The sequence below is a fragment of the Phalangium opilio genome, unplaced genomic scaffold (assembly GCF_054372755.1).
Source record: "Phalangium opilio isolate 3A_F unplaced genomic scaffold, DU_Popi_V2 ptg000087l_1, whole genome shotgun sequence".
Classification (NCBI taxonomy): Eukaryota; Metazoa; Arthropoda; class Arachnida; order Opiliones; family Phalangiidae; genus Phalangium; species Phalangium opilio.
In genome coordinates, this window is record NW_028324192.1 from 3,709,594 (window position 1) to 3,781,682 (window position 72,089).

The 72,089-nt window shown below is 42.3% G+C and overlaps 1 non-coding gene and 19 pseudogenes across 1 annotated transcript; 15 read left to right on the top strand and 5 right to left on the bottom strand.

Moving 5' to 3' along the window:
- Window positions 1-20,716: 20,716 nt before the first annotated feature.
- On the top strand, window positions 20,717-20,835 carry LOC149650214 (5S ribosomal RNA; annotated as a pseudogene).
- A 361-nt stretch (window positions 20,836-21,196) lies between these two features.
- Window positions 21,197-21,315, top strand: LOC149650215 (5S ribosomal RNA; annotated as a pseudogene).
- A 362-nt stretch (window positions 21,316-21,677) lies between these two features.
- LOC149650216 (5S ribosomal RNA) lies at window positions 21,678-21,796 on the top strand (annotated as a pseudogene).
- Window positions 21,797-22,157: 361 nt separating this feature from the next.
- On the top strand, window positions 22,158-22,276 carry LOC149650217 (5S ribosomal RNA; annotated as a pseudogene).
- Window positions 22,277-22,638: 362 nt separating this feature from the next.
- LOC149650218 (5S ribosomal RNA) lies at window positions 22,639-22,757 on the top strand (annotated as a pseudogene).
- Window positions 22,758-23,118: 361 nt separating this feature from the next.
- Window positions 23,119-23,237, top strand: LOC149650219 (5S ribosomal RNA; annotated as a pseudogene).
- Window positions 23,238-23,599: 362 nt separating this feature from the next.
- On the top strand, window positions 23,600-23,718 carry LOC149650220 (5S ribosomal RNA; annotated as a pseudogene).
- Window positions 23,719-24,078: 360 nt separating this feature from the next.
- LOC149650221 (5S ribosomal RNA) lies at window positions 24,079-24,197 on the top strand (annotated as a pseudogene).
- Window positions 24,198-24,559: 362 nt separating this feature from the next.
- Window positions 24,560-24,678, top strand: LOC149650222 (5S ribosomal RNA; annotated as a pseudogene).
- A 586-nt stretch (window positions 24,679-25,264) lies between these two features.
- LOC149650223 (5S ribosomal RNA) lies at window positions 25,265-25,383 on the top strand (annotated as a pseudogene).
- Window positions 25,384-25,760: 377 nt separating this feature from the next.
- On the top strand, window positions 25,761-25,879 carry LOC149650224 (5S ribosomal RNA; annotated as a pseudogene).
- Window positions 25,880-26,241: 362 nt separating this feature from the next.
- Window positions 26,242-26,360, top strand: LOC149650225 (5S ribosomal RNA; annotated as a pseudogene).
- A 137-nt stretch (window positions 26,361-26,497) lies between these two features.
- On the top strand, window positions 26,498-26,616 carry LOC149650226 (5S ribosomal RNA; annotated as a pseudogene).
- A 598-nt stretch (window positions 26,617-27,214) lies between these two features.
- On the top strand, window positions 27,215-27,333 carry LOC149650227 (5S ribosomal RNA; annotated as a pseudogene).
- Window positions 27,334-27,695: 362 nt separating this feature from the next.
- Window positions 27,696-27,814, top strand: LOC149650228 (5S ribosomal RNA; annotated as a pseudogene).
- A 1,762-nt stretch (window positions 27,815-29,576) lies between these two features.
- On the bottom strand, window positions 29,577-29,695 carry LOC149650229 (5S ribosomal RNA; annotated as a pseudogene).
- Window positions 29,696-30,056: 361 nt separating this feature from the next.
- On the bottom strand, window positions 30,057-30,175 carry LOC149650230 (5S ribosomal RNA; annotated as a pseudogene).
- A 361-nt stretch (window positions 30,176-30,536) lies between these two features.
- LOC149650231 (5S ribosomal RNA) lies at window positions 30,537-30,655 on the bottom strand (annotated as a pseudogene).
- A 361-nt stretch (window positions 30,656-31,016) lies between these two features.
- On the bottom strand, window positions 31,017-31,135 carry LOC149650232 (5S ribosomal RNA; annotated as a pseudogene).
- A 24,977-nt stretch (window positions 31,136-56,112) lies between these two features.
- Window positions 56,113-56,185, bottom strand: TRNAN-AUU (transfer RNA asparagine (anticodon AUU)). The gene has a single exon. It is a non-coding gene; the product is annotated as a tRNA-Asn (tRNA).
- Window positions 56,186-72,089: the final 15,904 nt, after the last annotated feature.

Below are 72,089 nucleotides of genomic sequence, written 5' to 3' on the forward strand. Positions count from 1 at the left end.
TTAATCGAAAGGTTGGTATTCGAGCCCACCCGGGAGAGGTGTTGTGAGGTCTCAGATGAAGCGTGAAAAGTCAAACTTTTTCCATAATACGTGATAACCATTTATATTCTGATCTTTCGTGGCTCAATGGTTAGCGCGTTCGGCTGTTAACCAATAGCTTGGTGGTTCGAGCCCACCCGGGAGCGGTGTTTTTGGATCTCAAATGTAACGTAAATAGCCAAAGTTTTTCCGCAATACCTGACGACCATTTAATTTTTGGGCTTCCGTGGCGCAATGGTCAGCGCGTTCAGCTGTTAACCGAAAGGTTGGTGGTTCGAGCCCTCCCGGGAGCGGTGTTGTGACGTCTCAGATGTAACGTAAAATGTCAGAGTTTTTCCACAACACGAGACGAACATTTAACTTTTGGGCTTCCGTGGCGCAATGGTTAGCGCGTTCGGCTGTTAACCAATAGGTTGGTGGTTCGAGCCCATCCGGGAGCGGTGTTGTGAGGTCTCAGATGTGACGTAAAAAGTCAAGGTTTTCACACAATCACTTTTATTGTGTGTTTTATAGGGAATTAAGCTGAATTCGGTCAAAAATTTCTCCAGAAAAAAATGCATTCAAAAAAGTACCGAAAAAATCGCATGTTTTTCTTCTTCAAGATACAAAATCCGTGACAACGATTTCTTATTGAAAAATTTAATTTTAACAGTTTTTTGATTGAATATCGTTACATTTGCTTGAATTAAAGCAAAAAGTATAAAAATAATGGTTTCAGTGATCATATTTGAAAATAGTGAAGAAATACTCAAAGTATGCTTCTTTGGCCGTGAAACGTCGATTTTGAAAATGTTATTAAAAATCGAGGTACATTTTTATTTATTGTTCAATCGAGATGAAATCACTTTTAATGAGTGTTTTATAGGGAATTAAGCTGAATTCGGTCAAAAATTTCTCCTGAAAAAAATGCATTCAAAAAAGTACCGAAAAAATCGCATGTTTTTCTTCTTCAAGATACAAAATCCGTGACAACGATTTCTTATTGAAAAATTTAATTTTAACAGTTTTTTGATTGAATATCGTTACATTTGCTTGAATTAAAGCAAAAAGTATAAAAATAATGGTTTCAGTGAACATATTTGAAAATAGTGAAGAAATACTCAAAGTATGCTTCTTTGGCCGTGAAACGTCGATTTTGAAAATGTTATTAAAAATCGAGGTAAATTTTTAATTATTGTTAAATCGAGATGAAATCACTTTCAATGAGTGTTTTATAGGGAATTAAGCTGAATTCGGTCAAAAATTTCTCCAGAAAAAAATGCATTTAAAAGTGTACCGAAAAAATCGCATGTTTTTCTTCTTCAAGATACAAAATCCGTGACAACGATTTCTTATTGAAAAATTGAATTTTAACAGTTTTTTGAATGAATATCGTTACATTTGCTTGAATTAAAGCAAAAAGTATAAAAATAATGGTTTCAGTGGTTATATTTGAAAATAGTGAAGAAATACTCAAAATATGCTTCTTTGGCCGTGAAACGTCGATTTTGAAAATGTTATTAAAAATCGAGGTACATTTTTATTTATTGTTCAATCGAGATGAAATCACTTTTAATGAGTGTTTTATAGGGAATTAAGCTGAATTCGGTCAAACATTTCTCCAGAAAAAAATGCATTTAAAAGTGTACCGAAAAAATCGCATGTTTTTTTTCAAGATACAAAATCCGTGACAACGATATCTTATTTAAAATTGAATTTTAACAGTTTGTTGAATGAATATCGTTACATTTGCTTGAATTAACGCAAAAATTACAAAAATAATGGTTTCAGTGGTTATATTTGAAAATAGTGAACAAATACTCAAAATGTTTTTCTTAGGCCGAGTTACGTCGATTTTGAAAATGTTATTAAAAATCGAGGTACATTTTTATATATATTGTTCAATCGAGATGAAATCACTTTTAATGAGTGTTTTATAGGGAATTAAGCTGAATTCGGTCAAAAATTTCTCCAGAAAAAAATGCATTCAAAAGTGTACCGAAAAAATCGCATGTTTTTTTTCTTCAAGATACAAAATCCGTGACAACGATTTCTTATTTAAAATTGAATTTTAACAGTTTGTTGAATGAATATCGTTACATTCGCTTGAATTAAAGCAAAAAGTATAAAAATAATGGTTTCAGTGGTTATATTTGAAAATAGTGAAGAAATACTCAAAATATGCTTCTTTGGCCGTGAAACGTCGATTTTGAAAATGTTATTAAAAATCGAGTTACATTTTTATTTATTGTTCAATCGAGATGAAATCACTTTTAATGAGTGTTTTATAGGGAATTAAGCTGAATTCGGTCAAAAATTTCTCCTGAAAAAAATGCATTCAAAAAAGTACCGAAAAAATCGCATGTTTTTCTTCTTCAAGATACAAAATCCGTGACAACGATTTCTTATTGAAAAATTTAATTTTAACAGTTTTTTGATTGAATATCGTTACATTTGCTTGAATTAAAGCAAAAAGTATAAAAATAATGGTTTCAGTGAACATATTTGAAAATAGTGAAGAAATACTCAGAGTATGCTTCTTTGGCCGTGAAACGTCGATTTTGAAAATGTTATTAAAATTCGAGGTAAATTTTTAATTATTGTTCAATCGAGATGAAATCACTTTCAATGAGTGTTTTATAGGGAATTAAGCTGAATTCGCTCAAAAATTTCTCCAGAAAAAAATTCATTCAAAAAAGTACCGAAAAAATCGCAGGTTTTTCTTCTTCAAGACACAAAATCCGTGAATACGATTTCGTATTGAAAATTGAATTTTAACAGTTTTTTGAATGAATATCGTTACATTTGCTTGAATTAAAGCAAAAAGTATAAAAATAATGGTTTCAATGGTTATTTTTGAAAATAGTGAAGAAATACTCAAAATATGCTTCTTTGGCCGTGAAACGTCGATTTTGAAAATGTTATTAAAAATCGAGGTACATTTTTATTTATTGTTCAATCGAGATGAAATCACTTTTAATGAGTGTTTTATAGGGAATTAAGCTGAATTCGGTCAAAAATTTCTCCAGAAAAAAATTCATTCAAAAAAGTACCGAAAAAATCGCAGGTTTTTCTTCTTCAAGACACAAAATCCGTGAATACGATTTCTTATTTAAAATTGAGTTTTAACAGTTTGTTGAATGAATATCGTTACATTTGCTTGAATTAACGCAAAAATTACAAAAATAATGGTTTCAGTGGTTATATTTGAAAACAGTGAACAAATACTCAAAATGTTTTTCTTAGGCCGAGTTACGTCGATTTTAAAAATGTTATTAAAAATCGAGGTACATTTTCATTTATTGTTCAATCGAGATGAAATCACTTTTAATGAGTGTTTTATAGGGAATTAAGCTGAATTCGGTCAAAAATTTCTCCTGAAAAAAAATGCATTCAAAAAAGTACCGAAAAAATCTCATGTTTTTCTTCTTCAAGATACAAAATCCGTGACAACGATTTCTTATTGAAAAATTTAATTTTAACAGTTTTTTGATTGAATATCGTTACATTTGCTTGAATTAAAGCAAAAAGTATAAAAATAATGCTTTCAGTGAACATATTTGAAAAGAGTGAAGAAATACTCAAAGTATGCTTCTTTGGCCGTGAAACGTCGATTTTGAAAATGTTATTAAAAATCGAGGTACATTTTTATTTATTGTTCAATCGAGATGAAATCACTTTTAATGAGTGTTTTATAGGGAATTAAGCTGAATTCGGTCAAAAATTTCTCCTGAAAAAAATGCATTCAAAAAAGTACCGAAAAAATCGCATGTTTTTCTTCTTCAAGATACATAATCCGTGACAACGATTTCTTATTGAAAAATTTAATTTTAACAGTTTGTTGAATGAATATCGTTACATTTGCTTGAATTAACGCAAAAATTACAAAAATAATGGTTTCAGTGGTTATATTTGAAAACAGTGAACAAATACTCAAAATGTTTTTCTTAGGCCGAGTTACGTCGATTTTAAAAATGTTATTAAAAATCGAGGTACATTTTCATTTATTGTTCAATCGAGATGAAATCACTTTTAATGAGTGTTTTATAGGGAATTAAGCTGAATTCGGTCAAAAATTTCTCCTGAAAAAAATGCATTCAAAAAAGTACCGAAAAAATCGCATGTTTTTCTTCTTCAAGACACAAAATCCGTACACAAAAATCGAGGTACATTTTTATTTATTGTCTTGACGAACATTTAATTTTTGGGCTTCCGTGGCTCAATGTTAGCGCGTTCGGCTGTTAATCAAAAGGTTGGTGGTTCGAGCCCATCCGGGAGCGGTGTTGTGAGGGCTCAGATGTAGCGTGAAAAGTCAAACTTTTTCCATAATACGTGATAACCATTTATTTTCTGAGCTTCCGTGGCTCAATGGTTAGCGCGTTCGGCTGTTAAGCAATAGGTTGGTGGTTCGAGCCCACCCGGGAGCGGTGTTTTGGGATCTCAAATGTAACGTAAATAGCCAAAGTTTTTCCACAATACCTGACGACCATTTAATTTTTGGGCCTCAGTGGCGAATGGTTAGCGCGTTCGGCTGTTAACCGAAAGGTTGGTGGTTCGAGCCCATCCGGGAGAAGTGTTGTGATGTCTCAGATGTAACGTAAAATGTCAGAGTTTTTCCACAATATCTGACGAACATTTAATTTTTGGGCTTGCGTGGCGCAATGGTTAGCGCGTTCAGCTGTTAATCGAAAGGTTGGTGGTTCGAGCCCACCCGGGAGAGGTGTTGTTGGGTCTCATATGTAGCGTTAAAAGTCAAAACTTTCCCACAATACGTGACAACCATTTAATTTCTGATCTTCCGTGGCTCAATGGTTAGCGCGTTCGGCTGTTAACCAATAGGTTGGTGGTTCGAGCCCACCCGGGAGCGGTGTTTTTGGATCTCAAATGTAACGTAAATAGCCAAAGTTTTTCCACAATACCTGACGACCATTTAATTTTTGGGCCTCAGTGGCGAATGGTTAGCGCGTTCGGCTGTTAACCGAAAGGTTGGTGGTTCGAGCCCATCCGGGAGCGGTGTTGTGAGGTCTCAGATGGTAAGTAAAAAGTCAAGGTTTTACCTCAATACCTGACGAAAATTTAATTTTTGGGCTACAGTGGCGCAATGGTCAGCGCGTTCAGCTGTTAACCGAAAGGTTGGTGGTTGAGCCCTCCCGGGAGCGGTGTTGTGACGTCTCAGATGTAACGTAAAATGTCAGAGTTTTTCCAAAACACCTGACGAACATTTAACTTTTGGGCTTCCGTGGCGCAATGGTTAGCGCGTTCAGCTGTTAATCGAAAGGTTGGTGGTTCGAGCCCACCCGGAAGAGGTATTGTGAGGTCTCATATGTAGCGTGAAAAGTCAAACTTTTTCCATAATACGTGATAACCATTTATTTTCTGAGCTTCCGTGGCTCAATGGTTAGCGCGTTCGGCTGTTAACCAATAGGTTGGTGGTTCGAGCCCACCCGGGAGCGGTGTTTTAAGATCTCAAATGTAACGTAAATAGCCAAAGTTTTTCCACAATACCTGACGACCATTTAATTTTTGGGCCTCAGTGGCGCAATGGTTAGCGCGTTTAGCTGTTAACCGAAAGGTTGGTGGTTCGAGCCCAAACGAGAGAGGTTTTGTGGGGTCTCAGATGTAGCGTGAAAAGTCGTAACTTTTCAACAATACCTGACAACCATTTAATTTCTGAGCTTCCGTGGCTAAATGGTTAGCGCGTTCGGCTGTTAACCAATAGGTTGGTGGTTCTAGCCCATCCGGGAGCGGTGTTGTGATGTCTCAGATGTAACGTAAAATGTCAGAGTTTTTCCACAATACCTGACGAACATTTATTTTTTGGGCTTCCGTGGCGCAATGGTTAGCGCGTTCAGCTGTTAATCGAAAGGTTGGTGGTTCGAGCCCACCCGGAAGAGGTGATGTGGGGTCTCTGATGTAGCGTAAAAAGTCAAAACTTTTCCACAATACGTGACAACCATTTAATTTCTGAGCTTCCGTGGCTCAATGGTTAGCGCGTTCGGCTGTTAATCGAAAGGTTGGTGGTTCGAGCCCATCCGGGAGCGGTGTTGTGAGGTCTCGGATGTGAATTAAAAAGTCAAAGTTTAACCTCAATACCTGACGAGCATTTATTTTTTGGGCTTCCGTGGCGCAATGGTTAGCGCGTTCAGCTGTTAATCGAAAGGTTGGTGGTTCGAGCCCACCCGGGAGAGGTGTTGTGAGGTCTCAGATGTAGCGTGAAAAGTCAAACTTTTTCCATAATACGTGATAACCATTTATTTTCTGATCTTTCGTGGCTCAATGGTTAGCGCGTTCGGCTGTTAACCAATAGCTTGGTGGTTCGAGCCCACACGGGAGCGGTGTTTTTGGATCTCAAATGTAACGTAAATAGCCAAAGTTTTTCCACAATACCTGAAGACCATTTAATTTTTGGCCTTCCGTGGCGCAATAATTAGCGCGTCGAGCACTTAATCGAAAGGTTGGTGGTTCGAGCCCACCCGGAAGAGGTGTTGTGGGGTCTCAGATGTAGCGTTAAAGTCAAAACTTTTCCACAATACGTGACAACCATTTAATTTCTGATCTTCCCTGGCTCAATGGTTAGCGCGTTCGGCTGTTAACCAATAGGTTGGTGGTTCGAGCCCACCCGGGAGCGGTGTTGTGGGATCTGAAATGTAACGTAGAAAGCCAAAGTTTTTGCACAATAAATGACGACCATTTAATTTTTGGGCTTCCGTGGCGCAATGGTTAGCGCGTTCGGCTGTTAACCAATAGGTTGGTGGTTCGACCCCATCCGGAAGCGGTGTTGTGAGGTCTCAGATGTGACGTAAAAAGTCAAGGTTTTTACATAATACCTGACGAGCATTTAACTTTTGGGCTTCCGTGGCGCAATGGTTAGCGCGTTCAGCTGCTATTCAAAAGACTGGTGGTTTGAGCTCTCCCGGGAGCGGTGTTGTGACGTCTCAAATGTAACATAAAATGTCAGAGTTTTTCCACAATACCTGTCGAACATTGAATTTTTGGGCTTCCGTGGCGCAATGGTTAGCGCGTTCAGCTGTTAATCGAGAGGTTGGTGGTACGAGCCCACCCGGGAGAGGTGTTGTGGGGTCTCAGATGTAGCGTAAAAAGTCAAAACCTTTCCACAATACGTGACAACCATTTAATTTCTGGGCTTCCGTGGCTCAATGATTAGCGCGTTCGGCTGTTAACCAATAGGTTTGTGGTTCGAGCCCATCCGGGATGCGGTGTTGTGAGGTCTCAGATGTAACGTAAAATGTCAGAGTTTTTCACAATACCTGACGAACATTTAATTTTTGGGCTTCCGTGGCGCAATGATTAGCGCGTTCAGCTGTTAATCGAAAGGTTGAAGGTTCGAGCCCACCCGGGAGAGGTGTTGTGGGGTCTCATATGTAGCGTCAAAAGTCAAAACTTATCCACAATACGTGACAATCATTTAATTTCTGAGCTTCCGTGGCTCAATGGTTAGCGCGTTCGGCTGTTAACCAATAGGTTGGTGGTTCGAGCTCATCCGGGAGCGGTGTTGTGAGGTCTCAGATGTGACGTAGAAAGCCAAAGTTTTTCCACAATACCTGACGACCATTTAATTTTTGGGCTTCCGTGGCTCAATGGTTAGCGCGTTCGGCTGTTAACCAATAGGTTGGTGGTTCGAGCCCATCCGGGAGCGGTGTTGTGTGATCTCAAATGTAACGTAGAAAGCCAAAGTTTTTCCACAATACCTGACGACCATTTAATTTTTGGGCTTCCGTGGCGCAATGATTAGCGCGTTCAGCTGTTAATCGAAAGGTTGAAGGTTCGAGCCCACCCGGGAGAGGTGTTGTGGGGTCTCAGATGTAGCGTAAAAAGTCAAAACTTTTCCACAAGACGTGACAACCATTTAATTTCTGAGCTTCCGTGGCTCAATGGTTAGCGCTTTCGGCTGTTAACCAATAGGTTGGTGGTTCGAGCCCATCCGGGAGCGGTGTTGTGAGGTCTCAGATGTGACGTAAAAAGTCAAGGTTTTTCCACAATACCTGACGAGCATTTAATTTTTGGGCTTCCGTGGCGCGTTCGGCTGTTAACCAATAGGTTGGTGGTTCGAGCCCACCCGGGAGCGGTGTTGTGGGATCTCAAATGTAACGTAGAAAGCCAAAGTTTTTCCACAATACGTGACGACCATTTAATTTCTGAGCTTCCGTGGCTCAATGGTTAGCGCGTTCGGCTGTTAACCAATAGGTTGGTGGTTCGAGCCCATCCGGGAGCGGTGTTGTGAGGTCTCAGATGTGACGTAAAAAGTCAAGGTTTTTCCACAATACCTGACGAACATTTAATTTTTGGGCTTCCATGGCGCAATGGTTAGCGCGTTCGGCTGTTAACCGAAAGGTTGGTGGTTCGAGCCCACCCGGGAGAGGTGTTGTGGGGTCTCAGATGTAGCGTTAAAAGTCAAAACGTTTCCACAATACGTGACAACCATTTAATTTCTGAGCCTCCGTGGCTCAATTGTTAGCGCGTTCGGCTGTTAACCAATAGGTTTGTGGTTCGAGCCCATCCGGGATGCGGTGTTGTGAGGTCTCAGATGTAACGTAAAATGTCAGAGTTTTTCACAATACCTGACGAACATTTAATTTTTGGGCTTCCGTGGCGCAATGATTAGCGCGTTCAGCTGTTAATCGAAAGGTTGAAGGTTCGAGCCCACCCGGGAGAGGTGTTGTGGGGTCTCATATGTAGCGTCAAAAGTCAAAACTTATCCACAATACGTGACAATCATTTAATTTCTGAGCTTCCGTGGCTCAATGGTTAGCGCGTTCGGCTGTTAACCAATAGGTTGGTGGTTCGAGCTCATCCGGGAGCGGTGTTGTGAGGTCTCAGATGTGACGTAGAAAGCCAAAGTTTTTCCACAATACCTGACGACCATTTAATTTTTGGGCTTCCGTGGCTCAATGGTTAGCGCGTTCGGCTGTTAACCAATAGGTTGGTGGTTCGAGCCCATCCGGGAGCGGTGTTGTGTGATCTCAAATGTAACGTAGAAAGCCAAAGTTTTTCCACAATACCTGACGACCATTTAATTTTTGGGCTTCCGTGGCGCAATGATTAGCGCGTTCAGCTGTTAATCGAAAGGTTGAAGGTTCGAGCCCACCCGGGAGAGGTGTTGTGGGGTCTCAGATGTAGCGTAAAAAGTCAAAACTTTTCCACAATACGTGACAACCATTTAATTTCTGAGCTTCCGTGGCTCAATGGTTAGCGCTTTCGGCTGTTAACCAATAGGTTGGTGGTTCGAGCCCATCCGGGAGCGGTGTTGTGAGGTCTCAGATGTGACGTAAAAAGTCAAGGTTTTTCCACAATACCTGACGAGCATTTAATTTTTGGGCTTCCGTGGCGCGTTCGGCTGTTAACCAATAGGTTGGTGGTTCGAGCCCACCCGGGAGCGGTGTTGTGGGATCTCAAATGTAACGTAGAAAGCCAAAGTTTTTCCACAATACGTGACGACCATTTAATTTCTGAGCTTCCGTGGCTCAATGGTTAGCGCGTTCGGCTGTTAACCAATAGGTTGGTGGTTCGAGCCCATCCGGGAGCGGTGTTGTGAGGTCTCAGATGTGACGTAAAAAGTCAAGGTTTTTCCACAATACCTGACGAACATTTAATTTTTGGGCTTCCATGGCGCAATGGTTAGCGCGTTCGGCTGTTAACCGAAAGGTTGGTGGTTCGAGCCCACCCGGGAGAGGTGTTGTGGGGTCTCAGATGTAGCGTTAAAAGTCAAAACGTTTCCACAATACGTGACAACCATTTAATTTCTGAGCCTCCGTGGCTCAATTGTTAGCGCGTTCGGCTGTTAACCAATAGGTTAGTGGTTCGAGCCCACCCGGGAGCGGCGTTGTGGGATCTCAAATGTAACGTAGAAAGCCAAAGTGTTTCCACAATACCTGACGATCATTTAATTTTTGGGCTTCCGTGGCGCAATGGTTAGGGCGTTCGGCTGTTAACCATTAGGTTGGTGGTTCGAGCCCACCCGGGCGCGGTGTTGTGGGATCTCAAACGTAACGTAGAAAGCCAATGTTTTTCCACAATACCTGACGACCATTTAATTTTTGGGCTTCCGTGGCGCAATGATTAGCGCGTTCAGCTGTTAATCGAAAGGTTGAAGGTTCGTGCCCACCCGAGAGAGGTGTTGTGGGGTCTCAGATGTAGCGTAAAAAGTCAAAAATTTTCCGCAATACGTGAAAACCATTTAATTTCGGAGCTTCCGTGGCTCAATGATTAGCGCGTTCGGCTGTTAACCAATAGGTTGGTGGTTCGAGCCCATCCGGGAGCGGTGTTGTGACGTCTCAGATGTGACGTAAAAAGTCCAGGTTTTTCCACAATACCGGACGACCATTTAATTTTGGGGCTTCCGTGGCGCAATCGTTAGCGCGTTCGGCTGTTAACAGAAAGGTTGGTGGTTCGAGCACACCCGGGAGCGGTGCTATGAGGTCTCAGATGTTACGCAAAAAGTCCAGGTTTTTCCACAATACCGGACGAACATTGAATTTTTGGGCTTCCGTGGCGCAATGGTTAGCGCTTTCAGCTGTTAATCGAGAGGTTAGTGGTTCGAGCCCACCCGGGAGCGGCGTTGTGGGATCTCAAACATAACGTAGAAAGCCAAAGTTTTTCCACAATACCTGACGACCATTTAATTTTTGGGCTTCCGTGGCGCAATGGTTAACGCGTTCGGCTGTTAACAAATAGGTTGGTGGTTCGAGCCCACCCGGGAGCGGTGTTGTGGGATCTCAAATGTAACGTAGAAAGCCAAAGTTTTTCCACAATACGTGACAACCATTTAATTTCTGAGCTTCCGTGGCTGAATGGTTAGCGCGTTCAGCTTTTAACCAATAGGGTGGTGGTTCGAGCCTACCCGGGAGCGGTGTTGTGGGATCTCAAATGTAACGTAGAAAGACAAAGTTTTTCCACAATACCTGACGACCATTTATTTTTTGGGCTTCCTTGGCGCAATGGTTAGCGCGTTCGGCTGTTAACCGAAAGGTTGGTGGTTCGAGACCAACCGAGAGATATGTTGTAGGGTCTCAGATGTAACGTAATAAGTCATAACTTATCCACAACACCTGACAACCATTTAATCTCTGAGCTTCCGTGGCTCAATGGTTAGCGCGTTCGGCTGTTAACCAATAGGTTGGTGGTTCGAGCCCATCCGGGAGCGGTGTTGTGAGGTCTCAGATGTGACGTAAAAAGTCAAGGTTTTTACACAATACCTGACGAGCATTTAATTTTTAGCTTCCGTGGCGCAATGGTTAGCGCGTTCAGCAGTTAACAAATAGGGTAGTGGTTCGAGCCCACCCGGGAGCGGCGTTGTGGGATCTCAAACGTAACGTAGAAAGCCAAAGTTTTTCCACAATACCTGACGACCATTTAATTTTTGGGCTTCCGTGGCGCAATGGTTAACGCGTTCGGCTGTTAACCAATAGGTTGGTGGTTCGAGCCCACCCGGGAGCGGTGTTGTGGGATCTCAAATGTAACGTAGAAAGCCAAAGTTTTTCCACAATACGTGACGACCATTTAATTTCTGAGCTTCCGTGGCTCTATGGTTAGCGCGTTCGGCTGTTAACCAATAGGTTGGTGGTTCGAGCCCATCCGGGAGCGGTGTTGTGAGGTCTCAGAAGTGACGTAAAAAGTCAAGGTTTTTCCACAATACCTGACGAACATTTAATTTTTGGGCTTCCATGGCGCAATGGTTAGCGCGTTCGGCTGTTAACCGAAAGGTTGGTGGTTCGAGCCCAACCGGGAGAGGTGTTGTGGGGTCTCAGATGTAGCGTAAAAAGTCAAAACTTTTCCACAATACGTGACGACCATTTAATTTCTGAGCTTCCGTGGCTGAATGGTTAGCGCGTTTAGCTTTTAACCAATAGGGTGGTGGTTCGAGCCCACTCGGGAGCGGTGTTGTGGGATCTCAAATGTAACGTAGAAAGACAAAGTTTTTCCACAATACCTGACGACCATTTATTTTTTGGGCTTCCTTGGCGCAATGGTTACCGCGTTCGGCTGTCAACCGAAAGGTTGGTGGTTCGAGCCCAACCGTGAGAGGTGTTGTAGGGTCTCAGATGTAACGTAATAAGTCATAACTTATCCACAATACCTGACAACCATTTAGTCTCTGAGTTTCCGTGGCTCAATGGTTAGCGCGTTCGGCTGTTAACCAATAGGTTGGTGGTTCGAGCCCATCCGGGAGCGGTGTTGTGAGGTCTTAGATGTAACGTAAAATGTCAGAGTTCTTCCACAATACCTGACGAACATTTAATTTTTGGGCTTCCGTGGCGCAATGGTTAGCGCGTTCGGCTGTTAACCAATAGGTTGGTTGTTCGAGCCCATCCGGGAGCGGTGTTGTGAGGTCTCAGATGTAACGTAAAATGTCAGAGTTTTTCCACAATACCTGACGAACATTTAATTTTTGGGCTTCCTTGGCGCAATTATTAGCGCGTTCAACTGTTAATCGAAAGGCTGGTGGTTCAAGCCCATCCGGAAGAGGTGTTGTGGGGTCTCAGATGTAGCGTAAAAAGTCAAAACTTATCCACAATACGTGACAACCATTTAATTTCTGAGATTCCGTGGCTCAATGGTTAGCGCGTTCGGCTGTTAACCAATAGGTTGGTGGTTCGAGCCCACCCGGGAGCGGTGGTGTGGGATCTCAAATGTAACGTAGAAAGCCAAAGTTTTGCCACAATACCTGACGACCATTAAATTTTTGGGCTTCCTTTGCGCAATTGTTAGTGCGTTCGGCTGTTAACCGAAAGGTTGGTGGTTCGTGCCCAACCGGAAGAGGTGTTGTAGGGTCTCAGATGTAACGTAAAAAGTCATAACTTATCTACAATACCTGACAACCATTTAATTTGTGAGCTTCCGTGGCTCAAAGGTTAGCGCGTTCGGCTGTTAACTAATAGGTGTGTGGTTCGAGCCCATCCGGGAGCGGTGTTGTGACGTCTCAGATGTGATGTAAAAAGTCAAGGTTTTTTCCACAACACCTGACGACCATTTAAATTTTGGGCTTCCGTGGCGCAATGGTTAGCGCGTTCGGCTGTTAACCAATAGGTTGGTGGTTCGAGCCCATCCGGGAGCGGTGTTGTGAGGTCTCAGATGTAACGTAAAATGTCAAGGTTTTTACACAATACCTGACGAGCATTTAACTTTGGGCTTCCGTGGCTCAATGGTTAGCGCGTTCGGCTGTTAACCAATAGGTTGGTGGTTCGAGCCCATCCGGGAGCGGTGTTGTGAGGTCTCAGATGTGACGTAAAAAGTCAAGGTTTTTACACAATACCTGACGAGCATTTAACTTTGGGCTTCCGTGGCTCAATGGTTAGCGCGTTCGGCTGTTAACCAATAGGTTGGTGGTTCGAGCCCATCCGGGAGCGGTATTGTGACGTCTCAGATGTGACGTTAAAAGTCAAGGTTTTTCCAAAATACCTGACGACCATTTAATTTTTGGGCTTCCGTGGCGCAATGGTTAGCGCGTTCAGCTGCTATTCAAAAGACTGGTGGTTTGAGCTCTCCCGGGAGCGGTGTTGTGACGTCTCAAATGTAACATAAAATGTCAGAGTTTTTCCACAATACCTGTCGAACATTGAATTTTTGGGCTTCCGTGGCTCAATGATTAGCGCGTTCGGCTGTTAACCAATAGGTTGGTGGTTCGAGCCCACCCGGGAGCGGTGTTGTGGGATCTCAAATGTAACGTAGAAAGCCAAAGTTTTTCCACAATACCTGACGATCATTTAATTTTTGGGCTTCCGTGGCGCAATGGTTAGGGCGTTCGGCTGTTAACCATTAGGTTGGTGGTTCGAGCCCACCCGGGCGCGGTGTTGTGGGATCTCAAACGTAACGTAGAAAGCCAATGTTTTTCCACAATACCTGACGACCATTTAATTTTTGGGCTTCCGTGGCGCAATGATTAGCGCGTTCAGCTGTTAATCGAAAGGTTGAAGGTTCGTGCCCACCCGAGAGAGGTGTTGTGGGGTCTCAGATGTAGCGTAAAAAGTCAAAAATTTTCCGCAATACGTGAAAACCATTTAATTTCTGAGCTTCCGTGACTCAATGATTAGCGCGTTCGGCTGTTAACCAATAGGTTGGTGGTTCGAGCCCATCCGGGAGCGGTGTTGTGACGTCTCAGATGTGACGTAAAAAGTCCAGGTTTTTCCACAATACCGGACGACCATTTAATTTTGGGGCTTCCGTGGCGCAATCGTTAGCGCGTTCGGCTGTTAACAGAAAGGTTGGTGGTTCGAGCACACCCGGGAGCGGTGCTATGAGGTCTCAGATGTTACGCAAAAAGTCCAGGTTTTTCCACAATACCGGACGACCATTGAATTTTTGGGCTTCCGTGGCGCAATGGTTAGCGCTTTCAGCTGTTAATCGAGAGGTTAGTGGTTCGAGCCCACCCGGGAGCGGCGTTGTGGGATCTCAAACGTAACGTAGAAAGCCAAATTTTTTCCACAATACCTGACGACCATTTAATTTTTGGGCTTCCGTGGCGCAATGGATAACGCGTTCGGCTGTTAACAAATAGGTTGGTGGTTCGAGCCCACCCGGGAGCGGTGTTGTGGGATCTCAAATGTAACGTAGAAAGCCAAAGTTTTTCCACAATACGTGACAACCATTTAATTTCTGAGCTTCCGTGGCTGAATGGTTAGCGCGTTCAGCTTTTAACCAATAGGGTGGTGGTTCGAGCCCACCCGGGAGCGGTGTTGTGGGATCTCAAATGTAACGTAGAAAGACAAAGTTTTTCCACAATACCTGACGACCATTTATTTTTTGGGCTTCCTTGGCGCAATGGTTAGCGCGTTCGGCTGTTAACCGAAAGGTTGGTGGTTCGAGACCAACCGAGAGAGGTGTTGTAGGGTCTCAGATGTAACGTAATAAGTCATAACTTATCCACAACACCTGACAACCATTTAATCTCTGAGCTTCCGTGGCTCAATGGTTAGCGCGTTCGGCTGTTAACCAATAGGTTGGTGGTTCGAGCCCTCCCGGGAGCGGTGTTGTGACGTCTCAGATGTAACGTAAAATGTCAGAGTTTTTCCACAATACCTGACGAGCATTTAATTTTTGGGCTTCCGTGGCGCAATGGTTAGCGTGTTCAGCTGTTAATCGAAAGGTTGGTGGTTCGAGCCCACCCGGGAGAGGTGTTGTGAGGTCTCAGATGTAGCGTGAAAAGACAAACTTTTTCCATAATACGTGATAACCATTTATTTTCTGATCTTTCGTGGCTCAATGGTTAGCGCGTTCGGCTGTTAACCAATAGCTTGGTGGTTCGAGCCCACCCGGGAGCGGTGTTTTTGGATCTCAAATGTAACGTAAATAGCCAAAGTTTTTCTACAATACCTGACGACCATTTAATTTTTGGGCTTCCGTGGCGCAATGGTTAGTGCGTTCAGCTGTTAACCGAAAGGTTGGTGGTTCGAGCCCAAACGAGAGAGGATTTGTGGGGTCTCAGATGTAGCGTGAAAAGTCGTAACTTTTCAACAATACCTGACAACCATTTAATTTTTGGGCGTCCGTGGCGCAATGGCTTGCGCGTTCGGCTGTTAACCGAAAGGTTGGTGGTTCGAGCCCATCCGGGAGCGGTTTTGTGACGTCTCAGATGTTACGTAAAATGTCAGAGTTTTTCCACAATACCTGACGAACATTTAATTTTTGGGCTTCCGTGGCGCAGTAATTAGCGCGTCCAGCTCTTAATCGAAAGGTTGGTGGGTTGCGCCCACCCGGAAGAGGTGTTGTGGGGTCTCAGATGTAGCGTTAACAGTCAAAACTTTTCCACAATACGTGACAACCATTTAATTTCTGATCTTCCGTGGCTCAATGGTTAGCGCGTTCGGCTGTTAACCAATAGGTTGGTGGTTCGAGCCCACCCGGGAGCGGTGTTTTTGGATCTCAAATGTAACGTAAATAGCCAAAGTTTTTCCACAATACCTGACGACCATTTAATTTTTGGGCGTCCGTGGCGAATGGTTAGCGCGTTCGGCTGTTAACCGAAAGGTTGGTGGTTCGAGCCCATCCGGGAGCGGTGTTGTGAGGTCTCAGATGAGAAGTAAAAAGTCAAGGTTTTACCTCAATACCTGACGAAAATTTAATTTTTGGGCTTCAGTGGCGCAATGGTCAGCGCGTTCAGCTGTTAACCGAAAGGTTGGTGGTTCGAGCCCTCCCGGGAGCGGTGTTGTGACGTCTCAGATGTAACGTAAAATGTCAGAGTTTTTCCACAACACCAGACGAACATTTAACTTTTGGGCTTCCGTGGCGCAATGGTTAGCGCGTTCGGCTGTTAACCAATAGGTTGGTGGTTCGAGCCCATCCGGGAGCGGTGTTGTGAGGTCTCAGATGTGAGTTAAAAAGTCAAGGTTTTTACACAATACCTGACGAGCATTTAATTTTTGGGATTCCGTGGCGCAATGGTTAGCGCGTTCAGCTGTTAATCGAAAGGTTGGTGGTTCGAGCCCACCCGGGAGAGGTGTTGTGGGGTCTCAGATGTGACGTAAAAAGTCAAGTTTTTTGCACAATACCTGACGAGCATTTAGGTTTTGGGCTTCCGTGGCGCAATGGTTAGCGCGTTCGGCTGTTAACCAATAGGTTGGTGGTTCGAGCCCACCCGGGAGCGGTGTTGTGTGATCTCAAATGTAACGTAGAAAGCCAAAGTTTTTCCACAACACCTGACAACCATTTAATTTCTGAGCTTCCGTGGCTCAATGGTTAGCGCGTTCGGCTGTTAACCAATAGGTTGGTGGTTCGAGCCCATCCGGGAGCAGTGTTGTGAGGTCTCAGATGTGACGTAAATAGTCAAGGTTTTTACACAATACCTGACGAGTATTTAACTTTTGGGCTTCCGTGGCGCAATGGTTAGCGCGTTCGGCTGTTAACCAATAGGTTGGTGGTTCGAGCCCATCCGGGAGCGGTGTTGTGAGGTCTCAGATGTGACGTAAAAAGTCAAGTTTTTTGCACAATACCTGACGAGCATTTAGGTTTTGGGCTTCCGTGGCGCAATGGTTAGCGCGTTCGGCTGTTAACCAATAGGTTGGTGGTTCGAGCCCACCCGGGAGCGGTGTTGTGTGATCTCAAATGTAACGTAGAAAGCCAAAATTTTTCCACAATACCTGACGACCATTTAATTTTTGGGCTTCCGTGGCGCACTGGTTAGCACGTTCGGCTGTTAACCAATAGGTTGGTGGTTCGAGCCCATCCGGGAGCGGTGTTGTGAGGTCTCAGATGTGACGTTAAAAGTCAAGGTTTTCCACAATACCTGACAACCATTTAATTTCTGAGCTTCCGTGGCTCAATGGTTAGCGCGTTCGGCTGTTAACCAATAGGTTGGTGGTTCGAGCCCACCCGGGAGCGGTGTTGTGGGATCTGAAATGTAACGTAGAAAGCCAAAGTTTTTGCACAATAAATGACGACCATTTAATTTTTGGGCTTCCGTGGCGCAATGGTTAGCGCGTTCGGCTGTTAACCAATAGGTTGGTGGTTCGACCCCATCCGGGAGCGGTGTTGTGAGGTCTCAGATGTGACGTAAAAAGTCAAGGTTTTTACATAATACCTGACGAACATTTAAATTTTGGGCTTCCGTGGCGCAATGGTTAGCGCGTTCGGCTGTTAACCAATAGGTTGGTGGTTCGAGCCCACCCGGGAGCGGTGTTGTGTGATCTCAAATGTAACGTAGAAAGCCAAAGTTTTTCCACAATACCTGACGACCATTTAATTTTTGGGCTTCCGTGGCGCAATGGTTAGCGCGTTCAGCTGCTATTCAAAAGACTGGTGGTTTGAGCTCTCCCGGGAGCGGTGTTGTGACGTCTCAAATGTAACATAAAATGTCAGAGTTTTTCCACAATACCTGTCGAACATTGAATTTTTGGGCTTCCGTGGCGCAATGGTTAGCGCGTTCAGCTGTAAATCGAGAGGTTGGTGGTACGAGCCCACCCGGGAGAGGTGTTGTGGGGTCTCAGATGTAGCGTAAAAAGTCAAAACTTTTCCACAATACGTGACAACCATTTAATTTCTGGGCTTCCGTGGCTCAATGATTAGCGCGTTCGGCTGTTAACCAATAGGTTTGTGGTTCGAGCCCATCCGGGATGCGGTGTTGTGAGGTCTCAGATGTAACGTAAAATGTCAGAGTTTTTCACAATACCTGACGAACATTTAATTTTTGGGCTTCCGTGGCGCAATGATTAGCGCGTTCAGCTGTTAATCGAAAGGTTGAAGGTTCGAGCCCACCCGGGAGCGGTGTTGTGAGGTCTCAGATGTGACGTAGAAAGCCAAAGTTTTTCCACAATTCCTGACGACCATTTAATTTTTGGGCTTCCGTGGCTCAATGGTTAGCGCGTTCGGCTGTTAACCAATAGGTTGGTGGTTCGAGCCCATCCGGGAGCGGTGTTGTGTGATCTCAAATGTAACGTAGAAAGCCAAAGTTTTTGCACAATAAATGACGACCATTTAATTTTTGGGCTTCCGTGGCGCAATGGTTAGCGCGTTCGGCTGTTAACCAATAGGTTGGTGGTTCGACCCCATCCGGGAGCGGTGTTGTGAGGTCTCAGATTTGACGTAAAAAATCAAGGTTTTTACACAATACCTGACGAGCATTTAACTTTTGGGCTTCCGTGGCGCAATGGTTAGCGCGTTCGGCTGTTAACCAATAGGTTGGTGGTTCGAGCCCATCCGGGAGCGGTGTTGTGAGGTCTCAGATGTGACGTAAAAAGTCAAGGTTTTTACACAATACCTGACGAGCATTTAACTTTTGGGCTTCCGTGGCGCAATGTTTAGCGCGTTCGGCTGTTAACCAATAGGTTGGTGGTTCGAGCCCATCCGGGAGCGGTGTTGTGAGGTCTCAGATGTGACGTAAAAAGTCAAGGTTTTTACACAATACCTGACGAGCATTTAATTTTTGGGATTCCGTGGCGCAATGGTTAGCGCGTTCAGCTGTTAATCGAAAGGTTGGTGGTTCGAGCCCACCCGGGAGAGGTGTTGTGGGGTCTCAAATGTAACGTAGAAAGCCAAAGTTTTTCCACAACACCTGACAACCATTTAATTTCTGAGTATGGTTAGATGAATGACAAATTGGACTATAACATATCCTAAGGACATCCCGGTATCTCTAGTAGACACAGAGTTATGGGCCTTGCAAAGTATAGTCTAATGCATTTTCTATGGAGGGGTTTGTTTGTTCACGTATTGCTTAATTACTTGACCCTGTTCCTTCGATTAAAAATAATAACATATCTTTAGTGTAGCCGTTATCGCATCCGCCTCACTCCCGGAAGGCCACAGGTTCGAAACCGCGAAGTTTTTTCTTTTTGCTTGGAACATGCAAAGACCTTTATAATTATCCGAACATTTGTGTCAAGGTCACATTATTTACATCCCCGTATCTCTGGTAGAACCAGAGTTACGAGCCTGCAAAGTTTATTTTCAAAAATCAAAAGTAACCTTCTAACAATAAGTGAGACAAAAAATAAGTTGACGACGATATTGAGGTAGCCTCAAGTTTAAAGTATCCTGGTATGGGGAGCAAAGAGTACTATAACATTTCCAAAGGAGATCCCAGTATCTCTTGTAGAACAAGAGTTATGAGCCTCCAAAGTTTAGTGCAAAAATCATAAGTAACATAATAAAAATAAGTGAGACGATACCAAAGTTGACGAACATTTTGCTTAATATCTCGGCCCTTGTTTGTCGTAGCTCAATGTTTTTAGTATGGTTAGATGGGTGACAATTTGGACTATAACATATCCTAAGGACATCCCCGTATCTCTAGTAGACACAGAGTTATGGGCCTGCAAAGTATAGTCTAATGCATTTCCTAAGGACGGGTTGTTTGTTTACGTTTAGCTTAATTACTCGGCCCCTGTTTGTCGTAGCTCAATGTTTTTAGTATGGTTAGATGGAAGACAAATTGGAATATAACATACTCAAAGGACATCCCCGTATCTCCAGTGGAAACAGAGTTACGAGCCTGCAAAGTATAGTCTAACTCATTTCCTATGGAGGGGGTTTGTTTCTTTACGTTTCGCTTAAGTACTCGGCCCCTGTTTGTCGTAGCCCAAAGTTTTTAGTATGGTTAGATGAATGACAAATTGGACTATAACATATCCTAAGGACATCCCGGTATCTCTAGTAGACACAGAGTTATGGGCCTTGCAAAGTATAGTCTAATGCATTTTCTATGGAGGGGTTTGTTTGTTCACGTATTGCTTAATTACTTGACCCTGTTCCTTCGATTAAAAATAATAACATATCTTTAGTGTAGCCGTTATCGCATCCGCCTCACTCCCGGAAGGCCACAGGTTCGAAACCGCGAAGTTTTTTTTTTTGCTTGGAACATGCAAAGACCTTTATAATTATCCGAACATTTGTGTCAAGGTCACATTATTTACATCCCCGTATCTCTGGTAGAACCAGAGTTACGAGCCTGCAAAGTTTATTTTCAAAAATCAAAAGTAACCTTCTAACAATAAGTGAGACAAAAAATAAGTTGACGACGATATTGAGGTAGCCTCAAGTTTAAAGTATCCTGGTATGGGGAGCAAAGAGTACTATAACATTTCCAAAGGAGATCCCAGTATCTCTTGTAGAACAAGAGTTATGAGCCTCCAAAGTTTAGTGCAAAAATCATAAGTAACATAATAAAAATAAGTGAGACGATACCAAAGTTGGCGAACATTTTGCTTAATATCTCGGCCCTTGTTTGTCGTAGCTCAATGTCGTAGCTCTCGGCAACGGCCATTTCACGCTGAATTCACCGGTTCTCGTCCGATAACCAAAGTTAGGCAGCGTCGAGCGCAGTCAGTACTTGGGAGGGCGACCACTTAGGAACACTGCGTGCCGTTAGCTTTTTCACTTTTTTTTCCTCTTTTAAATTCCAATAGATATGAAAAAATTAAACATATTTTCTTTTTGTTATTGTTTGAAAAAGATGAAGGTTAATTTGTCTCACTTAATTTAAATTCGAATTATTATCTAGCACTCTCGGCAACGGCCATATCACGCTGAGAACACCGGTTCTCGTCCGATCGCCGACGTTAGCAGCGTCGAGCGCAGTCAGTACTTGGGAATACTGCGTGCCGTTTGCTTTTTCACTTTTGTTTCCTCTTTCAAATTCCACCAGATATGAAAAAAGCAAACATATCTTCTTTTTGTTATTGTTTTAAAATGATGAAAGTTAATTAAATTCAAATTATTAACTAGCACTCTCGGCAACGGCCATGTCACGCTGAATACACCGGTTCTCGTCCGATAAGCGAAGTTAAGCAGCGTCGAGCGCAGTCACTACTTGGGAGGGAGACCACTTAGGAACACTGCGTGCCGTTGGCTTTTTCAATTTTTCTTCCCCATTTAAATTTTAATAGATATGAAAAAAGCAAACATGTTTTCTTTTTGTTATTGTTTTAAAATGTTGAAGGTTAATTTGTCTCACTTAATTTAAATTCGAATTATTAACTAGCACTCTCGGCAACGGCCATATCACGCTGAAAACACCGGTTCACGTCCGATCACCGAAGTTAAGCAGCGTCGAGCGCATACAGTACTTGGGAATACTGCGTGCCGTTTGTTTTTTCACTTTTGTTTCCTCTTTTAAATTCCACCAGATATGAAAAAAGCAAACATATCTTCTTTTTGTTATTGTTTTATAAAGATGAACGTTAATTAAATTCAAATTATTAACTAGCACTCTCGGCAACGGCCATATCACGCTGAATACACCAGTTCTCGTCCGATAACCAAAGTTAAGCAGCGTCGAGCGCAGTCAGTACTTGGGAGGGCGACCACTTAGGAACACTGCGTGCCGTTAGCTTTTTCACTATTTTTTCCTCTTTTAAATTCCAATAGATATGAAAAAAGCAAACATATTTTCTTTTTGTTATTGTTTGAAAAAGATGAAGGTTAATTTGTCTCACTTAATTTAAATTCGAATTATTATCTAGCACTCTCGGCAACGGCCATATCACGCTGAGAACACCGGTTCTCGTCCGATCGCCGACGTTAGCAGCGTCGAGCGCAGTCAGTACTTGGGAATACTGCGTGCCGTTTGCTTTTTCACTTTTGTTTCCACTTTCAAATTCTACCAGATATGAAAAAAGCAAACATATCTTCTTTTTGTTATTGTTTTATAATGATGAAAGTTAATTAAATTCAAATTATTAACTAGCACTCTCGGCAACGGCCATATCACGCTGAATACACCGGTTCTCGTCCGATAACCGAAGTTAAGCAGCGTCGAGCGCAGTCACTACTTGGGAGGGAGACCACTTAGGAACACTGCGTGCCGTTGGCTTTTTCAATTTTTCTTCCCCATTTAAATTTTAATAGATATGAAAAAAGCAAACATGTTTTCTTTTTGTTATTGTTTTAAAATGTTGAAGGTTAATTTGTCTCACTTAATTTAAATTCGAATTATTAACTAGCACTCTCGGCAACGGCCATATCACGCTGAAAACACCGGTTCACGTCCGATCACCGAAGTTAAGCAGCGTCGAGCGCATACAGTACTTGGGAATACTGCGTGCCGTTTGTTTTTTCACTTTTGTTTCCTCTTTTAAATTCCACCAGATATGAAAAAAGCAAACATATCTTCTTTTTGTTATTGTTTTATAAAGATGAACGTTAATTAAATTCAAATTATTAACTAGCACTCTCGGCAACGGCCATATCACGCTGAATACACCAGTTCTCGTCCGATAACCAAAGTTAAGCAGCGTCGAGCGCAGTCAGTACTTGGGAGGGCGACCACTTAGGAACACTGCGTGCCGTTAGCTTTTTCACTATTTTTTCCTCTTTTAAATTCCAATAGATATGAAAAAAGCAAACATATTTTCTTTTTGTTATTGTTTGAAAAAGATGAAGGTTAATTTGTCTCACTTAATTTAAATTCGAATTATTATCTAGCACTCTCGGCAACGGCCATATCACGCTGAGAACACCGGTTCTCGTCCGATCGCCGACGTTAGCAGCGTCGAGCGCAGTCAGTACTTGGGTATACTGCGTGCCGTTTGCTTTTTCACTTTTGTTTCCACTTTCAAATTCTACCAGATATGAAAAAAGCAAACATATCTTCTTTTTGTTATTGTTTTATAATGATGAAAGTTAATTAAATTCAAATTATTAACTAGCACTCTCGGCAACGGCCATATCACGCTGAATACACCGGTTCTCGTCCGATAACCGAAGTTAAGCAGCGTCGAGCGCAGTCACTACTTGGGAGGGAGACCACTTAGGAACACTGCGTGCCGTTGGCTTTTTCAATTTTTCTTCCCCATTTAAATTTTAATAGATATGAAAAAAGCAAACATGTTTTCTTTTTGTTATTGTTTTAAAATGTTGAAGGTTAATTTGTCTCACTTAATTTAAATTCGAATTATTAACTAGCACTCTCGGCAACGGCCATATCACGCTGAAAACACCGGTTCACGTCCGATCACCGAAGTTAAGCAGCGTCGAGCGCATACAGTACTTGGGAATACTGCGTGCCGTTTGTTTTTTCACTTTTGTTTCCTCTTTTAAATTCCACCAGATATGAAAAAAGCAAACATATCTTCTTTTTGTTATTGTTTTATAAAGATGAACGTTAATTAAATTCAAATTATTAACTAGCACTCTCGGCAACGGCCATATCACGCTGAATACACCGTTTCTCGTCCGATAACCGAAGTTAAGCAGCGTCGAGCGCAGTCAGTACTTGGGAGGGCGACCACTTAGGAACACTGCGTGCCGTAAGCTTTTTCACTTTTTTTCCTCTTTTAAATTCCAATAGATATGAAAAAAGCAAACATATTTTCTTTTTGTTATTGTTTGAAAAAGATGAAGGTTAATTTGTCTCACTTAATTTAAATTCGAATTATTATCTAGCACTCTCGGCAACGGCCATATCACGCTGAGAACACCGGTTCTCGTCCGATCGCCGACGTTAGCAGCGTCGAGCGCAGTCAGTACTTGGGAATACTGCGTGCCGTTTGCTTTTTCACTTTTGTTTCCACTTTCAAATTCTACCAGATATGAAAAAAGCAAACATATCTTCTTTTTGTTATTGTTTTATAATGATGAAAGTTAATTAAATTCAAATTATTAACTAGCACTCTCGGCAACGGCCATATCACGCTGAATACACCGGTTCTCGTCCGATAACCGAAGTTAAGCAGCGTCGAGCGCAGTCACTACTTGGGAGGGAGACCACTTAGGAACACTGCGTGCCGTTGGCTTTTTCAATTTTTCTTCCCCATTTAAATTTTAATAGATATGAAAAAAGCAAACATGTTTTCTTTTTGTTATTGTTTTAAAATGTTGAAGGTTAATTTGTCTCACTTAATTTAAATTCGAATTATTAACTAGCACTCTCGGCAACGGCCATATCACGCTGAAAACACCGGTTCACGTCCGATCACCGAAGTTAAGCAGCGTCGAGCGCATACAGTACTTGGGAATACTGCGTGCCGTTTGTTTTTTCACTTTTGTTTCCTCTTTTAAATTCCACCAGATATGAAAAAAGCAAACATATCTTCTTTTTGTTATTGTTTTATAAAGATGAACGTTAATTAAATTCAAATTATTAACTAGCACTCTCGGCAACGGCCATATCACGCTGAATACACCGTTTCTCGTCCGATAACCGAAGTTAAGCAGCGTCGAGCGCAGTCAGTACTTGGGAGGGCGACCACTTAGGAACACTGCGTGCCGTAAGCTTTTTCACTTTTTTTCCTCTTTTAAATTCCAATAGATATGAAAAAAGCAAACATATTTTCTTTTTGTTATTGTTTGAAAAAGATGAAGGTTAATTTGTCTCACTTAATTTAAATTCGAATTATTATCTAGCACTCTCGGCAACGGCCATATCACGCTGAGAACACCGGTTCTCGTCCGATCGCCGACGTTAGCAGCGTCGAGCGCAGTCAGTACTTGGGAATACTGCGTGCCGATTGCTTCTTCACTTTTGTTTCCTCTTTCAAATTCCACCAGATATGAAAAGAGCAAACATATCTTCTTTTTGTAATTGTTTTATAAAGATGAAAGTTAATTAAATTCAAATTATTAACTAGCACTCTCGGCAACGGCCATATCACGCTGTATACACCGATTCTCGTCCGAATACCGAAGTTAAGCAGCGTCGAGCGCATAGAGTACTTGGGAATACTGCGTGCCGTTGGCTTTTTCACTTTTGTTTCCTCTTTCAAATTCCACCAGATATGAAAAAATCAAACATATCTTCTTTTTTGTTATTGTTTTATAAAGATGAAAGTTAATTAAATTTAAATTATTAACTAGCACTCTCGGCAACGGCCATATCACGCTGAATACACCGGTTCTCGTCCGATAACCGAAGTTAAGCAGCGTCGAGCGCAGTTACTACTTGGGAGGGAGACCACTTAGGAACACTGCGTGCCGTTGGCTTTTTCACTTTTTTTTCCTCTTTTAAATTTTAATAGTTATGAAAAAAGCAAACACGTTTTCTATTTGTAATTGTTTTAAAATGATTAAGGTTAATTTTTCTCACTTAATTTAAATTCGAATTATTAACTAGCACTCTCGGCAACGGCCATATCACGCTGAAAACACCGGTTCACGTCCGATCACCGAAGTAAAGCAGCGTCGAGCGCATACAGTACTTGGGAATACTGCGTGCCGTTTGCTTTTTCACTTTTGTTTCCTCTTTTAAATTCCACCAGATATGAAAAAAGCAAACATATCTTCTTTTTGTTATTGTTTTATAAAGATGAAGGTTAATTTGTCTCACTTAATTTAAATTCGAATTATTATCTAGCACTGTCGGCAACGGCCATATCACGCTGAAAACACCGGTTCACGTCCGATCACCGAAGTAAAGCAGCGTCGAGCGCAGTCAGTACTTGGGAGGGCGACCACTTAGGAACACTGCTTGCCGTTAACTTTTTCACTTTTTTTTCCTCTTTTAAATTCCAATAGATATGAAAAAAGCAAACATATTTTCTTTTTGTTATTGTTTGAAAAAGATGAAGGTTAATTTGTCTCACTTAATTTAAATTCGAATTATTATCTAGCACTCTCGGCAACGGCCATATCACGCTGAGAACACCGGATCTCGTCCGATCGCCGACGTTAGCAGCGTCGAGCGCAGTCAGTACTTGGGAATACTGCGTGCCGTTTGCTTTTTTCATTTTTGTTTCCTCTTTCAAATTCCACCAGATATGAAAAAAGCAAACAAATCTTCTTTTAGTTATTGTTTTATAAAGATGAAAGTTAATTAAATTCAAATTATTAACTAGCACTCTCGGCAACGGCCATATCACGCTGAATACACCGGTTCTCGTCAGATAACCGAAGTTAAGCAGCGTCGAGCGCAGTCACTACTTGGGAGGGAGACCACTTAGGAACACTGCGTGCCGTTGGCTTTTTCACTTTTTTTTCCTCTTTTTAATTTTAATAGATATGAAAAAAGCAAACATGTTTTCTTTTTGTTATTGTTTTAAAATGATGAAGGTTAATTTGTCTCACTTAATTTAAATTCGAATTATTAACTAGCACTCTCGGCAACGGCCATATCACGCTGAACACACCGGTTCTCGTCCGATAACCGAAGTTAAGCAGCGTCGATCGCAGTCAGTACTTGGGAGGGCGACCACTTAGGAACACTGCGTGCCGTTAGCTTTTTCACTTTTTTTTTCTCTTTTAAATTCCAATAGATATGAAAAAAGCAAACATATTTTCTTTTTGTTATTGTTTGAAAAAGATGAAGGTTAATTTGTCTCACTTAATTTAAATTCGAATTATTATCTAGCACTCTCGGCAACGGCCATATCACGCTGAGAACACCGGTTCTCGTCCGATCGCCGACGTTAGCAGCGTCGAGCGCAGTCAGTACTTGGGAATACTGCGTGCCGTTTGCGTTTTCACTTTTTTTCCTCTTTTAAATTCCAATAGATATGAAAAACAAACATATTTTCTTTTTGTTATTGTTTGAAAAAGATGAAGGTTAATTTGTCTCACTTAATTTAAATTCGAATTATTATCTAGCACTCTCGGCAACGGCCATATCACGCTGAGAACACCAGTTCTCGTCCGATCGCCGACGTTAGCATTGTCGAGCGCAGTCAGTACTTGGGAATACTGCGTGCCGTTTGCTTTTTTCACTTTAGTTTCCTCTTTCAAATTCCACCAGATATGAAAAAAGCAAACAAATCTTCTTTTAGTTATTGTTTTATAAAGATGAAAGTTAATTAAATTCAAATTATTAACTAGCACTCTCGGCAACGGCCATATCACGCTGAATACACCGATTCTCGTCCGATAACCGAAGTTAAGCAGCGTCGAGCGCAGTCATTACTTGGGAGGGAGACCACTTAGGAACACTGCGTGCCGTTGGCTTTTTCACTTTTTTTTCCTCTTTTAAATTCCAATAGATATGAAAAAAGCAAACATATTTTCTTTTTGTTATTGTTTGAAAAAGATGAAGGTTAATTTGTCTCACTTAATTTAAATTCGAATTATTATCTAGCACTCTCGGCAACGGCCATATCACGCTGAGAACACCGGATCTCGTCCGATCGCCGACGTTAGCAGCGTCGAGCGCAGTCAGTACTTGGGAATACTGCGTGCCGTTTGCTTTTTTCACTTTTGTTTCCTCTTTCAAATTCCACCAGATATGAAAAAAGCAAACAAATCTTCTTTTAGTTATTGTTTTATAAAGAAGAAAGTTAATTAAATTCAAATTATTAACTAGCACTCTCGGCAACGGCCATATCACGCTGAATACACCGGTTCTCGTCAGATAACCGTAGTTAAGCAGCGTCGAGCGCAGTCACTACTTGGGAGGGAGACCACTTAGGAACACTGCGTGCCGTTGGCTTTTTCACTTTTTTTTCCTCTTTTAAATTTTAATAGATATGAACAAGTTGGGAAAACCAAAATATTACCTCTCCGAGTCAAGACGACTACTTACAAACTTATTTACACAGATATGGAAATGTTTCTTAAGTTAAAATTTATGAAATATTAAGCAGTATACAAAGCATAGCAAATATACTGTAAATCAGACGACATTTTACATCCAATAATGATATACTTGTACACATTAAAATCATCCGATGGGGGAAAAACGGGAAATGAAGACAAAAAACTTTGGAGGGATATTACCTTAACGTGTTTGTAAAGGCCCAATTTTCTACTCCTCAACTGTATGCCCTCTATGTTCAAAGCCATACTCACAACAGGGTTGCCATGTAAACACTATCCTCTCGTTTCACCTCAACGATTTTCTTAGTTTTGTCAACAAGACTGTTAACGTTACATAACACTACGCGTTTTACGTCACGTTATCCAAAAAGCCGACTATTTTCTTTGAAGACCGCGCTAGCTCAGCGCTGAGCACCCGACGTCAAAGTTCATAAACAAAATCCGGTTACATAGGACACTGTTCACAGCGCTGGGGTCTGCTGAACGCGGCCCAGATATCCACCATGATTATAAAATTTAAGCCTAATTATTTAAAAGTGTATTTAACTTTCGGCTCACTCTGAACCGTTATTGTCTCTGCATTACAGAAACGAAAACCAAGCGTTTACTTTTTGGTTCACTAGGCCTATTGACAAATAAAAGTTCATTTGACCAACATAGTAGCGTTGTGCTTGTATTCACTTTAGAAAGGATTATGCTATAAACAGATCTAGTATAGCTTAAGTAATATATAAACATCCATTTTAAATAATTATATTTAAAAAAATCTTTGGAATATCAAAATGAAATAGAGCTTTAAAGCTACAAAAGTACTAAATGCATCATAATTACGAAAAATATTTCCACATATTCACTTTATATTAAGGATAAAGGGGATATTATGGTTCTGTAGGATTTCTTTACACATCAAAACAAAACGAACTTCTAACGCAGCGCACTACTGTAACAACGGACGGACACACACAGACAAAAACATAGGCTGCTTTTTAACTCTTTCCGTATTAATTTTGAATTGAGAAACAAGATTATCTTAAATATTATAATAAATATAATTAATATTTAACATTTTCTTCGTTAGTTATTCGCCTTATTGAACGTTACATCGTTTTAAAAAAGAACAATTAAACATTCTTGAGAGACTTGACTAATATTGGCGTTTGAAATGAAGCATACGCCGGTTGCTTCGCCTTACTAAAATAGGTAGTATATAAGGGTTTCGAATCGCAACTATGGATAAGAACAGCGCAATTGCGTGAACCTTTGGTGGAAGCCCCACCTTAGGGAGGCCGGACGTTTCTCGTAACCCTGGCCGATCGCCGCGTATGTCTTAACCTTAACGATGATGATGGAGTAGAAGCCAGGTGTGCAGACTGGTGTCCATGTGGGATGGACCAAAACAATGACCAGAAGATGGTGGTGTGTAGAAACCAGTATTCCCAAGTATTGTATGCGCTCGACGCTGCTTAACTTCGGTGATCGGACGTGAACCGGTGTTTTCAGCGTGATATGGCCGTTGCCGAGAGTGCTAGTTAATAATTCGAATTTAAATTAAGTGAGACAAATTAACCTTCAACATTTTAAAACAATAACAAAAAGAAAACATGTTTGCTTTTTTCATATCTATTAAAATTTAAATGGGGAAGAAAAATTAAAAAAGCCAACGGCACGCAGTGTTCCTAAGTGGTCTCCCTCCCAAGTAGTGACTGCGCTCGACGCTGCTTAACTTCGGTTATCGGACGAGAACCGGTGTATTCAGAGTGATATGGCCGTTGCCGAGAGTGCTAGTTAATAATTTGAATTTAATTAACTTTCATCATTATAAAACAATAACAAAAAGAAGATATGTTTGCTTTTTTCATATCTGGTAGAATTTGAAAGTGGAAACAAAAGTGAAAAAGCAAACGGCACGCAGTATTCCCAAGTACTGACTGCGCTCGACGCTGCTAACGTCGGCGATCGGACGAGAACCGGTGTTCTCAGCGTGATATGGCCGTTGCCGAGAGTGCTAGATAATAATTCGAATTTAAATTAAGTGAGACAAATTAACCTTCATCTTTTTCAAACAATAACAAAAAGAAAATATGTTTGCTTTTTTCATATCTATTGGAATTTAAAAGAGGAAAAAATAGTGAAAAAGCTAACGGCACGCAGTGTTCCTAAGTGGTCGCCCTCCCAAGTACTGACTGCGCTCGACGCTGCTTAACTTTGGTTATCGGACGAGAACTGGTGTATTCAGCGTGATATGGCCGTTGCCGAGAGTGCTAGTTAATAATTTGAATTTAATTAACCTTCATCTTTATAAAACAATAACAAAAAGAAGATATGTTTGCTTTTTTCATATCTGGTGGAATTTAAAAGAGGAAACAAAAGTGAAAAAACAAACGGCACGCAGTATTCCCAAGTACTGTATGCGCTCGACGCTGCTAACGTCGGCGATCGGACGAGAACCGGTGTTCTCAGCGTGATATGGCCGTTGCCGAGAGTGCTAGATAATAATTCGAATTTAAATTAAGTGAGACAAATTAACCTTCATCTTTTTCAAACAATAACAAAAAGAAAATATGTTTGCTTTTTTCATATCTATTGGAATTTAAAAGAGGAAAAAAAAGTGAAAAAGCTAACGGCACGCAGTGTTCCTAAGTGGTCGCCCTCCCAAGTACTGACTGCGCTCGACGCTGCTTAACTTTGGTTATCGGACGAGAACTGGTGTATTCAGCGTGATATGGCCGTTGCCGAGAGTGCTAGTTAATAATTTGAATTTAATTAACCTTCATCTTTATAAAACAATAACAAAAAGAAGATATGTTTGCTTTTTTCATATCTGGTGGAATTTAAAAGAGGAAACAAAAGTGAAAAAACAAACGGCACGCAGTATTCCCAAGTACTGTATGCGCTCGACGCTGCTAACGTCGGCGATCGGACGAGAACCGGTGTTCTCAGCGTGATATGGCCGTTGCCGAGAGTGCTAGATAATAATTCGAATTTAATTTAAGTGAGACAAATTAACCTTCATCTTTTTCAAACAATAACAAAAAGAAAATATGTTTGCTTTTTTCATATCTATTGGAATTTAAAAGAGGAAAAAAAAGTGAAAAAGCTAACGGCACGCAGTGTTCCAAAGTGGTCGCCCTCCCAAGTACTGACTGCGCTCGACGCTGCTTAACTTTGGTTATCGGACGAGAACCGGTGAATTCAGCGTGATATGGCCGTTGCCGAGAGCTACGACATTGAGCTACGACAAACAAGGGCCGAGATATTAAGCAAAATGTTCGCCAACTTTGGTATCGTCTCACTTATTTTTATTATGTTACTTATGATTTTTGCACTAAACTTTGGAGGCTCATAACTCTTGTTCTACAAGAGATACTGGGATCTCCTTTGGAAATGTTATAGTACTCTTTGCTCCCCATACAAGGATACTTTAAACTTGAGGCTACCTCAATATCGTCGTCAACTTATTTTTTGTCTCACTTATAGTTAGAAGGTTACTTTTGATTTTTGAAAATAAACTTTGCAGGCTCGTAACTCTGGTTCTACCAGAGATACGGGGATGTAAATAATGTGACCTTGACACAAATGTTCGGATAATTATAAAGGTCTTTGCATGTTCCAAGCAAAAAAAAACTTCGCGGTTTCGAACCTGTGGCCTTCCGGGAGTGAGGCGGATGCGATAACGGCTACACTAAAGATATGTTATTATTTTTAATCGAAGGAACAGGGTCAAGTAATTAAGCAATACGTGAACAAACAAACCCCTCCATAGAAAATGCATTAGACTATACTTTGCAAGGCCCATAACTCTGTGTCTACTAGAGATACCGGGATGTCCTTAGGATATGTTATAGTCCAATTTGACATTCATCTAACCATACTAAAAACTTTGGGCTACGACAAACAGGGGCCGAGTACTTAAGCGAAACGTAAAGAAACAAACCCCCTCCATAGGAAATGAGTTAGACTATACTTTGCAGGCTCGTAACTCTGTTTCCACTGGAGATACGGGGATGTCCTTTGAGTATGTTATATTCCAATTTGTCTTCCATCTAACCATACTAAAAACATTGAGCTACGACAAACAGGGGCCGAGTAATTAAGCTAAACGTAAACAAACAACCCGTCCTTAGGAAATGCATTAGACTATACTTTGCAGGCCCATAACTCTGTGTCTACTAGAGATACGGGGATGTTCTTAGGATATGTTATAGTCCAAATTGTCACCCATCTACCCATACTAAAAACATTGAGCTACGACAAACAAGGGCCGAGATATTAAGCAAAATGTTCGTCAACTTTGGTATCGTCTCACTTATTTTTATTATGTTACTTATGATTTTTGCACTAAACTTTGGAGGCTCATAACTCTTGTTCTACAAGAGATACTGGGATCTCCTTTGGAAATGTTATAGTACTCTTTGCTCCCCATACCAGGATACTTTAAACTTGAGGCTACCTCAATATCGTCGTCAACTTATTTTTTGTCTCACTTATTGTTAGAAGGTTACTTTTGATTTTTGAAAATAAACTTTGCAGGCTCGTAACTCTGGTTCTACCATAGATACGGGGATGTAAATAATGTGACCTTGACACAAATGTTCGGATAATTATAAAGGTCTTTGCATGTTCCAAGCAAAAAAAAAAACTTCGCGGTTTCGAACCTGTGGCCTTCCGGGAGTGAGGCGGATGCGATAACCGCTACACTAAAGATATGTTATTATTTTTAATCGAAAGAACAGGGTCAAGTAATTAAGCAATACGTGAACAAACAAACCCCTCCATAGAAAATGCATTAGACTATACTTTGCAAGGCCCATAACTCTGTATCTACTAGAGATACCGGGATGTCCTTAGGATATGTTATAGTCCAATTTGTCATTCATCTAACCATACTAAAAACTTTGGGCTACGACAAACAGGGGCCGTGTACTTAAGCGAAACGTAAAGAAACAAACCCCCTCCATAGGAAATGAGTTAGACTATACTTTGCAGGCTCGTAACTCTGTTTCCACTGAAGATACGGGGATGTCCTTTGAGTATGTTATAGTCCAATGTGTCCCCCATCTAACCATACTAAAAACATTGAGTTACGACAAACAGGGGCCGAGTAATTAAGCTAAACGTAAACAAACAACCCGTCCTTAGGAAATGCATTAGACTTTACTTTGCAGGCCCATAACTCTGTGTCTACAAGAGATACGGGGATGTCCTTAGGATATGTTATAGGCCAAATTGTCCCCCATCTAACCATACTAAAAACATTGAGCTAAGACAAACAAGGGCCGAGATATTAAGCAAAATGTTCGTCAACTTTGGTATCGTCTCACTTATTTTTATTATGTTTCTTATGATTTTTGCACTAAACTTTGGAGGCTCATAACTCTTGTTCTACAAGAGATACTGGGATCTCCTTTGGAAATGTTATAGTACTCTTCGCTCCCCATACAAGGATACTTTAAACTTGAGGCTACCTCAATATCGTCGTCAACTTATTTTTTGTCTCACTTATTGTTAGAAGGTTACTTTTGATTTTTGAAAATAAACTTTGCAGGCTCGTAACTCTGGTTCTACCAGAGATACGGGGATGTAAATAATGTGACCTTGACACAAATGTTCGGATAATTATAAAGGTCTTTGCATGTTCCAAGCAAAAAGAAAAAACTTCGCGGTTTCGAACCTGTGGCCTTCCGGGAGTGAGGCGGATGCGATAACGGCTACACTAAAGATATGTTATTATTTTTAATCGAAGGAACAGGGTCAAGTAATTAAGCAATACGTGAACAAACAAACCCCTCCATAGAAAATGCATTAGACTATACTTTGCAAGGCCCATAACTCTGTGTCTACTACACTGTTAAAAAAAATGGAACTGTTTGACACCTTTAGAGGTGTTTCCTAATGCATCCCCAGCAGCACCCCTATTGGTGTTTAAAAGCACCATTCGAGAGGATGTCAATACGCACCTTTGAAAACGGTGCGAAATAATACCTTCTCTGAAGGTGCTTTTTATATCCTGTGAGGTGTTTTAATCACTTTGAATAGCGGTGTATATTAATACCAGAAAAAGTGTTAATAAACCCTTTAAGAAAAGGTCTTTTTGAGACTAATTTGGTGTTTTTAAATTCCATTGACGTTGGTGCTTTTTAATTCTTGTTAGGTTTAAACCATCACCCTAAATAGAGGATTATAATTATACCAGAAAGGTGTCTATAGACTCTGTAAATGGTGTTTTTTGAAATTATTTTTTTCAAAATACATGAGTTACCATAGATTAGTCTTTCAAAATAGCTGCTCAAATCCAGTGAATTAAGGGTAAACGTTTTTTCTGTTGTAAGCCTTATTGAACCGTGTAAGAATTGATGCGTGTTAAATGGTTACGTTTAACCTTTACTGTATATCCTCAATAGTTCTATTTAAGGACCTGATTTACATCATTTAAATGTGTATTTAATTTTCGGCTCACTGTGAACCGTCAAGACCTCCTCAAAGACACACGAATTCAAGGAACCAATCCAAACAACGCTTACCAAAACATTTAGAAGAAACATTTAGTGAAACTAGGAGAGTTTAATTTCATGTTAACACTGTATATAAATGTAGTAAAGCTGAATTAAAAAGTAAACACCAAATTTGATATATTAATATAAAAGATCTTCTTGGAATATTGAAATGAAACAGAGCTTTATAGCTACAAAACTACTTAAAGAATTGTAATGCCAAAACATACTTAACATATTTTCATTTAATATTCTACAATAAGAATATGTTATGGTTTTGATAGATATAATTTTATCATACTCGTGATATGCGTGTAGTGTTTCGACTCAGATGCAATCTTCATTACTCGTTCTATATAAACTTTCACTTGTGTCGTTCCGAAGAAAGAAAATTATCTTAAATATTTAAATAAATATAAATGATATTAATGTTTTTAATCGTCAGTATTTTTGCTTAATTCTAGTTAAGTGGTTTTAAGAACGTTATTCATAAAATGATTTTAAACATAGCTATTGTTGACGTTTGACTTCTAGCGTAAACCGTTTTCACAATTTTTGGCAATTTAGGGTATATAAGGCGATTGATTCATAAATGATAGGAATAAGCGCTATTGCGTGAACCTTAATTTGGTCGAAGCCCTGCCATTGGGAGGCTGGTCGTTTCTCGTAACTTAAGCCGATCGCGCGTACATCTTAATCCCAACGATGATAATGGAGTAGAAGCCAATGTTTCAGATTGGCGTGTATGTGTTATACCATGAGTTAATAATATGTTATCTCCCTATAAGTTACTCAGGCAATTCATTTTTATACTCCAGCGTTTTCTCCCGCGCCGCCGGCTTCCCAATTATATGCGACGCTCTGCGGCCGCCACGTGAACGAAAATCTTATTTACTCTTCTTTCCGGTTTTTCCCCGGAAGCGCGTGTAGTGGAAGCTAGCCAATGATATCGGAGCTATTTAAGCAGCCGAATATTTCGCTCAGTAGCCTCGGTTATGAAAACAGTTACGAGATCAGTGGATTGGATTTAGCTCAGTTGTGTATTTTTCTGGTTTCAAGTCACAATAACAACTCTTATCTTTAGCATTCTTTATCAATATCGGCAAATTCCATGGAGTTCCTGCATTTTTTTGTCTCAGTACTGACACAAACGCCATGATTTAATGTTAAATTGTTAAAACATAAACATTCACGACTAAAACACTCCCTCGGTGAAAAAGCAGCCTACGACTCGAGGTCGATTAACCGTGCGAGCGGGATTTTTTTTTTCGACTAGAGAGAGCGCAACATTCGGATTTTTTCCCGCGCGGGCGAAATGGGAAGAAATCGCTGGATACGTTACGCCTATAGAGCCTGAGTAACTAATAGGGAGCTAACATATTATTAACTCATGGTTATACACAGAAGACTATATGATGGTGTTGTCAGAAGACAATAAGTACAGATTAGCGTGTATGTGGTATATACCATTAGAAAAACAAGTGTGGAGATAGCGTAATGAAGTAGAACTTTTACCTCTTTCCGAGTGACTGGGCGTGTCTGTGTGTCTGTCTGTCACCGCGTTCGCAGTTGGCAAATCGAAGCAAACGTGTTCGTAGTTTCCGGAACGCGTTCGCAGTATACAGAAATTCGGAAAATATTACTTCGTTGCAATATCCATCTCATTTAACGTCAATCATTAACTATCCGTTACACCTTCATCTGCTGTCTAACAACCAATTGTTTCACCCAATGCTAACCGGTATTTAATGGTTTCTAAAAACAACACCATGCACTAGTCTTTCGTTTACACCACATATGCCACAAGTGAGACATGAGAAACGTCTAGCCTCCTAATGGCAGAGCTTCCACCAAAGGTTGACGCAATTGCGCATTTCTTATCTCTTAGTGTGAATCAATCACCTTATATACCCAAAATTTACAAAAGTTCTGATATAGGTGTTTCCTAGAAGTATAACTTTATATATAGCTATGTTTAAAATTATTTTAGGAATTAAATTTCTTAAACCGACTAACTATAATTAACGTAAACTACTGTCAATTAAAATAATTCATATTACTTATATTTATTTAATTATTTAAGATAAACTTCTTTCTTTGGAATGACAAAAAACAGAGTTTATTTAGAACGAGTAATGAAGATTGCATCTGAATCGAGACACAACACGCATATCAAAGTTAATATAAAGCGAGTAGGATGATAAGATCTCTTACAAAACGATAACATTTACTTTTTGCAGAATATTAAATGGAAATATTTTAAATACTTTTCGGCATTACGATTCTTTTAGTAGTTGTGTAGCTATAAAGCTTTGTTTCATCTCAGACACACAGATACGTCCAGTGTAATACCTCTCCGTGACGTCATCGTCACTCGGAGAGAGAAAAACCTGTGTCAAGGGGAAATTCAAGTGATAATATTATTAATTACTCTAATTCCAAGACATTCCAGCATATTGAACTCTTCGAGAATTATTTTCCAATGATTGAAAAATCAAAATAAGTATAAATTCCTTCAAATATTAGAATAAGCTAGTCCCAAGAAATGTTAAATAATTAAGATTTTTAAAATCTTTGGGTTATTTTTAGGATGCTTAACTATGCAGGTAGAATTAGTAGATTATTTCCCTCTAAGCTCATATCAATAACCTTTCACTTAAAAAAAACCCCATATCAGCTAAAAATGTGTAAAAATAAGCCCAAAGGTGCTTATTCGCACCATTCGAACAGATTAATATTAAAAACACTACTTCCGTCTAAAAAACAATTTAATAAGGGTCAATTAACACCTAAAGGTGTGTCTACATACCAGTGAATCACCATTTCCTTAAAAAATACCTTAAAAGAGTCAACTAGCACTTTTTACGGAGAAAACACCATCTCAGTTAAAAAACACTCCAAAAAGAGTGTATAAACACCTCAAGGTATTTTCAAACACCCATGAAACACCTTTTTTTCTAACAGTGTAGAGATACCGGGATGTCCTTAGGATATGTTATAGTCCAATTTGTCATTCATCTAACCATACTAAAAACTTTGGGCTACGAAAAACAGGGGCCGAGTACTTAAGCGAAACATAAAGAAACAACCCGTCCTTAGAAAATGCATTAGACTATACTTTGCAGGCCCATAACTCTGTGTCTACTAGAGATACGGGGATGTCCTTAGGATGTGTTATAGTCCAAATTGTCACCCATCTAACCATACTAAAAACATTGAGCTACGACAAACAAGGGCCGAGATATTAAGCAAAATGTTCGTCAACTTTGGTATCGTCTCACTTATTTTTATTATGTTACTTATGATTTTTGCACTAAACTTTGGAGGCTCATAACTCTTGTTCTACAAGAGATACTGGGATCTCCTTTGGAAATGTTATAGTACTCTTTGCTCCCCATACCAGGATACTTTAAACTTGAGGCTACCTCAATATCGTCGTCAACTTATTTTTTGTCTCACTTATTGTTAGAAGGTTACTTTTGATTTTTGAAAATAAACTTTGCAGGCTCGTAACTCTGGTTCTACCATAGATACGGGGATGTAAATAATGTGACCTTGACACAAATGTTCGGATAATTATAAAGGTCTTTGCATGTTCCAAGCAAAAAAAAAACTTCGCGGTTTCGAACCTGTGGCCTTCCGGGAGTGAGGCGGATGCGATAACCGCTACACTAAAGATATGTTATTATTTTTAATCGAAAGAACAGGGTCAAGTAATTAAGCAATACGTGAACAAACAAACCCCTCCATAGAAAATGCATTAGACTATACTTTGCAAGGCCCATAACTCTGTATCTACTAGAGATACCGGGATGTCCTTAGGATATGTTATAGTCCAATTTGTCATTCATCTAACCATACTAAAAACTTTGGGCTACGACAAACAGGGGCCGTGTACTTAAGCGAAACGTAAAGAAACAAACCCCCTCCATAGGAAATGAGTTAGACTATACTTTGCAGGCTCGTAACTCTGTTTCCACTGAAGATACGGGGATGTCCTTTGAGTATGTTATAGTCCAATGTGTCCCCCATCTAACCATACTAAAAACATTGAGTTACGACAAACAGGGGCCGAGTAATTAAGCTAAACGTAAACAAACAACCCGTCCTTAGGAAATGCATTAGACTATACTTTGCAGGCCCATAACTCTGTGTCTACAAGAGATACGGGGATGTCCTTAGGATATGTTATAGGCCAAATTGTCCCCCATCTAACCATACTAAAAACATTGAGCTACGACAAACAAGGGCCGAGATATTAAGCAAAATGTTCGTCAACTTTGGTATCGTCTCACTTATTTTTATTATGTTTCTTATGATTTTTGCACTAAACTTTGGAGGCTCATAACTCTTGTTCTACAAGAGATACTGGGATCTCCTTTGGAAATGTTATAGTACTCTTTGCTCCCCATACAAGGATACTTTAAACTTGAGGCTACCTCAATATCGTCGTCAACTTATTTTTTGTCTCACTTATTGTTAGAAGGTTACTTTTGATTTTTGAAAATAAACTTTGCAGGCTCGTAACTCTGGTTCTACCAGAGATACGGGGATGTAAATAATGTGACCTTGACACAAATGTTCGGATAACTATAAAGGTCTTTGCATGTTCCAAGCAAAAAAAAAAACTTCGCGGTTTCGAACCTGTGGCCTTCCGGGAGTGAGGCGGATGCGATAACCGCTACACTAAATATATGTTATTATTTTTAATCGAAAGAACAGGGTCAAGTAATTAAGCAATACGTGAACAAACAAACCCCTCCATAGAAAATGCATTAGACTATACTTTGCAGGCTCGTAACTCTGTTTCTACTGGAGATACGGGGATGTCCTTTGAGTATGTTATAGTCCAATTTGTCCCCCATCTAACCATACTAAAAACATTGAGCTACGACAAACAGTAGTCGAGTAATTAAGCTAATCGTAAGCAAACAAACCCCTCCATAGGAAATACATTAGACTGAATTCTGGAGGCTCGTAACTCTGGTTCTACCAGAGATACGGGGATGTAAATAATGTGACCTTGACACAAATGTTCGGATAATTATAAAAAAAAACTTCGCGGTTTCGAACCTGTGGCCTTCCGGGAGTGAGGCGGATGCGATAACCGCTACACTAAAGATATGTTATTATTTTTAATCGAAAGAACAGGGTCAAGTAATTAAGCAAAACGTGAACAAACAAACTCCTCCATAGGAAATGAGTTAGACTATACTTTGCAGGCTCGTAACTCTGTTTCTACTGGAGATACGGGGATGTCCTTTGAGTATGTTATAGTACAATTTGTCCCCCATCTAACCATACTAAAAACATTGAGCTACGACAAACAAGGGCCGAGATATTAAGCAAAATGTTCGTCAACTTTGGTATCGTCTCACTTATTTTTATTATGTTACTTATGATTTTTGAACTAAACTTTGGAGGCTCATAACTCTTGTTCTACAAGAGATACTGGGATCTCCTACACTAAAGATATGTTATTATTTTTAATCGAAAGAACAGGGTCAAGTAATTAAGCAATACGTGAACAAACAAACCCCTCCATAGAAAATGCATTAGACTATACTTTGCAGGCTCGTAACTCTGTTTCTACTGGAGATACGAGGATGTCCTTTGAGTATGTTATAGTCCAATTTGTCCCCCATCTAACCATACAAAAAACATTGAGCTACGACAAACAAGGGCCGAGATATTAAGCAAAATGTTCGTCAACTTTGGTATCGTCTCACTTATTTTTATTATGTTACTTATGATTTTTGCACTAAACTTTGGAGGCTCATAACTCTTGTTCTACAAGAGATACTGGGATCTCCTTTGGATATGTTATAGTTATCTTTGCTCCCCATACAAGGATACTTTAAACTTGAGGCTAACTCAATATCGTCGTCAACTTATTTTTTGTCTCACTTATTGTTAGAAGGTTACTTTTGATTTTTGAAAATAAACTTTGCAGGCTCGTAACTCTGTTTCTACTGGAGATACCGGGATGTCCTTAGGATATGTTATAGTCCAATCTGTCCTTCATCTAACCATACTAAAAACTTTGGGCTACGACAAACAGGGGCCGAGTACTTAAGCAAAACGTAAAGAAACAAACCCCCTCCATAGGAAATGAGTTAGACTATACTTTGCAGGCTCGTAACTCTGTTTCTACTGGAGATACGGGGATGTCCTTTGAGTATTTTATAGTCCAATTTGTCCCCCATCTAACCATACTAAAAACATTGAGCTACGACAAACAGGGGCCGAGTAATTAAGCTAAACGTAAACAAACAACCCGTCAATAGGAAATGCATTAGACTATACTTTGCAGGCCCATAACTCTGTGTCTACAAGAGATACGGGGATGTCCTTAGGATTGTATATAGTCCAAATAGTCCCCCATCTAACCATACTAAAAACATTGAGCTACGACAAACAAGGGCCGAGATATTAAGCAAAATGTTCGTCAACTTTGGTATCGTCTCACTTATTTTTATTATGATACTTATGATTTTTGCACTAAACTTTGGAGGCTCATAACTCTTGTTCTACAAGAGATACTGGGATCTCCTTTGGATATGTTATAGTACTCTTTGCTCCCCATACAAGGATACTTTAAACTTGAGGCTACCTCAATATCGTCGTCAACTTATTTTTTGTCTCACTTACTGTTAGAAGGTTACTTTTGATTTTTGAAAATAAACTTTGCAGGCTCGTAACTCTGTTTCTACTGGAGATACCGGGATGTCCTTAGGATATGTTATAGTCCAATCTGTCCTTCATCTAAACATACTAAAAACTTTGGGCTACGACAAACAGGGGCCGAGTACTTAAGCAAAACGTAAAGAAACAAACCCCCTCCATAGGAAATGAGTTAGACTATACTTTGCAGGCTCGTAACTCTGTTTCCACTGAAGATACGGGGATGTCCTTTGAGTATGTTATAGTCCAATTTGTCCCCCATCTAACCATACTAAAAACATTGAGTTACGACAAACAGGGGCCGAGTAATTAAGCTAAACGTAAACAAACAACCCGTCCTTAGGAAATGCATTAGACTATACTTTGCAGGCCCATAACTCTGTGTCTACAAGAGATACGGGGATGTCCTTAGGATATGTTATAGGCCAAATTGTCCCCCATCTAACCATACTAAAAACATTGAGCTACGACAAACAAGGGCCGAGATATTAAGCAAAATGTTCGTCAACTTTGGTATCGTCTCACTTATTTTTATTATGTTTCTTATGATTTTTGCACTAAACTTTGGAGGCTCATAACTCTTGTTCTACAAGAGATACTGGGATCTCCTTTGGAAATGTTATAGTACTCTTTGCTCCCCATACAAGGATACTTTAAACTTGAGGCTACCTCAATATCGTCGTCAACTTATTTTTTGTCTCACTTATTGTTAGAAGGTTACTTTTGATTTTTGAAAATAAACTTTGCAGGCTCGTAACTCTGGTTCTACCAGAGATACGGGGATGTAAATAATGTGACCTTGACACAAATGTTCGGATAACTATAAAGGTCTTTGCATGTTCCAAGCAAAAAAAAAAACTTCGCGGTTTCGAACCTGTGGCCTTCCGGGAGTGAGGCGGATGCGATAACCGCTACACTAAATATATGTTATTATTTTTAATCGAAAGAACAGGGTCAAGTAATTAAGCAATACGTGAACAAACAAACCCCTCCATAGAAAATGCATTAGACTATACTTTGCAGGCTCGTAACTCTGTTTCTACTGGAGATACGGGGATGTCCTTTGAGTATGTTATAGTCCAATTTGTCCCCCATCTAACCATACTAAAAACATTGAGCTACGACAAACAGTAGTCGAGTAATTAAGCTAATCGTAAGCAAACAAACCCCTCCATAGGAAATACATTAGACTGAATTCTGGAGGCTCGTAACTCTGGTTCTACCAGAGATACGGGGATGTAAATAATGTGACCTTGACACAAATGTTCGGATAATTATAAAAAAAAACTTCGCGGTTTCGAACCTGTGGCCTTCCGGGAGTGAGGCGGATGCGATAACCGCTACACTAAAGATATGTTATTATTTTTAATCGAAAGAACAGGGTCAAGTAATTAAGCAAAACGTGAACAAACAAACTCCTCCATAGGAAATGAGTTAGACTATACTTTGCAGGCTCGTAACTCTGTTTCTACTGGAGATACGGGGATGTCCTTTGAGTATGTTATAGTACAATTTGTCCCCCATCTAACCATACTAAAAACATTGAGCTACGACAAACAAGGGCCGCGATATTAAGCAAAATGTTCGTCAACTTTGGTATCGTCTCACTTATTTTTATTATGTTACTTATGATTTTTGCACTAAACTTTGGAGGCTCATAACTCTTGTTCTACAAGAGATACTGGGATCTCCTACACTAAAGATATGTTATTATTTTTAATCGAAAGAACAGGGTCAAGTAATTAAGCAATACGTGAACAAACAAACCCCTCCATAGAAAATGCATTAGACTATACTTTGCAGGCTCGTAACTCTGTTTCTACTGGAGATACGAGGATGTCCTTTGAGTATGTTATAGTCCAATTTGTCCCCCATCTAACCATACAAAAAACATTGAGCTACGACAAACAAGGGCCGAGATATTAAGCAAATTGTTCGTCAACTTTGGTATCGTCTCACTTATTTTTATTATGTTACTTATGATTTTTGCACTAAACTTTGGAGGCTCATAACTCTTGTTCTACAAGAGATACTGGGATCTCCTTTGGATATGTTATAGTTATCTTTGCTCCCCATACAAGGATACTTTAAACTTGAGGCTAACTCAATATCGTCGTCAACTTATTTTTTGTCTCACTTATTGTTAGAAGGTTACTTTTGATTTTTGAAAATAAACTTTGCAGGCTCGTAACTCTGTTTCTACTGGAGATACCGGGATGTCCTTAGGATATGTTATAGTCCAATCTGTCCTTCATCTAACCATACTAAAAACTTTGGGCTACGACAAACAGGGGCCGAGTACTTAAGCAAAACGTAAAGAAACAAACCCCCTCCATAGGAAATGAGTTAGACTATACTTTGCAGGCTCGTAACTCTGTTTCTACTGGAGATACGGGGATGTCCTTTGAGTATTTTATAGTCCAATTTGTCCCCCATCTAACCATACTAAAAACATTGAGCTACGACAAACAGGGGCCGAGTAATTAAGCTAAACGTAAACAAACAACCCGTCAATAGGAAATGCATTAGACTATACTTTGCAGGCCCATAACTCTGTGTCTACAAGAGATACGGGGATGTCCTTAGGATTGGATATAGTCCAAATAGTCCCCCATCTAACCATACTAAAAACATTGAGCTACGACAAACAAGGGCCGAGATATTAAGCTAAATGTTCGTCAACTTTGGTATCGTCTCACTTATTTTTATTATGATACTTATGATTTTTGCACTAAACTTTGGAGGCTCATAACTCTTGTTCTACAAGAGATACTGGGATCTCCTTTGGATATGTTATAGTACTCTTTGCTCCCCATACAAGGATACTTTAAACTTGAGGCTACCTCAATATCGTCGTCAACTTATTTTTTGTCTCACTTACTGTTAGAAGGTTACTTTTGATTTTTGAAAATAAACTTTGCAGGCTCGTAACTCTGTTTCTACTGGAGATACCGGGATGTCCTTAGGATATGTTATAGTCCAATCTGTCCTTCATCTAAACATACTAAAAACTTTGGGCTACGACAAACAGGGGCCGAGTACTTAAGCAAAACGTAAAGAAACAAACCCCCTCCATAGGAAATGAGTTAGACTATACTTTGCAGGCTCGTAACTCTGTTTCTACTGGAGATACGGGGATGTCCTTTGAGTATTTTATAGTCCAATTTGTCCCCCATCTAACCATACTAAAAACATTGAGACAAACAGGGGCCGAGTAATTAAGCTAAACGTAAACAAACAACCCGTCCATAGGAAATGCATTAGACTATACTTTGCAGGCCCATAACTCTGTGTCTACAAGAGATACGGGGATGTCCTTAGGATATGATATAGTCCAAATAGTCCCCCATCTAACCATACTAAAAACATTGAGCTACGACAAACAAGGGCCGAGATATTAAGCAAAATGTTCGTCAACTTTGGTATCGTCTCACTTATTTTTATTATGTTACTTATGATTTTTGCACTAAACTTTGGAGGCTCATAACTCTTGTTCTACAAGAGATACTGGGATCTCCTTTGGAAATGTTATAGTACTCTTTGCTCCCCATACAAGGATACTTTAAACTTGAGGCTACCTCAATATCGTCGTCAACTTATTTTTTGTCTCACTTATTGTTAGAAGGTTACTTTTGATTTTTGAAAATAAACTTTGCAGGCTCGTAACTCTGGTTCTACCAGAGATACGGGGATGTAAATAATGTGACCTTGACACAAATGTTCGGATAATTATAAAGGTCTTTGCATGTTCCAAGCAAAAAAAAAAAACTTCGCGGTTTCGAACCTGTGGCCTTCCGGGAGTGAGGCGGATGCGATAACCGCTACACTAAATATATGTTATTATTTTTAATCGAAAGAACAGGGTCAAGTAATTAAGCAATACGTGAACAAACAAACCCCTCCATAGAAAATGCATTAGACTATACTTTGCAGGCTCGTAACTCTGTTTCTACTGGAGATACGGGGATGTCCTTTGAGTATGTTATAGTCCAATTTGTCCCCCATCTAACCATACTAAAAACATTGAGCTACGACAAACAGTAGTCGAGTAATTAAGCTAATCGTAAACAAACAAACCCCTCCATAGGAAATACATTAGACTGAATTCTGGAGGCTCGTAACTCTGGTTCTACCAGAGATACGGGGATGTAAATAATGTGACCTTGACACAAATGTTCGGATAATTATAAAGGTCTTTGCATGTTCCAAGCAAAAAAAAAAAACTTCGCGGTTTCGAACCTGTGGCCTTCCGGGAGTGAGGCGGATGCGATAACCGCTACACTAAAGATATGTTATTATTTTTAATCGAAAGAACAGGGTCAAGTAATTAAGCAATACGTGATCAAACAAACTCCTCCAAAGGAAATGAGTTAGACTATACTTTGCAGGCTCGTAACTCTGTTTCTACTGGAGATACGGGGATGTCCTTTGAGTATGTTATAGTACAATTTGTCCCCCATCTAACCATACTAAAAACATTGAGCTACGACAAACAAGGGCCGAGATATTAAGCAAAATGTTCGTCAACTTTGGTATCGTCTCACTTATTTTTATTATGTTACTTATGATTTTTGCACTAAACTTTGGAGGCTCATAACTCTTGTTCTACAAGAGATACTGGGATCTCCTACACTAAAGATATGTTATTATTTTTAATCGAAAGAACAGGGTCAAGTAATTAAGCAATACGTGAACAAACAAACCCCTCCATAGAAAATGCATTAGACTATACTTTGCAGGCTCGTAACTCTGTTTCTACTGGAGATACGGGGATGTCCTTTGAGTATGTTATAGTCCAATTTGTCCCCCATCTAACCATACTAAAAACATTGAGCTACGACAAACAGTAGTCGAGTAATTAAGCTAATCGTAAACAAACAAACCCCTCCATAGGAAATACATTAGACTGAATTCTGGAGGCTCGTAACTCTGGTTCTACCAGAGATACGGGGATGTAAATAATGTGACCTTGACACAAATGTTCGGATAATTATAAAGGTCTTTGCATGTTCCAAGCAAAAAAAAAAAACTTCGCGGTTTCGAACCTGTGGCCTTCCGGGAGTGAGGCGGATGCGATAACCGCTACACTAAAGATATGTTATTATTTTTAATCGAAAGAACAGGGTCAAGTAATTAAGCAATACGTGAACAAACAAACTCCTCCATAGGAAATGAGTTAGACTTTACTTTGCAGGCTCGTAACTCTGTTTCTACTGGAGATACGGGGATGTCCTTTGAGTATGTTATAGTACAATTTGTCCCCCATCTAACCATACTAAAAACATTGAGCTACGACAAACAAGGGCCGAGATATTAAGCAAAATGTTCGTCAACTTTGGTATCGTCTCACTTATTTTTATTATGTTACTTATGATTTTTGCACTAAACTTTGGAGGCTCATAACTCTTGTTCTACAAGAGATACTGGGATCTCCTACACTAAAGATATGTTATTATTTTTAATCGAAAGAACAGGGTCAAGTAATTAAGCAATACGTGAACAAACAAACCCCTCCATAGAAAATGCATTAGACTATACTTTGCAGGCTCGTAACTCTGTTTCTACTGGAGATACGGGGATGTCCTTTGAGTATGTTATAGTCCAATTTGTCCCCCATCTAACCATACTAAAAACATTGAGCTACGACAAACAAGGGCCGAGATATTAAGCAAAATGTTCGTCAACTTTGGTATCGTCTCACTTATTTTTATTATGTTACTTATGATTTTTGCACTAAACTTTGGAGGCTCATAACTCTTGTTCTACAAGAGATACTGGGATCTCCTTTGGATATGTTATAGTACTCTTTGCTCCCCATACAAGGATACTTTAAACTTGAGGCTACCTCAATATCGTCGTCAACTTATTTTTTGTCTCACTTATTGTTAGAAGGTTACTTTTGATTTTTGAAAATAAACTTTGCAGGCTCGTAACTCTGTTTCTACTGGAGATACCGGGATGTCCTTAGGATATGTTATAGTCCAATTTGTCCCCCATCTAACCATACTAAAAACATTGAGCTACGACAAACAGTAGTCGAGTAATTAAGCTAATCGTAAACAAACAGACCCCTCCATAGGAAATCCATTAGACTAAATTCTGGAGGCTCGTAACTCTGGTTCTACCAGAGATACGGGGATGTAAATAATGTGACCTTGACACAAATGTTCGGAAAATTATAAAAAAAAACTTCGCGGTTTCGAACCTGTGGCCTTCCGGGAGTGAGGCGGATGCGATAACCGCTACACTAAAGATATGTTATTATTTTTAATCGAAAGAACAGGGTCAAGTAATTAAGCAATACGTGAACAAACAAACCCCTCCATAGAAAATGCATTAGACTATACTTTGCAGGCTCGTAACTCTGTTTCTACTGGAGATACGGGGATGTCATTTGAGTATGTTATAGTCCAATTTGTCCCCCATCTAACCATACTAAAAACATTGAGCTACGACAAACAAGGGCCGAGATATTAAGCAAAATGTTCGTCAACTTTGGTATCGTCTCACTTATTTTTATTATGTTACTTATGATTTTTGCACTAAACTTTGGAGGCTCTTAACTCTTGTTCTACAAGAGATACTGGGATCTCCTTTGGATATGTTATAGTACTCTTTGCTCCCCATACAAGGATACTTTAAACTTGAGGCTACCTCAATATCGTCGTCAACTTATTATTGTCTCACTTATTGTTAGAAGGTTACTTTTGATTTTTGAAAATAAACTTTGCAGGCTCGTAACTCTGTTTCTACTGGAGATACCGGGATGTCCTTAGGATATGTTATAGTCCAATTTGTCCTTCATCTAACCATACTAAAGACTTTGGGCTACGACAAACAGGGGCCGAGTACTTAAGCAAAACGTAAAGAAACAAACCCCCTCCATAGGAAATGAGTTAGACTATACTTTGCAGGCTCGTAACTCTGTTTCTACTGGAGATACGGGGATGTCCTTTGAGTATTTTATAGTCCAATTTGTCCCCCATCTAACCATACTAAAAACATTGAGCTACGACAAACAGGGGCCGAGTAATTAAGCTAAACGTAAACAAACAACCCGTCCATAGCAAATGCATTAGATTGTACTTTGCAGGCCCATAACTCTGTGTCTACTAGAGATACGGGGATGTCCTTAGGATATTTTATAGTACAAATTGTCCCCCATTTAACCATACTAAAAACATTGAGCTAGGATAAACAGGGTCCGAGATATTAAGCAAAATGTTCGTCAACTTTGGTATCGTCTCACTTATTTTTATTATGTTACTTATGATTTTTGCACTAAACTTTGGAGGCTCATAACTCTTGTTCTGCAAGAGATACTGGGATCTCCTTTGGATATGTTATAGTACTCATTGCTCCCCATACAAGGATACTTTCAACTTGAGGCTACCGCAATATCGTCGTCAACTTATTTTTTGTCTCACTTATTGTTAGAAGGTTACTTTTGATTTTTGAAAATAAATTTTGCAGGCTCGTAACTCTGTTTCTACTGGAGATACGGGGATGTCCTTTGAGTATGTTATAGACCAATTTGTCCCCCATCTAGCCATACTAAGAATTAGGGCTACGACAAACAGTAGTCGAGTAATTAAGCTAATCGTAAACAAACAAACCCCCTCCATAGGAAATACATTAGACTAAATTCTGGAGGCTCGTAACTCTGGTTCTACCAGAGATACGGGGATGTAAATAATGTGACCTTGACACAAATGTTCGGATAATTATAAAAAAAAAACTTCGCGGTTTCGAACCTGTGGCCTTCCGGGAGTGAGGCGGATGCGATAACCGCTACACTAAAGATATGTTATTATTTTTAATCGAAAGAACAGGGTCAAGTAATTAAGCAATACATGAACAAACAAACCCCTCCATAGAAAATGCATTAGACTATACTTTGCAGGCTCGTAACTCTGTTTCTACTGTAGATACGGCATTCTATCAACTCTCACAAAACGCTCCCGGATGGGCTCGAACCACCAACCTTTCGGTTAACAGCCGAACGCGCTAACCATTGCGCCACGGAAGCCCAAAAATTAAATGGTCGTCTGGTATTGTGGAAAAACTTTGGCTTTCTACGTTACATTTGAGATCACACAACACCGCTCCCGGGTGGGCTCGAACCACCAACCTTTCGATTAACAGCTGAACGCGCTAACCATTGCGCCACGGAAGCCCAAAAATTAGATGCTCGTCAGATATTGTGTAAAAACCTTGACTTTTTACGTCACATCTAAGACCTCACAACACCGCTCCCGGATGGGCTCGAACCACCAACCTATTGGTTAACAGCCGAACGCGCTAACCATTGCGCCACGGACGCCCAATAATTAAATGGTTGTCAGGTATTGTTGAAAAGTTACGACTTTTCACGCTACTTCTGAGACCCCACAAATCCTCTCTCGTTTGGGCTCGAACCACCAACCTATTGCTTAACAGCTGAACGCGCTAACCATTGAGCCACGGAAGCTCAGAAATTAAACGGTTGTCAGGTATTGTGGAAAGACTTTGGCTTTCTACGTTACATTTGAGACCCCACAACACCTCTCCCGGGTGGGCTCGAACCACCAACCTTTTGGTTAACAGCTGAACGCGCTAACCATTGCGCCACTGAGGCCCAAAAATTAAATGGTCGTCAGGTATTGTGGAAAAACTTTGGCTATTTACGTTACATTTGAGATCCCAAAACACCGCTCCCGGGTGGGCTCGAACCACCAACCTATTGGTTAACAGCCGAACGCGCTAACCATTGAGCCACGGAAGCTCGGAAATAAATGGTTATCACGTATTATGGAAAAAGTTTGACTTTTCACGCTACATCTGAGACCTCACAACACCGCTCCCGGATGGGCTCGAACCACCAACCTTTCGATTAACAGCCGAACGCGCTAACCATTGAGCCACGGAAGCTGAGAAATTAAATGGTTGTCACGTATTGTGGAAAAGTTTTGACTTTTTACGCTACATCTGACACCACACAATACCTCTTCCGGGCGGGCTCGAACCACCAACCTTTCGATTAACAGCTGAACGCGCTAACCATTGCGCCACGGAAGCCCAAAAGTTAAATGTTCTTCAGGTGTTTTGGAAAAACTCTGACATTTTACGTTACATCTGAGACGTCACAACACCGCTCCCGGGAGGGCTCGAACCACCAACCTTTCGGTTAACAGCTGAACGCGCTGACCATTGCGCCACTGAAGCTCAGAAATTAAATGGTTGTCACGTATTGTGGAAAAGTTTTGACTTTTTACGCTACATCTGAGACCCCACATCACCTCTTCCGGGTGGGCTCGAACCACCAACCTTTCGATTAACAGCTGAACGCGCTAACCATTGCGCCAAGGAAGCCCAAAAATTAAATGTTCGTCAGGTATTGTGGAAAAACTCTGACATTTTACGTTACATCTGAGACATCACAACACCGCTCCCGGATGGGCTAGAACCACCAACCTATTGGTTAACAGCCGAACGCGCTAACCATTGAGCCACGGAAGCTCAGAAATTAAATGGTTGTCAGGTATTGTTGAAAAGTTACGACTTTTCACGCTACATCTGAGACCCCACAAAACCTCTCTCGTTTGGGCTCGAACCACCAACCTTTCGGTTAACAGCTGAACGCGCTGACCATTGCGCCACTGAAGCCCAAAAATTAAATGTTCGTCAGGTATTGTGGAAAAACTCTGACATTTTACGTTACATCTGAGACGTCACAACACTTCTCCCGGATGGGCTCGAACCACCAACCTATTGGTTAATAGCCGAACGCGCTAACCATTGCGCCACTGAAGCCCAAAAATTAAATTTTCGTCAGGTATTGAGGTAAAACTTTGACTTTTTACTTCACATCTGAGGCCTCACAACACCGCTCCCGGATGGGCTCGAACCACCAACCTTTCGGTTAACAGCCGAACGCGCTAACCATTGCGCCACGGAAGCCCAAAAATTAAACGGTCGTCAGGTATTGTGGAAAAACTTTGGCTTTCTATGTTACATTTGAGATCACACAACACCGCTCCCGGGTGGGCTCGAACCACCAACCTATTGGTTAACAGCTGAACGCGCTAACCATTGAGCCACGGAAGCTCAGAAATTAAACGGTTGTCAGGTATTGTGGAAAAACTTTGGCTTTCTACGTTACATTTGAGACCCCACAACACCTCTCCCGGGTGGGCTCGAACCACCAACCTTTCGATTAACAGCTGAACGCGCTAACCATTGCGCCACGGAAGCCCAAAAATTAGATGCTCGTCAGATATTGTGTAAAAACCTTGACTTTTTACGTCACATCTAAGACCTCACAACACCGCTCCCGGATGGGCTCGAACCACCAACCTATTGGTTAACAGCCGAACGCGCTAACCATTGCGCCACGGACGCCCAATAATTAAATGGTTGTCAGGTATTGTTGAAAAGTTACGACTTTTCACGCTACTTCTGAGACCCCACAAATCCTCTCTCGTTTGGGCTCGAACCACCAACCTATTGCTTAACAGCTGAACGCGCTAACCATTGAGCCACGGAAGCTCAGAAATTAAACGGTTGTCAGGTATCGTGGAAAGACTTTGGCTTTCTACGTTACATTTGAGACCCCACAACACCTCTCCCGGGTGGGCTCGAACCACCAACCTTTCGGTTAACAGCTGACCGCGCTAACCATTGCGCCACTGAGGCCCAAAAATTAAATGGTCGTCAGGTATTGTAGAAAAACTTTGGCTATTTACGTTACATTTGAGATCCCAAAACACCGCTCCCGGGTGGGCTCGAACCACCAACCTATTGGTTAACAGCCGAACGCGCTAACCATTGAGCCACGGAAGCTCAGAAAATAAATGGTTATCACGTATTATGGAAAAAGTTTGACTTTTCACGCTACATCTGAGACCTCACAACACCGCTCCCGGATGGGCTCGAACCACCAACCTTTCGATTAACAGCCGAACGCGCTAACCATTGAGCCACGGAAGCTGAGAAATTAAATGGTTGTCACGTAGTGTGGAAAAGTTTTGACTTTTTACGCTACATCTGAGACCACACAATACCTCTTCCGGGCGGGCTCGAACCACCAACCTTTCGATTAACAGCTGAACGCGCTAACCATTGCGCCACGGAAGCCCAAAAGTTAAATGTTCGTCAGGTGTTTTGGAAAAACTCTGACATTTTACGTTACATCTGAGACGTCACAACACCGCTCCCGGGAGGGCTCGAACCACCAACCTTTCGGTTAACAGCTGAACGCGCTGACCATTGCGCCACTGTAGCCCAAAAATTAAATTTTCGTCAGGTATTGAGGTAAAACCTTGACTTTTTACCTCTCCGAGTGACGTATGTCACGGAGAGGTTCTGTAACGATCGTGTGTGTCTGTCTGTGTGTGTGTCTGTGTGTCTGTGTGTCTGTGTGTGTGTCTGTTGTTACACCCACGTGACCGCGTTCGCAGTTTCCAAATCGGAGCAAACGTGTTCGCCATTTCCGAACTGCTTTCACAGTCACGGAAATGGCTACTCTATGGCGAGTTCTCACACCACCATCTTCTGGTCTTTGTCCATCCCACACGGACACCAGTCTGTACTTACAGGCTTCTAATCACCACCATCTTATGGCCTTCGTCAATCCCACATGGACACCAGTCTGTACACACTGGCTTCTAACACCACCATCTTCTGGTCATTGTCCATCCCACATGGACACCAGTCTGTACACACTGGCTTCTAACACCACCATCTTCTGGTCTTCGTTTTTGTCCATCGCACATGGACACCAGTCTGTACTTACTGGTTTCTAACACCACCATCTTCTGGTCATTGTCCATCCCACATGGACACCAGTCTGTACACACTGGCTTCTAACACCACCATCTTCTGGTCTTTGTTTTTGTCCATACCACATGGACACCAGTCTGTACACCTGGCTTCTACACCACCATCTTCTGGTCTTTGTTTTTGTCCATCCCACATGGACACCAGTCTGCACACCTGGCTTCTACTCCATCGTCATCGTTTGGTTTAAGACATTCGCGGCGATCAGCTAGGGTTACGAGAAACGTCTAGCCTCCCTAGCGTGGGTTGTCCACGATAGGTTTTCGCAATTGCGGTTGTTCTTGCTTTTAACTGTAGTTCGACACCCTTATATACTACCTATTTGAATAAGGCGAAGCAACCGGCGTATGCTTCATTTCAAACGCCAATATTAGTCAAGTCTCTCAAGAATGTTTAATTGTTCTTTTTTAAAACGATGTAACGTTCAATAAGGCGAATAACTAGCGAAGAAAATATTAAATATTAATTATATTCATTTCAATATTTAAGATAATCTTGTTTCTCAATTCAAAATTAATACGGAAAGAGTTAAAAAGCAGTCTATGCTTTTGTCTGTGTGTGTCCGTCCGTTGTTACAGTAGTGCGCTGCGTTAGAAGTTCGTTTTGTTTTGATGTGTAAAGGAATCCTACAGAACCATAATATTCCCTTTATCCTTAATATAAAGTGAATATGTGGAAATACTTTTCGTAATTATGATGCATTTAGTACTTTTGTAGCTTTAAAGCTCTATTTCATTTTGATATTCCAAAATAGTTTTTTAATATTATTATTTAAAATGGATGTTTATATATTACCTAAGCTATACTACATCTGTTTATACCATAATCCTTTCTAAAGTGAATTCAAGTACAATGCTACTATGTTGGTCAAATGAACTTTGATTTGTCAATAGGCCTAGTGAACCAAAAAGTAAACGCTTGGGTTTGGATTTCGTTTCTGTAATGCAGAGACGTTAACGGTTCAGAGTGAGCCGAAAGTTAAGTACACTTTAGGCTTAGATATTATAAACATGGTGGAAATCTGGGCCGCGTTCAGCAGAGCCCAGCGCTGTTAACAGTGTCCTACATGACGGGATTTTGTTTTTGAATTTTGACGTCACGGTGCTTAGCGCTGAGCTAGCGCGGTCCTCAAAGAAAATAGTCGGCTTTTTGGATAACGTGACGTAAAACGTGTAGTTCTCAGCTTGGCGAAAAATCCATGGATGAATTAATATAAATAGCTCTTTGGGACTATAGCTATTTAATTGGCGTGAAACCAGTTGATCACGCGAGAATTTTGAGAGATATGCTAGTTTCTAATTTTAATTATAAAAGTTGTTATCTATCTATATAAATATGTTATCATACAATTTTTGTTAAGCCTTGGTACCTTGCACGCTTTATTGCGCTAGCGTCATTTATAAAACGCCGATGACCGGAGAGAAGCTATGACGACAGAGCTCACCGGTAAACATTTCCAAAATCCGCTGTCTTTTTTGGTGAGCTCTGCTGAACGCAGCCCAGACCAGTGAAAGGTCTGATCGTAATCGGATAATAGCTTCGTGTTTTCATGCTTTTTATGGTACGCATTTACTTTTAGTGTGTGTAGCCACAAATAAGCTTAACGTTAACAGTCATGTTGACAAACTAAGAAAATCGTTGAGGTGAAACGAGAGGATAGTGTTTATATGGCAACCCTGTTGTGAATATGGCTTTGAACATAGAGGGCATACAGTTGAGGAGTAGAAAATTGGGCCTTTACAAACACGTAAAGGTAGTATCCCTCCAAAGTTTTATCTCTTCATTTCCCGTTTCTCCCCCATCGGATGATTTTAATGTGTACAAGTATATCATTATTGGATGTAAAATGTCGTCTGATTTACAGTATATTTGCTATGCTTTGTATACTGCTTTAATATTTCATACATTTTAACTTAAGAAACATTTCCATATCTGGGTAAATAAGTTTGTAAGTAGTCGTCTTGACTCGGAGAGGTAATATTTTGGTTTTCCCAACTTGTTACTTCACATCTGAGACCTCACAACACCGCTCCCGGATGGGCTCGAACCACCAACCTTTCGGTTAACAGCCGAACGCGCTAACCATTCGCCACTGAGGCCCAAAAATTAAATGGTCGTCAGGTATTGTGGAAAAACTTTGGCTATTTACGGTACATTTGAGATCCAAAAACACCGCTCCCGGGTGGGCTCGAACCACCAACCTATTGGTTAACAGCCGAACGCGCTAACCATTGAGCCACGGAAGATCAGAAATTAAATGGTTGTCACGTATTGTGGAAAAGTTTTGACTTTTAACGCTACATCTGAGACCCCACAACACCTCTTCCGGGTGGGCTCGAACCACCAACCTTTCGATTAAGAGCTGGACGCGCTAATTACTGCGCCACGGAAGCTCCGAAATTAAATGGTTGTCAGGTATTGTGGCAAAACTCTGACATTTTACGTAACATCTGAGACGTCACAACACCGCTCCCGGATGGGCTCGAACCACCAACCTTTCGGTTAACAGCCGAACGCGCTAGCCATTGCGCCACTGAAGCCCAAAAATTAAATGTTCGTCAGGTATTGTGGAAAAACTCCGACATTTTACGTTACATCTGAGACGTCACAACACTTCTCCCGAATGGGCTCGAACCACCAACCTATTGGTTAATAGCCGAACGCGCTAACCATTGCGCCACTGAAGCAGAAAAATTAAATTTTCGTCAGGTATTGAGGTAAAACTTTGACTTTTTACTTCACATCTGAGGCCTCACAACACCGCTCCCGGATGGGCTCGAACCACCAACCTTTCGGTTAACAGCCGAACGCGCTAACCATTGCGCCACGGACGCCCAAAAAAATGGTCGTCAGGTATTGCGGAAAAACTTTGGCTATTTACGTTACATTTGAGATCCAAAAACACCGCTCCCGGGTGGGCTCGAACCACCAAGCTATTGGTTAACAGACGAACGCGCTAACCATTGAGCCACGAAAGATCAGAAAATAAATGGTTATCACGTATTATGGAAAAAGTTTGACTTTTCACGCTACATCTGAGACCTCACAACACCTCTCCCGGGTGGGCTCGAACCACCAACCCTTCGATTAACAGCTGAACGCGCTAACCATTGCGCCACGGAAGCCCAAAAATTAAATGTTCGTCAGGTATTGTGGAAAAACTCTGACATTTTACGTTACATCTGAGACATCACAACACCGCTCCCGGATGGGCTCGAACCACCAACCTATTGGTTAATAGCCGAACGCGCTAACCATTGAGCCACGGAAGCTCAGAAATTAAATTTTCGTCAGGTATTGAGGTAAAACTTTGACTTTTTACTTCACATCTGAGGCCTCACAACACCGCTCCCGGATGGGGTCGAACCACCAACCTTTCGGTTAACAGCCGAACGCGCTAACCATTGCGCCACGGAAGCCCAAAAATTAAATGGTCGTCAGGTATTGTGGAAAAACTTTGGCTTTCTACGTTACATTTGAGATCACACAACACCGCTCCTGCATGGGCTCGAACCACCAACCTATTGGTTAACAGCCGAACGCGCTAACCATTGCGCCACGGAAGCTCAGAAATTAAACGGTTGTCAGGTATTGTGGAAAAACCTTGACTTTTTACGTCACATCAAAGACCTCACAACACCGCTCCCGGATGGGCTCGAACCACCAACCTATTGGTTAACAGCCGAACGCGCTAACCATTGCGCCACGGACGCCCAATAATTAAATGGTTGTCAGGTATTGTTGAAAAGTTACTTTTCACGCTACTTCTGAGACCCCACAAATCCTCTCTCGTTTGTGCTCGAACCACCAACCTTTCGGTTAACAGCTAAACGCGCTAACCATTGCGCCACTGAGGCCCAAAAATTAAATGGTCGTCAGGTATTGTGGAAAAACTTTGGCTATTTACGTTACATTTGAGATCCCAAAACACCGCTCCCGGGTGGGCTCGAACCACCAACCTATTGGTTAACAGCCGAACGCGCTAACCATTGAGCCACGGAAGCTCAGAAAATAAATGGTTATCACGTATTATGGAAAAAGTTTGACTTTTCACGCTACATCTGAGACCTCACAATACCGCTCCCGGATGGGCTCGAACCACCAACCTTTCGATTAACAGCCGAACGCGCTAACCATTGAGCCACGGAAGCTCAGAAATTAAATGGTTGTCACGTATTGTGGAAAAGTTTTGACTTTTTACGCTACATCTGAGACCACACAATACCTCTTCCGGGCGGGCTCGAACCACCAACCTTTCGATTAACAGCTGAACGCGCTAACCATTGCGCCACGGAAGCCCAAAAGTTAAATGTTCGTCAGGTGTTTTGGAAAAACTCTGACATTTTACGTTACATCTGAGACGTCACAACACCGCTCCCGGGAGGGCTCGAACCACCAACCTTTCGGTTAACAGCTGAACGCGCTGACCATTGCGCCACTGTAGCCCAAAAATTAAATTTTCGTCAGGTATTGAGGTAAAACCTTGACTTTTTACTTACCATCTGAGACCTCACAACACCGCTCCCGGATGGGCTCGAACCACCAACCTTTCGGTTAACAGCCGAACGCGCTAACCATTCGCCACTGAGGCCCAAAAATTAAATGGTCGTCAGGTATTGTGGAAAAACTTTGGCTTTCTACGTTACATTTGAGATCACACAACACCGCTCCCGGATGGGCTCGAACCACCAACCTATTGGTTAACAGCCGAACGCGCTAACCATTGCGCCACGGAAGCTCAGAAATTAAACGGTTGTCAGGTATTGTGGAAAAACCTTGACTTTTTACGTCACATCTAAGACCTCACAACACCGCTCCCGGATGGGCTCGAACCACCAACCTATTGGTTAACAGCCGAACGCGCTAACCATTGCGCCACGGACGCCCAATAATTAAATGGTTGTCAGGTATTGTTGAAAAGTTACTTTTCACGCTACTTCTGAGACCCCACAAATCCTCTCCCGTTTGTGCTCGAACCACCAACCTTTCGGTTAACAGCTAAACGCGCTAACCATTGCGCCACTGAGGCCCAAAAATTAAATGCTCGTCAGGTATTGTGGAAAAACTCTGACATTTTACGTTACATCTGAGACGTCACAACACCGCTCCCGGGAGGGCTCGAACCACCAACCTTTCGGTTAACAGCCGAACCCGCTAACCATTCGCCACGGACGCCCAAAAATTAAATGGTCGTCAGGTATTGTGGAAAAACTTTGGCTATTTATGTTACATTTGAGATCCAAAAACACCACTCCCGGGTGAACTCGAACCACCAACCTATTGGTTAACAGCCGAACGCGCTAACCATTGAGCCACGAAAGCTCAGAAAATCAATGCTTGTCACGTATTGTGGAAAAGTTTTGTCTTTTTACGCTACATATGAGACCCAACAACACCTCTCCCGGGTGGGCTCGAACCACCAACCTTTCGATTAACAGCTGACCGCGCTAACCATTGCGCCACGCAAGCCCAAAAATTAAATGTTCGTCAGGTATTGTGGAAAAACTCTGACATTTTACGGTACATCTGAGACGTCACAACACGTCTCCCGGATAGGCTCGAACCACCAACCAATTGGTTAACAGCCGAACGCGCTAACCATTGAGCCACAGAAGCTCAGAAATTAAATGGTTGTTAGGTTTTGTGGATAAGTTATGACTTTTTACGTTACATCTGAGACCCTACAACACTTCTCCCAGGTGGGCTCGAACCACCATCCTTTCGGTTAACAGCCGAACGCGCTAACCATTGCGCCAAGGAAGCCCAAAAATTAAATGGTAGTCAGGTATTGTGGAAAAACTTTGGTTTTCTACGTTACATTTGAGATCCCACAACACCGCTCCCGGGTGGGCTCGAACCACCAACCTTTCGATTAACAGCTGGACGCGCTAATTATTGCGCCACGCAAGCCCGAAAAATAAATGTTCGTCAGGTATTGTGGAAAGACTCTGACATTTTACGTAACATCTGAGACGTCACAACACCGCTCCCGGATGGGCTCGAACCACCAACCTTTCGGTTAACAGCCGAACGCGCTAACCATTGCGCCACGGACGCCCAAAAAAAAAATGGTCGTCAGGTATTGTGGAAAAACTTTGGCTTTTTACGTTACATTAGAGATCCCACAACACCGCTCCCGGGTGGGCTCGAACCACCAACCTTTCGGTTAACAGCCGAACGCGCTAACCATTGCGCAACGGAGACCAAATATTAAATGGTCGTCAGGTATTGAGGTAAAACTTTGACTTTTTACTTCACATCTGAGACCTCACAACACCGCTCCCGGATGGGCTCGAACCACCAACCTATTGGTTAACAGCCGAACGCGCTAACCATTGAGCCACGGAAGCTCAGAAATTAAATGGTTGTCACGTATTGTGGAAAAGTTTTGACTTTTTACGCTACATCTGAGACCCCACAACACCTCTCCCGGGTTGGCTCGAACCTTCAAAATTTCGATTAACAGCTGAACGCGCTAATCATTGCGCCACGGAAGCCCAAAAATTAAATGTTCGTCAGGTATTGTGGAAAAACTCTGACATTTTACGTTACATCTGAGACCTCACAACACCGCTCCCGGATGGGCTCGAACCACCAACCTATTGGTTAACAGCCGAACGCGCTAACCATTGCGCCACGGAAGCCCAAAAATTAAATGGTCGTCAGGTGTTGTGGAAAAAACCTTGACTTTTTACGTCACATCTGAGACCTCACAACACCGCTCCCGGATGGGCTCGAACCACCAACCTATTTGTTATCAGCCGAACGCGCTAACCTTTGAGCCACGGAAGCTCAGAAATCAAATGCTTGTCAGGTATTGTGGATAAGTTATGACTTTTTACGTTACATCTGAGACCCTACAACACCTCTTCCGGTTGGGCTCGAACCACCAACCTTTCGGTTAACAGCCGAACGCGCTAACCATTGCGCCACGGACGCCCAAAAAAATGGTCGTCAGGTATTGCGGAAAAACTTTGGCTATTTACGTTACATTTGAGATCCAAAAACACCGCTCCCGGGTGGGCTCGAACCACCAAGCTATTGGTTAACAGACGAACGCGCTAACCATTGAGCCACGAAAGATCAGAAAATAAATGGTTATCACGTATTATGGAAAAAGTTTGACTTTTCACGCTACATCTGAGACCTCAAAACACCTCTCCCGGGTGAGCTCGAACCACCAACCTTTCGATTAACAGCTGAACGCGCTAACCATTGCGCCACGGAAGCCCAAAAATTAAATGTTCGTCAGGTATTGTGGAAAAACTCTGACATTTTACGTTACATCTGAGACATCACAACACCGCTCCCGGATGGGCTAGAACCACCAACCTACTGGTTAACAGCCGAACGCGCTAACCATTGAGCCACGGAAGCTCAGAAATTAAATGGTTGTCAGGTATTGTTGAAAAGTTACGACTTTTCACGCTACATCTGAGACCCCACAAAACCTCTCTCGTTTGGGCTCGAACCACCAACCTTTCGGTTAACAGCTGAACGCGCTGACCATCGCGCCACTGAAGCCCAAAAATTAAATGTTCGTCAGGTATTGTGGAAAAACTCTGACATTTTACGTTACATCTGAGACGTCACAACACTTCTCCCGGATGGGCTCGAACCACCAACCTATTGGTTAATAGCCGAACGCGCTAACCATTGCGCCACTGAAGCCCAAAAATTAAATTTTCGTCAGGTATTGAGGTAAAACTTTGACTTTTTACTTCACATCTGAGGCCTCACAACACCGCTCCCGGATGGGGTCGAACCACCAACCTTTCGGTTAACAGCCGAACGCGCTAACCATTGCGCCAAGGAAGCCCAAAAATTAAATGGTCGTCAGGTATTGTGGAAAAACTTTGGCTTTCTACGTTACATTTGAGATCACACAACACCGCTCCCGGATGGGCTCGAACCACCAACCTTTCGATTAACAGCTGGACGCGCTAATTATTGCGCCACGCAAGCCCGAAAAATAAATGTTCGTCAGGTATTGTGGAAAAACTCTGACATTTTACGTAACATCTGAGACGTCACAACACCGCTCCCGGATGGGCTCGAACCACCAACCTTTCGGTTAACAGCCGAACGCGCTAACCATTGCGCCACGGACGCCCAAAAAAAAAATGGTCGTCAGGTATTGTGGAAAAACTTTGACTTTTTACTTCACATCTGAGACCTCACAACACCGCTCCCGGATGGGCTCGAACCACCAACCTATTGGTTAACAGCCGAACGCGCTAACCATTGAGCCACGGAAGCTCAGAAATTAAATGGTTGTCACGTATTGTGGAAAAGTTTTGACTTTTTACGCAACATCTGAGACCCCACAACACCTCTCCCGGGTTGGCTCGAACCTTCAAAATTTCGATTAACAGCTGAACGCGCTAATCATTGCGCCACGGAAGCCCAAAAATTAAATGTTCGTCAGGTATTGTGGAAAAACTCTGACATTTTACGTTACATCTGAGACCTCACAACACCGCTCCCGGATGGGCTCGAACCACCAACCTATTTGTTATCAGCCGAACGCGCTAACCTTTGAGCCACGGAAGCTCAGAAATCAAATGCTTGTCAGGTATTGTGGATAAGTTATGACTTTTTACGTTACATCTGAGACCCTACAACACCTCTTCCGGTTGGGCTCGAACCACCAACCTTTCGGTTAACAGCCGAACGCGCTAACCATTGCGCCAAGGAAGCCCAAAAATTTAATGGTCGTCAGGTATTGTGGCAAAACTTTGGCTTTCTACGTTACATTTGAGATCCCACACCACCGCTCCCGGGTTGGCTCGAACCACTAACCTATTGGTTAACAGCCGAACGCGCTAACCATTGAGCCACGGAAGCTCAGAAATTAAATGGTTGTCACGTATTGTGGATAAGTTTTGACTTTTTACGCTACATCTGAGACCCCACAACACCTCTTCCGGGTGCGCTTGAACCACCAGCCTTTCGATTAACAGTTGAACGCGCTAATAATTGCGCCACGGAAGCCCAAAAATTAAATGTTCGTCAGGTATTGTGGAAAAACTCTGACATTTTACGTTACATCTGAGACATCACAACACCGCTCCCGGATGGGCTCGAACCACCAACCTTTCGGTTAACAGCTGAACGCGCTGACCATTGCGCCACGGAAGCCCAAAAATTAAATGGTCGTCAGGTATTGTGGAAAAATTTTGGCTTTCAACGTTACATTTGAGATCCCAAAACACCGCTCCCGTGTGGGCTCGAACCACCAACCTATTTGTTAACAGCCGAATTCGCTAACCATTGAGCCACGGAAGCTCAGAATTTAAATGGTCGTCAGGTGTTGTGGAAAAAACCTTGACTTTTACGTCACATCTGAGACGTCACAACACCGTTCCCGGATGGGCTCGAACCACACACCTATTGGTTAACAGCCGAACGCGCTAACCTTTGAGCCACGGAATCTCAGAAATTAAATGGTTGTCAGGTATTGTAGATAAGTTATGACTTTTTACGTTACATCTGAGACCCTACAACACCTCTCCCGGGTGGGCTCGAACCTTCAACCTTTCGATTAACAGCTGAACGCGCTAATCATTGCGCCACGAAAGCCCAAAAATTAAATGTTCGTCAGGTATTGTGGAAAAACTCTGACATTTTACGTTACATCTGAGACCTCACAACACCGCTCCCGGGAGGGCTCGAACCACCAACCTTTCGGTTAACAGCCGAACCCGCTAACCATTCGCCACGGACGCCCAAAAATTAAATGGTCGTCAGGTATTGTGGAAAAACTTTGGCTATTTATGTTACATTTGAGATCCAAAAACACCGCTCCCGGGTGGGCTCGAACCACCAACCTATTGGTTAACAGCCGAACGCGCTAACCATTGAGCCACGAAAGCTCAGAAAATAAATGGTTGTCACGTATTGTGGAAAAGTTTTGTCTTTTTACGCTACATATGAGACCCAACAACACCTCTCCCGGGTGGGCTCGAACCACCAACCTTTCGATTAACAGCTGACCGCGCTAACCATTGCGCCGCGCAAGCCCAAAAATTAAATGTTCGTCAGGTATTGTGGAAAAACTCTGACATTTTACGTTACATCTGAGACCTCACAACACCACTCCCGGATGGGCTCGAACCACCAACCTATTGGTTAACAGCCGAACGCGCTAACCATTGAGCCACGGAAGCTCAGAAATTAAATGGTTGTCAGGTATTGTGGATAAGTTATGACTTATTACGTTACATCTGAGACCCTACAACACCTCTCTCGGTTGGGCTCGAACCACCAACCTTTCGGTTAACAGCTGAACGCGCTAACCATTGCGCCAAGGAAGCCCAAAAAATAAATGGTCGTCAGGTATTGTGGAAAAACTTTGTCTTTCTACGTTACATTTGAGATCCCACAACACCGCTCCCGGGTGGGCTCGAACCACCACCCTATTGGTTAAAAGCTGAACGCGCTAACCATTGCGCCACGGAAGTTAAAAAATTAAATGCTCGTCAGGTATTGTGTAAAAACCTTGACTTTTTACGTCACATCTGAGACCTCACAACACCGCTCCCGGGTGGGCTCGAACCACCAACCTATTGGTTAACAGCCGAAAGCGCTAACCATTGAGCCACGGAAGCTCAGAAATTAAATGGTTGTCAGGTATTGTGGATAAGTTATGACTTATTACGTTACATCTGGGACCCTACAACACCTCTCCCGGTTGGGCTCGAACCACCAACCTTTCGGTTAACAGCCGAACGCGCTAACCATTGCGCCAAGGAAGCCCGAAAAATAAATGTTCGTCAGGTATTGTGGAAAAACTCTGACATTTTACGTAACATCTGAGACGTCACAACACCGCTCCCGGATGGGCTCGAACCACCAACCTTTCGGTTAACAGCCGAACGCGCTAACCATTGCGCCACGGACGCCCAAAAAAAAATGGTCGTCAGGTATTGTGGAAAAACTTTGGCTTTTTACGTTACATTAGAGATCCCACAAAACCGCTCCCGGGTGGGCTCGAACCACCAACCTTTCGGTTAACAGCCGAACGCGCTAACCATTGCGCAACGGAGGCCAAATATTAAATGGTCGTCAGGTATTGAGGTAAAACTTTGACTTTTTACTTCACATCTGAGACCTCACAACACCGCTCCCGGATGGGCTCGAACCACCAACCTATTGGTTAACAGCCGAACGCGCTAACCATTGAGCCACGCAAGCTCAGAAATTAAATGGTTGTCACGTATTGTGGATAAGTTATGACTTTTTACGTTACATCTGAGACCCTACAACACCTCTTCCGGTTGGGCTCGAATCACCAACCTTTCGGTTAACAGCCGAACGCGCTAACCATTGCGCCAAATAAGCCCAAAAATTTAATGGTCGTCAGGTATTGTGGCAAAACTTTGGCTTTCTACGTTATATTTGAGATCCCACACCACCGCTCCCGGGTGGGCTCGAACCACCAACCTATTGGTTAACAGCCGAACGCGCTAACCATTGAGCCACGGAAGCTCAGAAATTAAATGGTTGTCACGTATTGTGGATAAGTTTTGACTTTTTACGCTACATCTGAGACCCCACAACACCTCTTCCGGGTGCGCTTGAACCACCAGCCTTTCGATTAACAGTTGAACGCGCTAATAATTGCGCCACGGAAGCCCAAAAATTAAATGTTCGTCAGGTATTGTGGAAAAACTCTGACATTTTACGTTACATCTGAGACGTCACAACACCGCTCCCGGATGGGCTCGAACCACCAACCTTTCGGTTAACAGCCGAACGCGCTAACCATTGCGCCAAGGAAGCCCAAAAAATAAATGGTCGTCAGGTATTGTGGAAAAACTTTGTCTTTCTACGTTACATTTGAGATCCCACAACACCGCTCCCGGGTGGGCTCGAACCACCACCCTATTGGTTAAAAGCTGAACGCGCTAACCATTGCGCCACGGAAGTTAAAAAATTAAATGCTCGTCAGGTATTGTGTAAAAACCTTGACTTTTTACGTCACATCTGAGACCTCACAACACCGCTCCCGGGTGGGCTCGAACCACCAACCTATTGGTTAACAGCCGAAAGCGCTAACCATTGAGCCACGGAAGCTCAGAAATTAAATGGTTGTCAGGTATTGTGGATAAGTTATGACTTATTACGTTACATCTGAGACCCTACAACACCTCTCCCGGTTGGGCTCGAACCACCAACCTTTCGGTTAACAGCCGAACGCGCTAACCGTTGCGCCAAGGAAGCCCAAGAATTAAATGTTCGTCAGGTATTGTGGAAAAACCTTGACTTTTTACGTCACTTCTGAGACCTCACAACACCGCTCCCGGATGGGCTCGAACCACCAACCTATTGGTTAACAGCCGAACGCGCTAACCATTGAGCCACGGAAGCTCAGAAATTAAATGGTCGTCACGTATTCTGGAAAAACTTTGGCTTTCTACGTTACATTTGAGATCCCACAACACCGCTCCCGGGTGGGCTCGAAAAACCAACCTATTGGTTAACAGCCGAACGCGTTAACCATTGCGCCACGGAAGCCCAAAAATTAAATGGTCGTCAGGTATTGTGGAAAAACTCTGACATTTTATGTTACATCTGAGACGTCACAACACCGCTCCCGGGAGGGCTCAAACCACCAGTCTTTTGAACAGCAGCTGAACGCGCTAACCATTGCGCAACGGAAGCCCAAAAATTAAATGGTCGTCCGGTATTGTGGAAAAACTTTGACTTTTTACGTAACATCTGAGACCTCATAGCACCGCTCCCGGGTGTGCTCGAACCACCAACCTTTCTGTTAACAGCCGAACGCGCTAACGATTGCGCCACGGAAGCCCAAAAATTAAATGGTCGTCCGGTATTGTGGAAAAACCTTGACTTTTTACGTCACATCTAAGACGTCACAACACCGCTCCCGGATGGGCTCGAACCTTCAACCTTTCGATTAACAGCTGAACGCGCTAATCATTGCGCCACGGAAGCCCAAAAATTAAATGGTCGTCAGGTGCTGTGGAAAAAACCTTGACTTTTTACGTCACATCTGAGACGTCACAACACCGCTCCCGGATGGGCTCGAACCACACACCTATTCGTTAACAGCCGAACGCGCTAACCTTTGAGCCACGGAAGCCCAAAAAATAAATGGTCGTCAGGTATTGTGGAAAAGTTTTGACTTTTTACGCTACATCTGAGACCCCACAACACCTCTCCCGGTTGGGCTCGAACCACCAACCTTTCGATTAACAGCTGAACGCGCTAACCATTGCGCCACGGAAGCCCAAAAATTCAATGTTCGTCAGGTATTGTGGAAAAACCTTGACTTTTTACGTCACATCTGAGACCTCACAACACCGCTCCCGGATGGGCTCGTACCACCAACCTATTGGTTAACAGCCGAACGCGCTAACCATTGAGCCACGGAAGCTCAGAAATTAAATGGTTGTCACGTATTGTGGATAAGTTTTGACTTTTTACGCTACATCTGAGACCCCACAACACCTCTTCCGGGTGGGCCTGAACCACCAGCCTTTCGATTAACAGTTGAACGCGCTAATAATTGCGCCAGGGAAGCCCAAAAATTAAATGTTCGTCAGGTATTGTGGAAAAACTCTGACATTTTACGTTACATCTGAGACCCCACAACACCTCTCCTGGTTGGGCTCGAACCACCAACCTTTCGATTAACAGCTGAACGCGCTAACCATTGCGCCACGGAAGCCCAAAAATTCAATGTTCGTCAGGTATTGTGGAAAAACCTTGACTTTTTACGTCACATCTGAGACCTCACAACACCGCTCCCGGATGGGCTCTAACCACCAACCTATTGGTTAACAGCCGAACGCGCTAACCATTGAGCCACGAAGCTCAGAAATTAAATGGTCGTCACGTATTGTGGAAAAACTTTGGCTTTCTACGTTACATTTGAGATCCCACAACACCGCTCCCGGGTGGGCTCGAACCACCAACCTATTGGTTAACAGCCGAACGCGTTAACCATTGCGCCACGGAAGCCCAAACATTAAATGGTCGTCAGGTATTGTGGAAAAACTTTGGCTTTCTACGTTACATTTGAGATCCCACAACGCCGCTCCCGGGTGGGCTCGAACCACTAACCTATTGGTTAACAGCCGAACGCGCTAACCATTGAGCCACGGAGGCTCAGAAATTAAATGGTTGTCACGTATTGTGGAAACGTTTTGACTTTTTACGCTACATCTGAGACCCCACAACACCTCTCCCGGGTGGGCTCGAACCACCAACCTTTCGATTAACAGCTGAACGCGCTAACCATTGCGCCACGGAAGCCCAAAAATTCAATGTTCGTCAGGTATTGTGGAAAAACTCTGACATTTTATGTTACATCTGAGACGTCACAACACCGCTCCCGGGAGGGCTCAAACCACCAGTCTTTTGAACAGCAGCTGAACGCGCTAACCATTGCGCAACGGAAGCCCAAAAATTAAATGGTCGTCCGGTATTGTGGAAAAACTTTGACTTTTTACGTAACATCTGAGACCTCATAGCACCGCTCCCGGGTGTGCTCGAACCACCAACCTTTCTGTTAACAGCCGAACGCGCTAACCATTGAGCCACGGAAGCTCAGAATTTAAATGGTTGTCACGTATTGCGGAAAAGTTTTGACTTTTTACGCTACATCTGAGACCCCACAACACCTCTCTCGGGTGGGCTCGAACCTTCAACCTTTCGATTAACAGCTGAACGCGCTAATCATTGCGCCACGGAAGCCCAAAAATTAAATGGTCGTCAGGTGCTGTGGAAAAAACCTTGACTTTTTACGTCACATCTGAGACGTCACAACACCGCTCCCGGATGGGCTCGAACCACACACCTATTTGTTAACAGCCGAACGCGCTAACCTTTGAGCCAAGGAAGCCCAAAAATTTAATGGTCGTCAGGTATTGTGGCAAAACTTTGGCTTTCTACGTTACATTTGAGATCCCACACCACCGGTCCCGGGTGGGCTCAAACCACCAACCTATTGGTTAACAGCCGAACGCGCTAACCATTGAGCCACGGAAGCTCAGAAATTAAATGGTTGTCACGTATTGTGGGTAGGTTTTGACTTTTTACACTACATCTGAGACCCCACAACACCTCTTCCGGGTGGGCTTGAACCGCCAGCCTTTCGATTAACAGCTGAACGCGCTGACCATTGCGCCACGGAAACCCAAAAAATAAATGGTCGTCAGGTATTGTGGAAAAATTTTGGCTTTCAACGTTACATTTGAGATCCCAAAATACCGCTCCCGGGTGGGCTCGAACCACCAACCTATTGGTTAACAGCCGAATTCGCTAACCATTGAGCCACGGAAGCTCAGAATTTAAGTGGTTGTCACATATTGTGGAAAAGTTTTAACATTTTACGTTACATCTGAGACCTCACAACACCGCTCCCGGATGGGCTCGAACCACCAACCTATTGGTTAACAGCCGAACGCGCTAACCATTGCGCCACGGAAGACCAAAAATTAAATGGTCGTCAGGTGTTGTGGAAAAAACCTTGACTTTTTACGTCACATCTGAGACGTCACAAAACCGCTCCCGGATGGGCTCGAACCACACACCTATTGGTAAACAGCCGAACGCGCTAACCTTTGAGCCACGGAAGCTCAGAAATTAAATGGTTGTCAGGTATTGTGGATAAGTTATGACTTTTTACGTTACATGTGTGACCCTACAACACCTCTTCCGGTTGGGCTCGAACCACCAACCTTTCGGTTAACAGCCGAACGCGCTAACCATTGCGCCAAGGAAGCCCAAAAATTTAATGGTCGTCAGGTATTGTGGCAAAACTTTGGCTTTCTACGTTACATTTGAGATCCCACACCACCGCTCCCGGGTGGGCTCGAACCACCAACCTATTGGTTAACAGCCGAACGCGCTAACCATTGAGCCACGGAAGCTCAGAAATTGAACGGTTGTCACGTATTGTGGATAAGTTTTGACTTTTTACGCTACATCTGAGACCCCACAACACCTCTTTCGGGTGGGCCTGAACCACCAGCCTTTCGATTAACAGTTGAACGCGCTAATAATTGCGCCAGGGAAGCCCAAAAATTAAATGTTCGTCAGGTATTGTGGAAAAACTCTGACATTTTACGTTACATCTGAGACCTCACAACACCGCTCCCGGACGGGCTCTAACCACCAACCTATTGGTTAACAGCCGAACGCGCTAACCATTCAGCCACGGAAGCTCAGAAATTAAATGGTTGTCACGTATTGTGGAAAAGTTTTGACTTTTTACGCTACATCTGAGACCCCACAACATCTCTCCTGGTTGGGCTCGAACCACCAACCTTTCGATTAACAGCTGAACGCGCTAACCATTGCGCCACGGAAGCCCAAAAATTCAATGTTCGTCAGGTATTGTGGAAAAACCTTGACTTTTTACGTCACATCTGAGACCTCACAACACCGCTCCCGGATGGGCTCTAACCACCAACCTATTGGTTAACAGCCGAACGCGCTAACCATTGAGCCACGAAGCTCAGAAATTAAATGGTCGTCAGGTATTGTGGATAAGTTATGACTTTTTACGTTACATGTGTGACCCTACAACACCTCTTCCGGTTGGGCTCGAACCACCAACCTTTCGGTTAACAGCCGAACGCGCTAACCATTGCGCCAAGGAAGCCCAAAAATTTAATGGTCGTCAGGTATTGTGGCAAAACTTTGGCTTTCTACGTTACATTTGAGATCCCACACCACCGCTCCCGGGTGGGCTCGAACCACCAACCTATTGGTTAACAGCCGAACGCGCTAACCATTGAGCCACGGAAGCTCAGAAATTGAACGGTTGTCACGTATTGTGGATAAGTTTTGACTTTTTACGCTACATCTGAGACCCCACAACACCTCTTTCGGGTGGGCCTGAACCACCAGCCTTTCGATTAACAGTTGAACGCGCTAATAATTGCGCCAGGGAAGCCCAAAAATTAAATGTTCGTCAGGTATTGTGGAAAAACTCTGACATTTTACGTTACATCTGAGACCTCACAACACCGCTCCCGGACGGGCTCTAACCACCAACCTATTGGTTAACAGCCGAACGCGCTAACCATTCAGCCACGGAAGCTCAGAAATTAAATGGTTGTCACGTATTGTGGAAAAGTTTTGACTTTTTACGCTACATCTGAGACCCCACAACATCTCTCCTGGTTGGGCTCGAACCACCAACCTTTCGATTAACAGCTGAACGCGCTAACCATTGCGCCACGGAAGCCCAAAAATTCAATGTTCGTCAGGTATTGTGGAAAAACCTTGACTTTTTACGTCACATCTGAGACCTCACAACACCGCTCCCGGATGGGCTCTAACCACCAACCTATTGGTTAACAGCCGAACGCGCTAACCATTGAGCCACGAAGCTCAGAAATTAAATGGTCGTCACGTATTGTGGAAAAACTTTGGCTTTCTACGTTACATTTGAGATCCCACAACACCGCTCCCGGGTGGGCTCGAACCACCAACCTATTGGTTAACAGCCGAACGCGTTAACCATTGCGCCACGGAAGCCCAAACATTAAATGGTCGTCAGGTATTGTGGAAAAACTTTGGCTTTCTACGTTACGTTTGAGATCCCACATCGCCGCTCCCGGGTGGGCTCGAACCACTAAATTATTTGTTAACTGCTGAACGCGCTAACCATTGCGCCACGGAAGCTCAGATATTAAATGGTTGTCACGTATTGTGGAAAAGTTTTGACTTTTTACGCTACATCTGAGACCCCACAACACCTTTCCCGGGTGGGCTCGAACCTTCAACCTTTCGATTAACAGCTGAACGTGCTAATCATTGCGCCACGGAAGCCCAAAAATTAAATGGTCGTCAGGTATTGTGGAAAAACTTTGGCTTTCCACGTTACGTTTGAGATCCCACAACACCGCGCCCGGAAGGGCTCGAACCACCAACCTATTGGTTAACAGCCGAACGCCCTAACCATTGCGCCACGGAAGCCCAAAAATTAAATGATCGTCAGGTATTGTGGAAAAACTTTGGCTTTCTACGTTACATTTGAGATCCCACAACGCCGCTCCCGGGTGGGCTCGAACCACTAACCTATTAGTTAACAGCCGAACGCGCTAACCATTGAGCCACGGAAGCTCAGAAATTAAATGGTTGTCACGTATTGTGGAAAAGTTTTGACTTTTTACGCTACATCTGAGACCCCACAACACCTCTCCCGGGTGGGCTCGAACCACCAACCTTTCGATTAACAGCTGAACGCGCTAACCATTGCGCCACGGAAGCCCAAAATTTCAATGTTCGTCAGGTATTGTGGAAAAACTCTGACATTTTATGTTACATCTGAGACGTCACAACACCGCTCCCGGGAGGGCTCAAACCACCAGTCTTTTGAATAGCAGCTGAACGCGCTAACCATTGCACCACGGAAGCCCAAAAATTAAATGGTCGTCCGGTATTGTGGAAAAACTTTGACTTTTTACGTAACATCTGAGACCTCATAGCACCGCTCCCGGGTGTGCTCGAACCACCAACCTTTCTGTTAACAGCCGAACGCGCTAACGATTGCGCCACGGAAGCCCAAAATTTAAATGGTCGTCCGGTATTGTGGAAAAACCTTGACTTTTTACGTCACATCTGAGACGTCACAACACCGCTCCCGGATGGGCTCGAACCACCAACCTATTGGTTAACAGCCGAACGCGCTAACCATTGAGCCACGGAAGCTCAGAAATTAAATGGTTGTCACGTATTGTGGAAAAGTTTTGACTTTTTACGCTACATCTGAGACCCCACAACACCTCTCCCGGGTGGGCTCGAACCTTCAACCTTTCGATTAACAGCTGAACGCGCTAGTCATTGCGGCAAGGAAGCCCAAAAATTAAATGTTCGTCAGGTATTGTGGAAAAACTCTGACATTTTACGTTACATCTGAGACCTCACTACACCGCTCCCGGATGGGCTCGAACCACCAACCTATTGGTTAAAAGCCGAACGCGCTAACCATTGCGCCACGGAAGCCCAAAAATTAAATGGTCGTCAGGTGTTGTGGAAAAAACCTTGGCTTTTTACGTCACACCTGAAACATCACAACACCTATTCCGGTTGGGCTCGAACCACCAACCTTTCGGTTAACAGCCGAACGCGCTAACCATTGCGCCAAGGAAGCCCAAAAATTTAATGGTCGTCAGGTATTGTGGCAAAACTTTG